The sequence below is a fragment of the Entelurus aequoreus genome, linkage group LG02 (genome assembly GCF_033978785.1).
Source record: "Entelurus aequoreus isolate RoL-2023_Sb linkage group LG02, RoL_Eaeq_v1.1, whole genome shotgun sequence".
NCBI lineage: Eukaryota > Metazoa > Chordata > Actinopteri > Syngnathiformes > Syngnathidae > Entelurus > Entelurus aequoreus.
This window is the reverse complement of record NC_084732.1, coordinates 32,830,546-32,902,634: the sequence shown is the minus strand read 5'-3', so window position 1 is coordinate 32,902,634 and position 72,089 is coordinate 32,830,546. Positions and strand designations below refer to the sequence as shown.

At 39.1% G+C, this 72,089-nt stretch overlaps 4 protein-coding genes across 8 annotated transcripts in view; 1 reads left to right on the top strand and 3 right to left on the bottom strand.

Moving 5' to 3' along the window:
• The window catches only part of cdc42se2 (CDC42 small effector 2), a 12,080-nt gene extending 2,137 nt beyond the window's left edge, over nucleotides 1-9,943 (bottom strand). Inside the window, exons 1-5 of the mRNA XM_062025446.1 lie at nucleotides 9,834-9,943; nucleotides 8,203-8,430; nucleotides 4,218-4,319; nucleotides 4,054-4,132; nucleotides 1-974 (exon numbers count right to left, since the gene is read on the bottom strand). The exon at nucleotides 1-974 is cut by the window's left edge and continues 2,137 nt beyond it. Coding sequence (XP_061881430.1) covers nucleotides 4,058-4,132; nucleotides 4,218-4,319; nucleotides 8,203-8,256 — 231 coding nt within the window. The 5' untranslated portion in view covers nucleotides 8,257-8,430; nucleotides 9,834-9,943 and the 3' untranslated portion in view covers nucleotides 1-974; nucleotides 4,054-4,057. The remainder of the gene's footprint in view (nucleotides 975-4,053; nucleotides 4,133-4,217; nucleotides 4,320-8,202; nucleotides 8,431-9,833) is intronic.
• Nucleotides 9,922-18,410, top strand: nip7 (NIP7 nucleolar pre-rRNA processing protein). The gene is made up of 5 exons (XM_062025433.1): nucleotides 9,922-10,122; nucleotides 10,202-10,288; nucleotides 11,050-11,188; nucleotides 17,921-18,061; nucleotides 18,154-18,410. The coding sequence occupies exons 1-5, from the start codon at nucleotides 10,067-10,069 to the stop codon at nucleotides 18,271-18,273; spliced, it is 543 nt and encodes a 180-aa protein (XP_061881417.1). The 5' UTR covers nucleotides 9,922-10,066; the 3' UTR covers nucleotides 18,274-18,410.
• On the bottom strand, nucleotides 17,450-31,298 carry terfa (telomeric repeat binding factor a). Of its 4 annotated transcripts, none has more exons than XM_062025411.1 (12): nucleotides 31,112-31,298; nucleotides 28,571-28,666; nucleotides 28,358-28,488; nucleotides 27,867-27,953; nucleotides 25,629-25,769; nucleotides 25,308-25,447; nucleotides 24,755-25,222; nucleotides 22,951-23,061; nucleotides 20,129-20,260; nucleotides 19,650-19,720; nucleotides 19,535-19,575; nucleotides 17,450-18,860 (listed from the first exon to the last, which is right to left on the bottom strand). In XM_062025411.1, the coding sequence occupies exons 1-12, from the start codon at nucleotides 31,236-31,238 to the stop codon at nucleotides 18,702-18,704; spliced, it is 1,704 nt and encodes a 567-aa protein (XP_061881395.1). In that variant the 5' UTR covers nucleotides 31,239-31,298; the 3' UTR covers nucleotides 17,450-18,701. The 4 variants fall into 4 exon arrangements, with proteins under 4 accessions (XP_061881395.1, XP_061881382.1, XP_061881388.1 ...); XM_062025398.1 differs by having other exon boundaries at nucleotides 17,451-18,860; nucleotides 20,129-20,350; XM_062025404.1 differs by having other exon boundaries at nucleotides 17,458-18,860; nucleotides 20,129-20,350; nucleotides 25,308-25,444; nucleotides 31,112-31,297.
• A 3,120-nt stretch (nucleotides 31,299-34,418) lies between these two features.
• zdhhc7 (zinc finger DHHC-type palmitoyltransferase 7) lies at nucleotides 34,419-69,059 on the bottom strand. 2 transcript variants are annotated; one of them, XM_062025385.1, is made up of 8 exons: nucleotides 68,881-69,059; nucleotides 58,003-58,106; nucleotides 45,939-46,289; nucleotides 44,004-44,128; nucleotides 43,826-43,922; nucleotides 43,615-43,696; nucleotides 43,192-43,322; nucleotides 34,419-36,409 (listed from the first exon to the last, which is right to left on the bottom strand). In XM_062025385.1, the coding sequence occupies exons 3-8, from the start codon at nucleotides 46,281-46,283 to the stop codon at nucleotides 36,227-36,229; spliced, it is 963 nt and encodes a 320-aa protein (XP_061881369.1). In that variant the 5' UTR covers nucleotides 46,284-46,289; nucleotides 58,003-58,106; nucleotides 68,881-69,059; the 3' UTR covers nucleotides 34,419-36,226. The 2 variants fall into 2 exon arrangements, with proteins under 2 accessions (XP_061881369.1, XP_061881360.1); XM_062025376.1 differs by lacking the exon at nucleotides 58,003-58,106.
• Nucleotides 69,060-72,089: the final 3,030 nt, after the last annotated feature.

Genomic DNA, 72,089 nt, shown 5'->3' with positions numbered 1-72,089 from the left:
AGAAATGGGGCGGACTTGCTTGGATTTGTCTTAGTTTTCTTGATTTTTGTGCTTTTAACATGGTATTCGGAAACGTGGAACATTTTATTCTGAAGTTCCTGTCCCCTTCTTCCCTTATGTGTGCGAAATTACTGCCAAAGCTGGTAAAAATATAAACCTTGCATATTTGTTCCGGCGATGGGACGGAGTGTACACGCGACGCAGCGCAGCTGGTGAAAGTTGACGAATGACTGGTATCAGCTCTGCAGACGCACCCGGTGGAACATTGCCTTTGCAAAAAATTATAAATAATGAATGAAAACCAAAAAGAACATGACAACAGATAAGTAAATTAACAGTTTATTAAAATTCTACATGACTGGATGTAAATGAGTGTAAAAAAAAAAAGCGGAATTCCTAAAGCAGGCGTGAGTGTACATGGTGTGGTCCAGTGTACTCTACTCAATTCAAGTTTATTATTAGAAAACAGCAATGAGACCCTGAAGGCAACTCAGAGGATCATGAGATTTCTCTGAAAGAAAAGAAAAGGAAACTTAATTTGCCCCTTCCACCTTTTTTTTTTTTTTTAAACCTCCCGAGAAGGAAAAGACGGAAATGGAAGGTTCCAACTGCGCGGCGTGGCCCAGCCACCGTGAGGTCCGTTTGCAAATGCGATAATAAATACAAGCATCCGACGTGGGCTCCGAGAGCAAAAATAGTTGTCCCTCATGCATACACACAAGCATACGTCTGACTTACTGAGATGATGAGCGTATTAAAGCCTCCTCTTCCTAACTGCTACTCTTTACAGTGCAACAGCATGGCAACAAATTGATAGCAGTGCTTTCATAAAACAAAACAAAAAAAGAAATGGAAAATAAAAATTATATACACAACATTATGGGAAAAAGCAGTAGTTTTATCTTTTGGTCCTGCGTCCATGAAGGACTGAACTGCTTCCTCATATAAACAACAGTAGTTTCCACAATGAAGGGCTGTGAGGAGGGAAAAGTCACATGTTAGCGTGTTTCTTCTTCTTCTGTTTTGACTTTTTTTTTATTACGTAGAAGGTTAATCCATCACCTCCTTGTTATGTTTGCACTGTATTGCACTTTAAATTGTTTTCAATCTTTACTAAAATCTAAACTTTTGTAGAGGCTGGAACCAATTATTCATATTTACATTGTTTCTTATGAAAAACTTTGCTTCAACTAACTTTTCTATTTACGAACTAGGCTCAAGAACCAATTAAGTTCGTGAATCGAGGTTTCACTGAACCTCCTGCAAAAGTGAAGGGAATCTGGACACAAGAGCGTCCAATATGTGAAACATTTTGTGCCTCACCTGCAGCTAAATAAGGCAGCAAAAATATGACAACGCACCCATTTGTAAAGTAATACACAACTACAATAACCAGGAAATTGCTAAATTAGAATATTTATATGTTAGCATGTAAGACAACATTATTCTTCATACTAAAGGAAAAAAAAACATTTTTATGACTAGGTAATTATCAAAATGCTCATTATTATCTTTAAAAAAAAGTATAAGTGAAACAGCTCTTGTATTTGATATAGAGTACTTTAAGGGGACTTTTGATGATTTTAGTCTTTTCTGACTTACAAATGTTACAATGTTGGAAACTCGTGTTGAACAAAGCCAAAGCATCAATTTATAAGGTTCATGCAATTTAGTTTAGGATTCCTCTGTTTACAGGATTTTGCAGTGCAGCTACATTGTGACGTCACAACGAGGTAGGCGTACTTATTTGGATGTAAAGTAAAGCTCTCAGACAAAAGAGGCTATGAAGAAAGACATAATAAAGAATTATTTTGATATAAAATTGGCATGTGCATAATAACGACAACGTGCTTCATGCAGTGACATAAAAAATAAAAAAAACACTTTCTGAATCAATGGGTGAGTGTGTAGGTCTACCTAATGTTGTGACAGGTTTAATCTATACAAAGTTTATAGCGTAGAAGACTTCAAGATATATATTTACAGTGCATCCGGAGAGTATTCACATCGCTTACATTTTTCCAGATTTTGTTGTGTTACAGCCTTATTCCAAAATGAAATAAATTCATTTTTGTTCTCAAAATTCCACACACAATATCCCATGATGACAATGTGAAAATTATTTTTTTTTGTCTCTCGAATGTATTAAAAAACAAACAAAAAACACATGTACACATCAACAGCCTTTGCTCAAAACTTTGATGATGCACCTTTGGCAGCAATTACAGCCTCAAGTCTTTTTGAATACGATTCCACAAGCTTCACAAACGTATCTTTGGGCAGTTTCGCCCATTCCTCTTTGCAGCACCGCTCAAAATCCAAAAGGTTGGATGAAAAGCTGTTTTCATCTAGGATGTCTCTGTATTTCGCTGCATATATCTTTCCCTCTATCCTAACTAGTCTCCCAGTTACTGCCGCTGAAAACCATGCTTCACTGTAGTGATGGTTTTGGCCTGGTGATGAGCGGTGCCTGGTTTCCTCAAAACATGGTGCCTGGCAATCACACCAACGATTTCAACCTTTTTCTCTTTAGACCAGATAATTTGGTTTCTCATGGTCTAAGAGTCTTTCAGGTGCATTTTGGCAAACTTTTTACTAAGAAATGGTTTCGGTCTGGCCACTCTACCATACATGCCTGACTGATGGATTGCTGCAGAGATTGAAAGGTTCTCCTCTCCACAGAGGAATGTTGTAGCTTTGATAGAGTGGCCATCAGGTTCTTGGTCACCTCCCTGACTAGACTAAGATGAATGCAGCAATGTACACAGACAACCTGGCTGAAAACCAACGCTTCCCGTCCAACCTGATGGAGCTTGAGAGGTGCTGCAAAGAGGAATGGGCAACGAGGAATGAGCGAAACTGCCCAAAGATAAGTATGCTAAGCTTGTGGCATCGTAATTAAAAAGAGTTGAGGGTGTAATTTCTGCCAAAAATGCATCAACAAAGTATTGAGCAAAGGCTGTGAATACATAAATACATGTGATTTTTTTATTATTTTATTTTTAATAAATTCGCTAAATTAAAGAATAAATAAATAAACTTCACATTGTCATAATGGAGCATTATCAGTAGAATTTGAGGACAAGAACAAATGTATACCATTTTGGAATAAGGCTGCACCATAACAAAATGTGGAAAAATTAAAGCGCTGTGAATAATTTCTGGATAGCAAATGCAATCCATATTATCTAGACCACAAGAAAGTTTTATATATGTAGATTAAAATCATCACAGGTCCCCTTTAATGACCAATCCAGCGAATGTATTCTGTATTAGGCCACCCATAATGGCAATCATTATGGCTAGAAGTAATAACTGACCTATGAGCTGAGTCACAGTCACAAGGCAAACAAGAGGCGCGTGAGCAAAAAGTAGCCTTGCCGAGTTGTAGTTGTCATGGTTATGGTTTGCTGCAATCAAAGCAGATGTTGTTCTGGGTGACAAGTTCCTTTTGTGCCGGTGTGCAGAAACAGGAAATGCAATCGGTCAAAAAGCGTCTGTTGTTCTTTCACAAAGGACAATTCATAACAAAATAAATCAAGTAATTAGACCAGCAAAGTCGACATGACTCATGTGGAGTGTATATGTTTAATATGTCAACTTAAATTATTTTTATTAAATTCTCTGTGTTGTGTGACAGAAAACTGTCATATGTTACATTTAAACTATTTAGTATGACTCTGAAGTTGGACTTCTACAATTCAGAATTTGTGCCTCCAAAAGGGCGGCATACTGACAAATGAAAGAATTGGGTGGGCCACTTTTTAAACTTTGATACATTTAGTACATTAAAGATGCTAAAACCAATTTAATGTCCATTAGTAGGTGCTAAGCTATTTGAAAATCATTATTTTTACACATCTGTGATAGTAAAGAATGTTAAAATGTGAGTAATAAAGAACACTTTAATGTAAAGGTTTTATGATGACCGTGAAAATTTGACCCTGGAACGGATTATTTATATTTTTGTTCTTTCATATGACCATACAGATTCCAATTTAACGTATAATCGGGTTGTCGACGTACAACAATTTACTGCAGATCATCTCTCACCTCGTTATAATTGTGACCCTTCAGAGCCGCCGTCTACGTATCCACCTTTGGACTTCATCTGGGCTTGAACCAGGTCCACCTGGAAGCATTCATCAGTTGCTATTCAGTAAGTCAAACTATTATAGCATTGGTATTTTTGAGGAGAAAGAGATCCATATACTCACCGAGGCTAATCCCAGGCCCATGTCACCCGAGCCGACGTGTGTGGTGTGTACAAAGTTTGTTGGCTCACCGATCATGGAGCGGTCGATTCGTCGTCGCCGTTTCTGAAAATGAGGGAAGAACAAACATGAGTTGTTGTCCAACAAAAAATTGATCTCTCTCTCACCTGCTTTCACCGGGTCACTGTGGCTACCACAAATTTACTACAGTATACTATCTTTTGAAACTAAACTATTGTTAGAAGATTTTGGCTTCAACGATTCAATGTGGGTGATTGTTGGCGATATTAACATACAAAAAGCTGTATATCAAATCAAGCCCTTTCACACAAAGCTCCGTGACTACCCCCACACCGTGGCGGCCGGCATTAAGGACATTTTTCTGGGCTGCTGCAACCGGTCGCCCCATTTCACATCTGCGACTTCCATGGAGGCGTTAGAGACCCCACTGCTGTTATTAGGCTTGCACAACACACTGCTCTGCTTGTCTCCTTGGAGTCGCACTAACAGGATTAACGGCTATCAATTGTGCTAAATACAGTTTGGAGACTCTTTTCCGTCAAGTGCCTACACTTCTCGCCGATTGCTCTAAGACTGAGAAGGAAGCTCAGCTTACCCTATTTTTAAAAAATAAAAAAAAATTGGTCAAATAAGTTTTCCTGTTTACATTTATTTTACTAAATATGCTCTAACTTTCGCAACAGCTAATGTAACTTTCTTCTCATTCATTGTGGTGGCGTCAGTGCATGAAACACTGTTGAAGCCGAGTGTCCATTGACTTCAATGGGGGAGTATAGAGTTGGTTGTTACACTGCCGCCAAACGAGACAGTCATTGGATAAATGCTCAGCTTTGTCCTGCCTACGGAGGCTGGGCGCCTCTGGAAGCATATGGAAAGTGGGCTTGGCCTTATCTGAACTTCCGCATGATGATTGGATATTCTGTCTGAGGCTAAATCCCTTTTTCATTGACAGCAAAATGAGCCAATCAGCGGTCTCAAAATATAAACCACTGCCAGAGCATCTTTTCAACTTTAATTACGTTGTACAAAGCTGAAATTGAGAATGTTACAATCCAATTGATGTTTTCTTAGTAAAATCTAGTATTTTTGCATATATTTCATATGTTATTGTAGACCAGGGCTCCCCAAACTACGGCCCGTGGGCTTGATCCGGCCCGCCAGTGTCCAAAATCAGCCCCGCAGGAAGTCCCAAGTTGAAAAAAAAAAAATTTTTTTTTTATTTCTTAATATTTCAAATCTGTCCTTTCTAATCCATTTTCTACCGCTTGTTACTCTCAGTGTCTCCTAGCCACTAAGGCAAATCATATTGTCTAAAAATGCATTTTCCCGTCAATAACGTAACATCATCGTACTCTGAATATATATACATATATATATATATATATATATATATATATATATATATATATATATATATATATATATATATATATATATATATATATATATATATATATATACACATACATACAGTATATATATATATATATATATATATACACATACAGTATGTATATATATATATATATATATATATATATATATATATATATATATATATATATATATATATATATATATATATACATATATATATATATATACATATATATATATATCTTAATTACCGGTAGATTATCCCAAAAAAATAGTGCTCAATACCATGGTAGAGCGCAATATATGTATGTGTGGGAAAAAATCACAAGACTACTTCATCTCTACAGGCCTGTTTCATGAGGGGTTTCCTCAATCATCAGGAGAAAATCTCCTGATGATTTTTTTTTTTCCACACATACATACATACATACATACATACATACATACATACATACATACATATATATATATATATATATATATATATACACATACACATATATATATATACACATACAGTATATATATATAAATGTGTATATATACACACACACACACACACGCACGCACGCACGGACGAGCCTAGTCTATAAAATCCGCTACACCTCCCTGATACCGAAGTACATGTCAAACTACTTCCTTAACGTAAATGACCGCCATAACCACAACACCAGAGGGAGCTCCACTAACCACGTTAAACCCAGATTCCCATCTAACTAAGGTCTTAACTCATTCTCTTTCTATGCCACATCAATGTGGAATGCGCTCCCAACAGGTGTAAAAGAAAGGGCATCTCTATCCTCCTTCAAAACTGCAATAAAAGTACACCTCCAGGCAACTTCAACCCTAAATTAACACCCTCCCCGGATTGTTAATAATCAAATGTAAATAATCAAATGTAGATACTTTTTCTTGTGCCTTCTGATCTCTCTCTTTCTCACACTCTCTCACTCTCACACTCTCACTTTCTCACTCTCTCACATGCTGTACACATCCTACAAAGTCAGACCTACACTGTTTCAATGTCCATTTCTCTGTTCTCAATTGTTGATGACTGAAGTGATGATAACAACCAAACCTAACCCCCCCCTCCACACCCCGGATTGTAAATAATGTAAATAATTCAATGTATATACCCTGATGATTATCTTGTGTGATGACTGTGTTATGATGATAGTATATATCTGACAGTATATATCTGTATCATGAATCAATTTAAGTGGACCCCGACTTAAACAAGTTGAAACACTTATTTCTGGTGTTACCATTTAGTGGTCAATTGTACGGAATATGTACTTCACTGTGCAACCTACTAATAAAAGTCTCAATCAATCAAAAAACGCACGCACGCACACCTTTTTCTTTAACCCTATGCGGCCCCTCGAGTCAAAAAGTTTGGGGACCCCTGTTGTAGACTGTATTCGTGTTTAAAGAGTAGCTGGACATAAACTTCCCCAACTTGAAAGTCCAGCAGCTGGCACTGATGCACACCCTGTATCTGCACATGTGTATGGACCCAAGGAATGCCAAAATGTAAATGTGCATCAAAATTCTCTTTCATGTTGAGTACAATCTTTACGCTAAACAACCTATATTTCTGTATTTTGTCATTTAATATACATGATTCACGCTACAAACTAATACATCTATGATTAGCTCAAGGGGGGTTGTCTAATGGCTCTGTGCCTGTTGTTTTAAAACCATCAAAAATCAATCAAATGAAGCTAAAGGCATAATGTAATTGGAATTGGATGTCAAATATTACATGCTAACACCAATAATGAACAAAAAAAACAAATTGACTTTAAATATTTGTATAACGTTAATTTAGCCCTTTTTTTTTTCTAGACTATTTCATTACAAATTACATGATGTCGTTCGCCACTTTGGGGACTCCAACACCACAAGTAGACCTTTAGGTAATACCAATATGTTTTACCTAACATATTGAAACAAACGTGACTTCAATATTAAGAAAAGTAACCATGATTATTATTGTGATCATAATAGTGCAGCTAGAGTCTTAAGCTACAAAAAGTATGCTGTAAACACAAGCAGTGGTCATTCTGTATAACAGCATTGTGTTGACAATTTCACAAACAACATGAGGTGTCTGGGCTGATCCTACATTATTAGAAACCAGTATAATAGGTGATCTGGGGTCGCCATGGCATTAATGAATTTCTGCTAATTACTGTACATACCAGCCAGTGTAACATGATTTTTGAGCTGTCAATTTACTGCAAAATGATTTGATATTGCGTCTTACTCTCCTCCTACGAATATTTGTACTGCTTTCTATGACAAATGTTTGTGAACTATGCTACGTTGTGAACATGCGTGTGTGTTCTAAAAGCTGTCCGAACCAGAGTGTATTGAAAAAGAACCGAACTGAGACCTTAAAACTGAGGTATATACTTAGCCAAAAAAAGAAACTTTACTGGAGACGGTTTGTTGTAAACAGAGTATGAGGCAACACGCATGGTTGAGATAGTTTGTGTGTGGCTGATAGGGTACCTTCGATATTCCCCCATTTATTTTACAACAGAAACAACAATGACTATGTTGTGCAGTAATGCGTAATACTCACAGGCTGCGGCTGCTCGGCGATACAGCAGCTGAAACAAACCCAGAATTCAGTCATCCTGAGGCCCGTGACGAAGCTGCAGCGGTTTCCTGTCTCTGTTCAGCCGCCACTCGACCGTTTGTCTTCCTGTATGATGTCAGCAGAGCCGCAGACGCACAGTGGAAACTGACAGCGGCCTCTCCGAGGGGCATGAACGGTTGGCCCAATACAAGGAACCCCCCCCCTATAATTCTAAAACATAAAAGTCCAAATAATGAGTTCAAAGCAAGTACTTCTACAACACATTCACAGGTATGATCGGTTTTTCCACCTTAAAGCTTGTGGCGAGTAACCACGAAAGAAAAAAATGTGGCGTATGAAGAAGCAAAGACATGCTTGCAATAACAGGAGGCCATAAAACAGAAACTGGGTCAGAATGTAGCGGATGTGCCTGTGCAGTGACCTATGATAGACAAATTGTCAATAAGTCATGTTTTATTTAGGGATGTGTTTCATTACACCAGGTCATGTAAAGGCTATTTTATTGTAATCTTTGGGGTGACTGTATTATGATGATAGTATATACAGTATTTGTACCATGAATTGATTACGTGGACCCCGACTTAAACAAGTTGAAAAACTTATTCGGGTGTTACCATTTAGTGGTCAATTGTACGGAATATGTACTGAACTGTGCAATCTACTAATAAAAGTTTCACTCAATCAATCAACATTTGCTCAGTCCCTGTTTATCTATATGGGAATGTGGCTGGGAGAGAAGACTAATGAAGGAATGTGAAGGGCAGGCTATGTTTGGAGGGAATTGAATTTAAAGCCGTCCCAAGGGATGTCATGTCGGGAGACAATAGCCTAATTATTTCAACCCTGATGGTGAACAGAAAATAATATTTTTTGGTCAAACAGGAGGGAAATGCTGGATCCATCATCCAACTAATGCAAAATTATTTGGAACATTGAATATATTTTTTTAATATATGCAACAGAGCTAACATATTTCAAAAGGTGGCGTTTATAATGTTATCAAGTAGATTCCAGTCATATTTGATTAATGACAAATGGTCATGAGACTCGTTATACTTTAAATGTCAACAGGCCACTATTTACTTTTACACTAACCGACAACCCGGTTTATTTCCCAACCCAACGATGGACTAGTCATTAAATCAATATATTGCAGCTCAAAAAGGGGATTATTTGCTGTGTTTCTGATCTTGGATTACCGCACCACGGCGTAATTGCTATTTACAAACAAATGAGGGTTATGTAACTGTGCATCACCGTAGCGGATCATTTAAAAAGAAATACCTTCACGAGCCGACTGCTAACGTCAAAAATCAAGAAAAAGAATAAATATGATTAATTAATGTCACATTATGTTTTATTATTATATAGTATTCCGTGACTGGTTGTGTTAACACCAGCCGCAAAAAGGGTTAGCTTGCTAGCCGCTGTTCCTTTTTTACTGCTTTTCTCCACTGACAGCTAAGCTAAGCTAACATGCTAACTTAGCCTATTTCCTAAACTGCAAGCCAAATGTAAAAAAAAACCAAGACAATTCAAAACAACAATCTCGTACGTTGCAACTCGTTACACAAACGGCAACGTATTTTCATTTCGGGAAAAAATAATCTTACCAGACGTTTGCCCAGATCCAAGCGTACGATGGACTGAATAGGTAACAGGACGCAACAACACAAGGAAGTAGGAGCTTGAGACATTCACTCCACTTCCGTTTTAAATTCACTCCACTTCCGTTTTAAAGTGCGTCCTTTTCCGGTGTGCTTTTTTTTACCCACGCGCACACGTTGTTTCTTGGGGCGTACATTTATTCCAAGATAATCGTTTTAAATTAAGACCAACAAAAAAAATGAGACCGCTAACTGACGAGGAGACGAAAGCATTGTTTGAGAAGTTGTCTAAATAGTAAGTCCAGTGAGAGCACGTTTTGACGCATGTTAGCTAGTGCATGTGATTTGTAAATGGCGTATTTGTCTCATAACAGCATCGGTGAAAACATCAAGCTCCTTGTCGACAGACCGGACGGCACATATTGCTTCAGGCTTCACCATGATCGCGTATATTACATGAGGTATTTTTTATTTATTTATTACCGTGACCCCGAAAGGGACAAGCGGTAGAAAATGGATGGATGGATTACCAAATGATTGATTGATTGAGACTTTTATTAGTAGGTTGCACAGTGAAGTACATATTCCGTACAATTGACCACTAAATGGTAACACCCGAATAAGTTTTTCAACTTGTTCAAGTCGGGGTCCACTTAAATTGATTCATGATGCAGATATATACTATCACATATATACTATCATCATAATACAGTCATCACACAAGATAATCACATTGAATTATTTACATTATTTACAATCCGGGGGGGGGGGGGTTAGGTTTGGTTGTTATCATCAGTCATCAACAATTGAGAACAGAGAAATGGATATTGGAACAGTGTAGGTCTGACTTGGTAGGATATGGAGGGGGGGGGAGAGAGAGAGAGAAATGCATAAGGGATAAGAGAGAGAAATGCATAAGGCATAAGAAAAAGTATCTGTATTTGATTATTAACAATCCAGGGAGGGTGTTAGTTTAGGGTTGTAGGTGCCTGGAGGTGTACTTTTATTGCAGTTTTGAAGGAGGATAGAGATGCCCTTTCTTTTATACCTGTTGGGAGCGCATTCCACATTGATGTGGCATAGAAAGAGAATGAGTTAAGACCTTTGTTAGTTCGGAATCTGGGTTTAACGTGGTTAGTGGAGCTCCCCCTGGTGTTGTGCTTATTTTGACGCTGTTTTAATCCATTTTAATACAACAAGAGTCTCCGTCTTTGGTTCACAGTGAGAGGATTCTAAAACTGTCTACAAACATTGCCCGGGATAAATTAGTGTCTGCGGGCACTTGCTTTGGGAAGTTTACCAAAACAAAGAAGTTCCGGCTCCACATCACTGCTCTGGATTTCCTGGCTCCATATGCAAAGGTGAGCTGACAGTGATTGATTGAAACTTTTATTAGTAGATTGCACAGTACAGTACCGTATTTTTCGCACTATAAAGCGCACCAGATTATAAGGCGCACCTTCAATGAATAGCATATTTCAAAACTTTGTTCATATATAAGGCGCACCGGATTATAAGGCGCACCTATGGCAACAAAACAGTCAGATAGGTCAGTCAAACTTTATTAATAGATTACAAACCAGCGTTCTGACAACTCTGTTCACTCCCAAAATGAATAAACACCTGATTTACTCGTGTTACGTAAATCAAACGTTAGTGCTATCACAATATAGTAACACTCGAAATAGTGCAGAGCAATAACAATATATGAATAACTCAACGTTGCTCAGACGTTAATGTTACACAACACCACACACAAAATAAACATGTAAAGCTCACTTTATGAATCCCTCGAATTCTTCTTCTTCAGTGTCCGAATTAAACAGTTGAACGAATACGGCATTCAACATGGCCGGCTCCGTCTCGTCGAAGTCGTCATTAATGGAGTGAGTGTCGCTGCTGTTTAGCAGTTCAGTGACAATTCCTGCCTTCCTGAAAGCTCGGACCACAGTTGAGACTGAATCAGCCCAGGCATTTACGATCCACTGGCAGATAGTGGCGTATGTCGTCCGGCGCTGTCTACCTGTCTTGGTGAACGTCACGTGTATTCGCCTTCTGTCATCCACTGTTCCCACGCAGTTAGCAGTCGAGCTTCGAATGCCCTGTTGACACCAATATCTAGCGGCTGGAGTTCTTTTGTCAATCCACCTGGAATGACGGCGAGTATTGAATTAAGCGCGTAAGCGTGTCTCTTAATGTGATGTTATGAGCTAGCGCAGGGGTCGGCAACCCGCGGCTCCGGAGCCGCATGTGGCTCTTTGACCACTCTGATGCGGCTCACCTGCATACTTGCCGACCCTCCCGGTTTTCCCAGTATACTTAACGACCCCGCCCGATTTTCCCAGGAGACTGCCTCTCCTAGAAATCTCCCAGGGCAAATATTATCCTATTTTCACTCTAATTACTTAATCAAGGGCGTGCCCTAATGGCACTGCATTAATTGTCCTCTATAGCATTTACAAACAGCGTGCCAGCCCGGCCACATGTTATATGTTGCTTTTACTTGCACACGTAGGCGACAGCAAGGCATACTTGTTCAACAGTGGCGAAGTTGGTAGAGTGGCTGTGCCAGCAATCGGAGTGTTGCTGGTTACTGGGGTTCAATTCCCACCTTCTACCTTCCTAGTCACGTCTGTTGTGTCCTTGGGCAAGACACTTCACCCTTTGCCTCTGATGGCTGTTGGTTAGCGCCTTGCATGGCAGCTCCCGCCATCAGTGTGTGAATGTGTGTGTGAATGCGTAAATGTGGAAATACTGTCAAAGCGCTTTGAGTACCTTGAAGGTAGAAAAGCGCTATACAAGTATAACCCATTTATCATTTATTTATTTAACAGTCACACAGCTTACACTGACGGTGACCTTATAAAACAACTTTAACACTGTTACGTTACAAATATGCGCCACACTGTGAACCCACACCAAAAAAGAATGACAAACACATTTCTGGAGAACATCCGCACCGTAACACAACACAACAAATACCCAGAATCCCATGCAGCCGTAACTCTTCCGGTCTACATTATACACCCCCGCTACCACCAAACCCTCCCACACATCAACCCCCCCCCCCCCACCTCTCCGTGCGTCGGTTGAGCGGAAGAGTTAGGGCTGCATGGGATTCTGGGTATTTGTTGTGTTGTGTTTATATTGTGTTACAGTGCAGATGTTCTCCAGAAATGTGTTTGTCATTCTTTTTTGGTGTGGGTTCAAAGTGTGGCTCATATTTGTAACGTAACAGTGTTAAAGTTGTTTTTGTACGGCTACCGTCAGTGTAAGCTGTGTGGCTGTTGAACAAGTATGCCTTGCTGTCACTTACGTGTGCAAGCAAAAGCTGCATTCAACATGTGGCCAAGCAGGTATGCTTTTTGGGCAGACTGTAGAGGGTGCTAAAAGCAGTGCCAGCACGTCCTGAAATTTGGGAGTCTCCCGGAAAATTGAGAGGGTTGGCAAGAAAGACGCTATCAAGCACCATTCAATCAAAAGTCGCGGGCCGCACTAACATTACATTTCCATATTAAGATGCGTGCTGGTGCGTGTGTCAGAGACCCCTGGTTAACATAGCGCAAAGCAATTTAAGCTTTGTATGCGGTGTTTTTCATTTTAAATTATCGAAAAAATTTTGTGCCTCCCATTGTTTTCTTTAATTTGTGAAACTTTCCAAAATGGCTCTTTGAGTGGTAAAGGTTGCCGACCCCTGAGCTAGCGAATATAACAACTACACTACCCAGCATGCAACGGTAGTGGCGAGCATGCGCGGTAGCCCTGAGAAGCGTTGTTGTATTCGCCATGCCGGCAGTTAGAATGTGGTTATGAGCACGCTGTGAGTAAACGTTGAGAACTCATTCAACACGCCTCGTCTGCATTATTTGTAATTAGACAGACAACACACTTAATAGGAGCCATTTTGGGGTCTTTACATAAACACACAAATGGAAATGAAACGTCACATATCCCAGCATGCACCGCGCGCTTCTTCTTCTTCTACGGGAAAAAAAGATGGCGGCTGTTTACCGTAGTTGCGAGACCTAAACTTTATGAAAATGAATATTAATATTAATCCATATATAAGGCGCACCGGATTAATAGGCGCACTGTCAGCTTTTGAGAAAATTTGTGGTTTTTAGGTGCGCCTTATAGTGCGGAAAATACAGTACATATTCCGTACAATTGACCACTAAATGGTAACACCCGAATACGTTTTTCAACTTGTTTAAGTCGGGGTCCACGTTAATCAATTCATGGTACAAATATATACTATCAGCATAATACAGTCATCACACAAGTTAATCATCAGAGTATATACATTGAATTATTTACAATCGGGGGGGGTATGTGGAGGGGGTTGGGGCGGAGGGGTTAGGTTTGGTTGATATCAGCACTTCAGTCATCAACAATTATATAATCTGAGAAATGGACATTAAAACAGTGTAGGTCTGACTTCATAGGATATGTACAGCGAGCAGTGAACATAGTGAGCTCAGAAAGCATAAGAACAAGTATATATATTTATTTACAATCCGGGAAGGTGGAGGGAGGGGGTTAGTCTAGGGTTGTAGTTGCCTGGAGGTGTTCTTTTAGTGCGGTTTTGAAGGAGGATAGAGATGCACTTTCTTTTACACCTGTTGGGAGTGCTTTCCATATTGATGTGGCATAGAAGGAGAATGAGTTAAGACTAGGGATGTCCGATAATGGCTTTTTTGCCGATATCCGATATTCCGATATTGTCCAACTCTTAATTACCGATACCGATATCAACCGATACCGATATATACAGTCGTGGAATTAACACATTATTATGCCTAATTTGGACAACCAGGTATGGTGACGATAAGGTCCTTTTTAAAAAAAAATTTTTAAATAAGATAAATAAATTAAAAACATTTTCTTTAATAAAAAAGAAAGTAAAACAATATAAAAACAGTTACATAGAAACTAGTGATTAATGAAAATGAGTAAAATTAACTGTTAAAAGGGAATAAGCGGTAGAAAATGGATGGATGGAGGTTAGTACTATTAGTGGACCAGCAGCACGCACAATCATGTGTGCTTACGGACTGTATCCCTTGTAAACTGTATTGATATATGATGTAGGAACCAGAATATTAATAATAGAAAGAAACAACCCTTTTGTGTGAATGAGTGTAAATGGAGAGGGAGGTTTTTTGGGTTGGTGCACTAATTGTAAGTGTATCTTGTGTTTTTTATGTTGATTTAATAAAATTAAAAAAAACGATACTGATAATAAAAAAAACGATACTGATAATTTCTGATATTACATTTTAACGCATTTATCGGCCGATAATATCGGACATCTCTAGTTAAGACCTTTGTTAGATCGGAATCTGGGTTTAACGTGGTTAGTGGAGCTCCCCCTGGTGTTGTGGTTATGGCGGTCATTTACGTTAAGGAAGTAGTTTGACATGTACTTCAGTATCAGGGAGGTGTAGCGAATTTTATAGACTAAGCTCAGTGCAAGTTGTTTTACTCTGTCCTCCACCCTGAGCCAGCCCACTTTAGAGAAGTGGGTAGGAGTGAGGTGTGATCTGGGGTGGAGGTCTAGAAGTAACCTGACTAGCTTGTTCTGAGATGTTTGGAGTCTAGATTTGAGGGTTTTGGAGGTGCTGCAGTACCAGGAGGTGCATGCGTAATCGAAAAAGGGTTGAATGAGTGTTCCCGCTAGAATCTTCATGGTGCTTTTGTTGACCAGAAAGGAGATTCTGTAGAGAAATCTTGTTCGTTTGTTGACCTTTTTGATTTACCTTGGTTGCCATTTTATCACAGGAAAGATTAGCCTCTAGACTGGAACCTAGGTAGGTGACCTCATCTTTCCTGGTGATAACAATGTCACCCACTTTAATAGTGAAGTCACTGACTTTCTTAAGGTTGATTTGGGACCCAAATAGGATGGATTCCGTTTTACCCAAGTGTATGGATAGCTTATTGTCAGCAAGCTAGGTGCAAATTCTACAGAGTTCGGCACTGAAGATTTTTTCCACGTGTATACACATATTGTTTGTTGTTATTGGGGTTTGCATGGGTGGAGAACTGAAATGTTTTTATTAAATTTACAACTCATTCATTAACGGTGATACAAAAAAGATCAATTAGACTGATACATAATGTTGGATATAGAGAACATACAAACCCTTTATTTATTGAGTCAAAAATATTGAACTTCAATGATTTGGTAAAATTGCAAACAGCTAAAATGATGTACAAAGCAAACTATAACCTGCTACCCAAGAATGTACAACAATTCTTCTCAACTAAAGAGAAATATAACCTTAGAGGAAAAACTATAATTTAAAACATTTGTATGCATGTACAACACTATGAAACCTTTAGCATATCAGTATGTGGAATTCAATTATGGAATGGATTAGGTAAAGAAGTTAAACAATGTACTTATGATCCAGTTTAAGAGGTTGTTCAAATTAATAGTGCTTACAAAGTATAAAGAAGAAGAATTATGAGAAAGACCTTCAACTTTATTGAAAATGGGATATTCTTCATCTCAGTATGTTTATCATGACTGACTTAATTATCTATTACAAGAACTGCTGTATTATTCATTCACTGATGTAATTGTGCTACAAAAAGAAGTCAGTAAATTAATTTATGTATTTGTAAACACTCTGAAGTGGGAAAGGGGTAGGATTAAATAAGTTTTGCTTCTTCCTACTCTTTTTCGGACATGATGTAAAGAGAAATTATATGAAATTGTGTGATGTATTATGCTGTAAGTGTGTTCATGTTCGAAATAAACAAAAGAAAGAAAAGAAAGAACTTTGTGTCAGGTTGGTATGGGCGTTCACCACACTTTTCTATCTATCCTTTTGAAGGCATTAGATTGCCTGTGTGTACCTAATCACATGGACAGTAAATGTACCACATCACTATTAATATTTTGTATGGAAATCATAAATTAAAGCTATATGTTAACGCTAGTCAAAGATCCGACTGCAAAAAAAAGGAGTGCTCTCGTGTTTTTAGGAGGCTACTGCAGGGCTAATCAATAAAGTACTATCTATCTATTAAACTTGTGGCCAAATCCAGCCTAGGAATGACACCACATCACCGTCTAGGTTTAGTTCTAAACTTTGGAGACAAACATTTTTGCAGCAAATTCCTAGAAACACTGAAATGCTCCTATTGTATAGAGCAGTTATTCTCAAACGGTGGTACATGGCTCTATCTTGTGGTACGCCAAATAATTAAGTGGTTAGTGCTTTATGTTCCTATATTCAAAGACATTGTTACTGTTTAAACTGTGTGCAATGTTACAGTAACCAAAAATAAAAAAAATACTTTAATAAAATATCTGCTGTATTTTTAATGAATGCTTAGGCCTACAACGCTACTGTGTTTTAATGTTGGTCATTAATGGTACTTGGAGAGTCAAGTGTTTTCTGAGATTGTACTTGGTTTTACAACCACTGGTACAGCGGAACTTGGACCAATGTAAACACATAGGCAGATCCTTGCATTGACATTTTAATCTTGCTAGGAAACTTAAAACATTTGGTCCAAACTTGTGATTTACATAACTGAGGCGTTCCCCAGGGTACTACTTTAACTACTCTTTTTTGGCAGTTACATTAAATCACATTACGAAAAAAATTGTCTGTAGCTTGTTTAATTCAGATGCCATCAGTAGTCATTTGTTCCAACTTCTTTAGTTATATTAGTAGTGTTCCTCAAAGTTACATTTCATGTGTTCTCTTTTTCATCATTAGGGCCCATGAGTTCAGGTAAAAAATTTGAGAGACTCATTTTGGCAGAAGGTCCCTAAAACAGAGCGCTTTTGTAACTCTACCATTAAATAGACCAAAATAAAATGTCTACTGTAGAGGATGCTGGTTCTGCAGAATATACAACATGGGACTAATAGTGAGGGTAGAAGTCCGGGCCCCAAGGCTTTAGCTTTCTGGAAATGTGGCCTCAAAGCAATTTACTTGAATATCCCTTAACCTACTGCAAAAATGTCAATTAATTGAAATGAACTCACTGGCCGGATTTGGTCCACCGGCCGCCAGTTGATTAGCCCTAATATCAATATCTTCTGATCCTTATTTGTTCATATCTTTGTGAAGTTCAAAGTGTGGGTGAGACCTGGAGCAGAGCAGTCTTTCCTCTACGGGAACCACATCCTAAAATCCGGTATGGGGAGGATCACAGAGAACACGGCGCGGTACCAAGGTGTGGTGGTCTACTCCATGGCGGATGTGCCTCTGGTAGGTTGGCTCTAGGAGTCGTGTTGCCATGACAACTGTCACACTGTACATGTGTATGCAGACATCAATTGGGATTGATGTTTTCTTGCCAGGGTTTTGGAGTAGCAGCCAAGACCACGCAGGAGTGCAGACGAGTGGACCCCATGTCCATTGTCGTGTTCCACCAGGCTGATGTGGGAGAGTTCATAAGGACTGAAGACACTTTAACTTAAATCCAGATTCTTTCACATGGTTGGACCTTCACTTCATTAGGTTTAGCTGTTTTGTCAGCTGCTGCAGTACCTTGCAGGCATTTGCATATTTTTTGATACCTGACATTGTTGAAAATAAATCCTAATCGTGTTGGAAATGCAATTGTGTAATTTGATTTGAAAGGAATAGGAACAACTTTATGAATCAACCCTGAATATTTATTTAAGTGTCTAGAATATGTCTACTTTCTACAAAGGATTCAGTAAAAAACACAAATGGGTGGATGTTTCAAATACAGGTGGATCTTTAGCATCATATTCTTTGTAAACAAATTCTAAAAGTGTACAAAATAAAATGAGAAAAATAAATGTGACACTTACATTTACAATTAAGTTAAGCTTCTTTTGAGGAGTTGCACATTGTATAATATTCACCTTTTAAGAACCACTCACACCAAGTTTAACTTCTTCATTGTTCTCCACCGGTCCTTAAGCTGGACATTTGTCCTATCATTGAATGAGTATAATGACTTGATCTTCCTCCAGTTGCCCTCTCCAAATTTTATCACTCCATTTTTCAGCATCTCTGTTTCCTCTTCTGTCCATATCTGCAACAACAGGACAGCATTACTACAGATATTAACTGATGTGAAAAGATTTAAACAAAATATATAAAAACATGTTTTTTTTAGAGAGGATGCAGCAGCTTAAAATTTTTTTTTTTTACAATCAAACCTAAGCAAACTTTTGTTGTCCTTCATTTTCACAGAGTCAGTGCGTTATGTGGTCATTGCAGATTAAATGTAATATTTAAAATAAGCTACATTGTTTTGAATTTTATTTAGTGAGGGTTAGTTTAGCTTTAGTTAGGTAAAAATAAAAGTGTACATTTTGTATGTTCAGAAAGTAAAGACGTGGGCGGAAAACCCCAGAAATGTGGCCCAGAAAATTCTCAAGGAGGAAGGGTGACTCCAACTGTGTTATGTTCTCTGGAGGAAGGCTTACTCTGCCACACTTTGAAAATAAATATATCAAATGCATTTATATAAATAATAAAGGTATCCGCCTACAATAATCATGTAACTTCATTAAAGCGCCTAATACTCTGCAGTTGAGTAAATATAGTTCCTGGCCACTAAATAAAACAATACAGTAAATAAAAATAACCCCTGAAAGTTTTGGTTTGGAATTAAGAACAAAATCCATTAGATTTTTAAAGCGGCGTTGGTGGCTTGAAGGCAGAAAACAGCATCATTTATGAGAGTCAAAAACAAAAACTTACCCTCCTCTTTTGTCCTGAAAATGAACTCCTGCCAGATGATTCTTTGAGGAAGAAAAAAAAAATTAACACAAAAAACACCCCTTTACAAATACACCAAGTAGTGATTTAATAATACCATCACAAAGTATGTCATCATCATCACTCCAAACGACCTTAGTCTCCTTGGCCTTGCTACACAAGTCCTTCCTGCAGATGAAAGAGGTCCACTTATAGACCGCTGCAAATGTTACCCAGCTTGCAAAGATTGTAATAAATCCATTACAGCCTGCCGTTTCCCTTAACTTGGACACACACACATATATACCTTTGGCCATTCTAAGCTAGTAACTTCCAGGAGTTATCTCACCCTCTGAGAAACCTCTAAACTAATGCTTTCCAATGTTGTAAAAATTAAATGTCAACATTTCTGTCAAAGATTTGCGTCAAATCCAAACAGATTAAAAAATTAAATTTTTGGTCCAATATGACTTTCACCATTTTGGGTTGCTGACCGCTGGCTTAGACAATATCACAATGTTTTGCTGTCATAAAACATTCAGTGTGGTGGGAAGCAGCATAATCATGCATACAATACTATTTGTCATCACTACCAACCATTTTGAGTGGGCGGGCCTGGGGTCCTGTGCCTGCTTGGTAGGAGTGGAACTTTCCTGATCGTCCGAAGAGGGTGACCTATCCAGTGAGTCTATGATCACCACTTCATCCTTGTTTGCTGCTCCCGTATTTCTATGCACAGGAGTTTTGTTGTAGTTAACTGTAGAGTCCTGCACCTCATCTTCACTGTTCAGTGCCAGTTCTTCTGGTTCAGAGGACTTTCTACACAAATAGAATTGAGCCAAGTAAAAAATGTATTTAACACAAAATCTATAATTTTTTTTTTTTTTTTTTACACATTTCATGTTTTTTCCCCCCCTTCTTTGCAGCTGGAATACATAGTCAGGTGTCATTGGTCAACATGCTCATTGGTAAGGATTTTTTTAAATATTCTTTAAGTACTTTGCATGGATGATTTATGGGCGAAAGTTGGCATGTAAACGGGCAAGAATATAAGGGGCAACCTGAGGTTAACATTTCAAGGAGTGTGTCTCGTAAAAAGAAACACACTGGTGAAGAAAGAGAGATCCAGGGCCACCCAAGGCTAAACTGGGGCAGAATTACTTCCAATTGGGCAGAATTTAATTCGGCTCCACCTATCACAATTTTTTTAATTAAAGTGAAATTATTTTTATACATTTTTAATCAAACTTGAATCTAATTAAATGCATGTTTTGATGTGTGTGATTACAACAATTAGAAAAAAGCTTTGATTTATATTCTGTTGCTCTGATTAATCGTTTATGAGTAACAAATAAAAATTCATAAAATCCGGATCGCATGGAGGGCCCGGAACTTAAAATACACAGACAGTTTCTGCACGGCCGCTGCAATAAGCACACACATGAAAGTGGTGGTGTGTGGGTTTGTATTTGTATATTCTATTTATGCACACCTGTTAAAAGTGCTATTTAAATGTTTATGATGTACATTTATTAATAAAAAGAATGAAGGATTTGGCAAGGATCTTTTTTTTTTTTTTTGCTAATCTCACAATAGGACATTATCACGGTATAAAGGCTACGGTACGATATTATTGTGGTATAAATTCAACAAAAGACAGTGCTTGTAACACGCGTACAGCCTACCAGAGAGCCCTGACTTCATCCTCCTCCTGCGCCGAAACTGCAGAAGTACAGTAGTCTACTTTGGTGTGTGGTGGTCCGCCCTTTTGGGGCCTGTTAGTGATAGTGGATTTCAGTTCCATGCGGCGGGTTTCTCCTTTTTCGATGGCCAGGTCGATTTCCTACAGCTTTGGGGTCTGTCATGTGCAATTTCGACGATGTGCGGGCAAAAAAATTATTTAACCAACCTGGAAATGATGAGTTTTTGCCAGCAACGGGGTAAGTTGTGTCCACATTTAAGTTGTATTTAACAGTGGGAAAAGAGGAGAAAAGACATTACTGGTGCTCCTGATATAAAGGCCTTAATGGCAGGGAAGATGTGTGAAAGAAAAAAAATAATGTGTGTGTGTGTGTGTGTGTGTGTGTGTGTGTGTGTGTGTGTGTGTGTGTGTGTGTGTGTGTGTGTGTGTGTGTGTGTGTGTGTGTGTGTGTGTGTGTGTGTGTGTGTGTGTGTGTGTGTGTGTGAGTGAATGTGCTGCCGCTCTACAGGGTCCTGATGTACTCCGGCACACGGAACAAATCCATCTATTAGTCGCCACCTCATCGCAGGGCCAATTACGGTACTCAATTACTAAAATAATCGATAGCTGCAGCTAGGGTTGCCAAATCCCGGAAATATTCAAAGTCGGAAACTTTCCATGGGAATTAACGGGAATATATGGGAATAAACATTGAATGCAACATGCTAGATCTTGCAGCATGATTATTAGCTAAAACAACTTGATTAAATGCAAATTTAGTAGAATTTCAACCCTTCACTGTGCATTCCTCCATCACATGTGCAGTGCATTCTTCCATCACATGCACAGATAATTCCCAGCATGCTACAAGCTACAGCAGGGCTATTGAGGCCAGTAAGTTTTGATGATATTACTGGGGTAAATATATTTGATCTGTGGTATTTAAGTTGAATAGAGGTGTAATTGCTTGTTACTGTATGACTGTAGACTACTCCAGCAGACTTTACACTCAAGCTAGCTAGCTGTTCCTGTACTTGTTAAATGATTTTGGGGCCAATATCTCTAGCTAGCTAGATTTATGTACCACCACAGTCTCATAATGAACCGAAAATATTTCTCCGTTAGCCACAAAGATATAGCAGCATATAGACAAGTGCCCAATAATATATAATTATTGTAATTCCCCATTAATTCCCATATATTCCCATTAATTCCCATGGACGGTGTCCAACTTTGAATAATCAAAAAATGGTCAATATTTCCAAACTTCCTGAGCTTAACTTCCCGTGGTAAATTTCCGGAAACTTTCCACCCCTTTGCAACCCTAGCTGCAGCTCTATATTGTAGTAAAACTAATTCATGAGAAATAAATTGTTCAATAATTTTCTATAGCGCAAAATAACACAAATTTATAAACTTGACTATTTCAGCTCTGACCAGGATTTGAACCCCCGACCTACTGCCTCTCAAGACGGCCAGTATTGCTGTGCACCATGAGAGCCACTTGGACCAACTGGGTAAATTGTAACTATATTACTACCAACAGGAGGCAGGTGAGAATATGTTTGAAGCAAAAATCTTCATGTCAGGCACCTGTCATTCATTTATTGACATTTGACGGTTCGCCTGGCCCTATACGGATGTTCTGCATTTAAGGCGCGGGGCCAAGGAGAGATCAAATGAAACATGGACAATTGAGGGAACAAAATAAGTTAGTTCGAAGAGATTTTGCACTTACCTGTTGGGTGAACTTTGATTATGATGCTGTGTTTGAGGTGCTTGCTCACTAGCTGGTGGTGGCGATTGCTCCTCACTTTGTGCAGACTTTTCAGCCTCATTGGCAGGAAATCTACAATGTAAAATGTTATTGTTGAGAGTCATACAATAATGACAAGCTATGAGATAATATTTACATCGAAATCTGTGTAATACCTCCAATCTTTGAGTACTTTTCATTGAATTTAGGCACTATGCAAGATGCTTCAAAGTGGGATAGGAGGATCAGCCCTGTGATATTTGACAAATATTTAATACAGCTTTTTACGTGAAGTTATTTGTATTGAAGTAGTTTTGAACAGTTAAGCCCAAAATAATTGTTGTACAGTACAGGCTAATATTACCTTTTTATGAGGGGCTGATAAGGGCTATTAAAGACTCATATTATGCAAAACCAACTATCTTTCCCTGTTGGTACCCATTTTTGTGTATTTAGGATCCCCGTTTCTGGCTTGGCACTTGGTGGAGGCGGTCGCATTTTCCTCCCTCTCTGTCTCTCCCTACTTGCTCTCTATGTCTTGTCTTGTCTATACTTTTTAAGAGCCTCTTTCTCTGCGCTGTCCTCCGAAATCTAAACACCCCACAGCGTTAACCTTTTTCCCCACTTTTCTAACGGAGCTCCGGAAGTTGGCTGACCTGTCAGCGTTCCTGTTCGGTCTCCCTGTAATGTATGTCTGCTCTTGAATGAAAATGTGCTGAAAATCAGAATTTCCCCTAAGGAACCTATAAAGTAAACGAATGACGAACAAATAAGTTGCAAACATTTGAAATCAAGCTATGGAGGCATGTCGGCGATATTTATACAACTATCTTGTCTTCTTCTAAACTTACTTCAAACGAACCGCTTGGAATTTGAGACTTAAGTGACGTATTTTGCTTGAGTTACATGAGCGGATATCTCCATATTTGGTAGAGGTTTACCCGAAGTGCTTTGCACGAGTGTGCTATTTTTATACAGTAGTAGTCCAATTTGTAGTCAATAAGTCTTTTTTTTCTTCTTTATCCTGTTGTTGTGGGGCAGACTGTCTCATACATGCACACGCAAGCTAAAATCCTCTGCTGTTGCCATTTCTGATAAAAAGTAGCATATTGTTCTAACTTATTTCTTTTAAAAATCTATTATTTGGTGCGTTTGCAAACAGCTAAAATGATGCACAAAGCAAACTATAACCTGCGACCAAATAATGTACAATCATTATTCTCAACAAAAGAGAAATATAATTTTAGAGAAACATCTAACTTCAAACATTTGTATGCACATATATCATTTAAAACTTTGAGCATAACTGTATGTGGAATTAAATTCTGGGAATGGATTAAGCAAAGACCTCAAACAATGCACTAATATGATCCAGTTTAAGAAACTGTTCAATCTAAAAGTGTTTACAAAGTACAAGGAAGAATTATGATAAACGTCTTGAAAATAAGATATTATTTCCGTTAAGTGAATCATAACTGACTTAACTATTTATGAAGATAACTGTTGTAGTTCAAATGAATTGATGTCAACTGTGTACGAACTGAGAACAGGAAGTGAACATACTGTATGTTAGTAATTGCTAGGAAGTAGCGAAGGGGTATAATTAAATAAGATTTGCTTCTTCCTACTCCATTATGGACGTGCAAAAAAAAAGAGAATATGTAAAATATGTGATGTAAAACTGCATAGTTGTTTGAAATAAACTTCAATCATCAAAATCTACAAACTCGACCAAAATTTCTGAACTTGCTGTAAAGATAAGACAAAGATGGTGGGTGCACGTTACCTCTTTGTGACCCGTCTTGGTCGCTTTGTGCAGACAACCGCTTCATCTGCATTGGGTACAATTTGTGACTGTCCTTGCTCGTCACCTCTGACTGTAGCCTCCCGCGCCTGAGAAGCTGAGCTCTCCTGACTGTCCGGCTCCATCACAAACTTTGACACGGTGTAAAGCTGTCGTTTCCTCCTTGTGTTTGTGGTTTGTGGTGAACCGGTCTTCGACTGAGAAGGGACATCGTTTTGAGCATGTGGGCCCGCCGGGGAAGCCTCCACGGGGCTGCCAGAGTCTCTCTGAAACCGCTCGTCAAGCTCTGGGTCTTTACTTGTGTCGTCCCTGGCAGATCCCAGAAACCTTGTTTCAAGCTTCTCGTTTCCTAATATGTCCTCCAGTTGTGAAAAGGAAAGTACAAGTCCACCTGTAGCCAAAGTCTGGTAGGCTGACATCAGTCTGCTCTTTTCGATGAATGAGTAATCACTACATGGAACAGTAGAAGCAATTAAATACAATGGACATTCAAATGTGAAGGGATTATTTTAAAACAAGTGACCTATGAGATTACCTTATGAGCAACTGGGTAAACTCTGTGACGTTTTTATTTGGACTGGCTGGATTGAGCACAACGCCGTTATCTGGTCCTTCAGCCGTCGTACTGTTATAGCCTCGCTTATCCCGTTCTTTGAGAAGCTGTTTTGCAGTCTGCTTTTTGGTAAGAAAAAACACAAACAAATGGCAACAAATCTTTTAAGACAACTACAGCCTGGTATTTTTTATCTTGTATTATACAAGGCAAAGTTGTCTGAAGGCCGACACTTCTATCAAATGACACTGACTTATGCAGAAATAACATGGATGGCATGTCCTGTGCTTACAAATACCATACCTTGCTAAGAAAAGGAACAGTGAATGGGCAAAGTTTCAGAAGAAAGGTCAACGCCTCCTCCTTTAGCTCCCTCATGTCCATTTCTTCAATGACTTTATGCTTGTTGGTCCTCAGACTGATGAGACTTGTGAATAACGTTTTCTACGAGACAAAAGTAAGGTTCAATAGGAGTCTTTTTATGAACTTTACAATTGTAAGAAGAAAAATGCATGCTAGTTAGTAGCTTATTCTTCTCTCTTTAGTAACATGTGCAGACTAAATATACGTATACAGTCGTCCCTCGCCACATTGTACTTCAAATATTCTGGCTTCACCACATCCCAGATTTTTTGGGGGATATATTTTAAAGCATATTCTACAATTTTTTGGGTCTTAATTTAATCATTTTTGAGCATACAGATAGCTAGATAAACTAAAAATATCAATACTACAGTTAGGTTTGCAACTAACTATTTTGATAGTCGTCAAATCATAGATTAACGAATAGTCAACTAATCAGATTTTTCAGATTCAACTACACCTATTCAGTGGCTTTAATTTAGAAATGTGCTTTTAAATTCAGTTTAAAATGTCTTAAGCATGTGCTAACAAACAAAGATAACTAATTCAGAAATGCTTATTTATACTGTAACTGTGCTGCTCATTAGGGTGTTATGAAACAAAAATAACTAACTTTTGTCCATTTAAAACCAAGGACAGGCAAAGTGCTGACAAAAACAAAGTAAGATTTTTTTATGAAAACAAATGACAGTAAAAATAGCGGCAATAAAACAAACACCAAAGCTATCTAATTTGCTAAAAAAAAACAAAAAACGTTTTGTTGCACACAGGTATATTTTGTTTATTACATAACTCCAGGCATTTTTAGCTATCTGACACACAATATTTCTGAAAATTTTATATATTCATTATTTTATAATGTGTTCCTGCCAAATTGGGAAAAAAATTACTTGAATTGATACAAAATATTGCGATGAGATGGCGACTTGTCCAGGGTGTACCCCGCCTTCCGCCCGAATGCAGCTGAGATAGGCTCCAGCGACCCCCCGCAACCCCGAAAGGGACAAGCAGTAGAAAATGGATGGATGAATGGATGATACAAAATAACTTCGTCTCACACTTGTTAGCTAGCTAGCAAGGTAACAAGCTAACTATCTTACCAAGTTGGTAAAACTAGTTCCGCTTTGCAAAAATGAGCAACGTATTAATGTCTTTTAACATGATTAGTGTGAAATGTTCCCATACTTTACATGTTTTCACCTGCAACGTTGCTGCGAGTGGCTGTGCTGATGCGCTTCGTCCGGAAAAACATGTGTAATGGCAAATTAATTTGTCGGTGAAAATTGTTATTGTCGATAATGTCGACGACTCTTTGCACCTTCAACTACAGTAGTATTGACCACTAGAGGTGACCAAATCAATCAGAGCAAGCTGTTCAATATCTGGCCACTGATTGGCTCAGTCTCAGCCAGAAATACTATATTGGATTAAAAGAGTGTAAAAGTGACTAAAGTGTGTTCTTTCATGTCTAAAGGGGTCTCATCAAGTATTTAGAAACCTACTTAGAAGGTCATGAACATGATTTTTATGATCTACCTATGAAAATATAATAAGAATTCGAGGAAATTTATTTATTGCTGTCATGGAACCAATTAACAGCAATAAACGAGGGACGGCTGTATGTACTTGTATGTAAACTACGGCTGTCAAAATTAATAAGTTAACTCATGTGATTAATCACAAAAAATTATCGCAATAATCATGAACACACTTAATCATGCAGTTTATTTTGACCGTACAAGCTCTTTTAACTTAACCGCTATACAATCAGTGATCAAAATCAAGCATACGTCAGTACAAAAACAAGTGAGGAGAATACAGCCTGAAAGAACTTCAGATACAACTTTTCCCAAGTTTTGTGCAAATAAATGACATGCATTTAAGTAAAACGTTAAAATGGATGACATTCTGACAAAAAAATAGCATTTGTGTACAAATGTTGGACTCTTTTAAGTTATCACCTGTGATTCATCATGAATAATCCAAATTCCAAAATGTGATTATTTTGATGTAGAAATTAATCATTTAACAGCCCTAATAAAAACAAAAACATAATTTCAACTGACTTTTCAATCAAATGTGACCAAAGTCATGCAAAAGACTGTGTTGTCATATTATTTGCAGTGTCTGAATGGCAAATACTGAATTCAATACAACAAATCAGTAGTCAGAACTCACTTTGGCAACCTTTGGTTGGCTAAAATGTTTCCCCAGCAGCTCCTTTGCTCTGTTAAACTCCTTGTTCTTAATCAAAATCATCATCATCTGCAATCAAAGACACCATAAACATTTTTATAACCCTCTTTGCATTTGCTTAGCTTTTTTGCAGGACTTCAATGATACATAAAACCTTGCAGAAGTTTGATCCTGATATGGACTTATTATAGTTTCATTTCTTTCTCAATGGGGAAAGAATATCACTGTCTGAACATTACAACACATTTCATACAAACTCTAAAAAAGGTACCGGAACCAGAGTCTGTGCTTTGGTCATGGATAAAACAATTCATACACCAGTGTGGATGGCACTTGGAGCAAGGTGGCTGAAGTATCTTGCCCAAAGACACGACCACAGTGATTAGGATGGCGGAAGCTGGAGTCACACTAGGAATTCTGAGCCATTTAATCTCCTGCATCCAAACCGTGTATAATATAGAAAAAGAACATACCATCTCTCTAACTGAGGTGCAAAGATGTTTCAAGTCGTTCTGTGGAACATCACTCTTCTCGCTCATCTTTTCCAGAAGATTCAGTGCGGATTCCAGAGGGGATACTGAGCTGTCAGTTTCAAACGACAGGTCTGGTAAAGAAAAAGACAGAAATAATTGAAGTAGAGATTCCTGGCGGTGCCTGAGGTTTAACTGAAGAAATGTCAGCCATACCAATATTTTCACCCTCATTAATCCTTGAGAGTATCTGCAATATCTCAAGCTTTGTAGGTATGACGGTATTGGTTGCCACTGGACGGTGCAAGATACCTGCATAATGTTTGGAGAATGTCATTAAAAAAAATCAACCGGAAGCAGATTGTAGGGGAACAACACTGAAACCCAGTATTGTCAACAGGGTGACTTTCTTGCTACATATGGCAATTTTCAAACTCCTCTTAGCAACTTTTTTTCTGAAAGGCAATTAGCAACAAATCTAGTGACTTTTTCTGAGGTTATGGAGAGACAAAGGCACGTTTAACTCTACAGTTATGGTCCTTCTGTAAGCCCCTTCTCACAGGAAATCAGGTGAGTAGCCTAACACTGCAGTCCCAGACTCCCAGCTGCACTCGAAGCAGAGAGAAGACCACCACCCCTTCGCGTCCAGACTGCAAATAAGATGCACAAAGCTGTCGTTTGCGCACTGGCTTATATAGCGAGACGTAATAGTAAATGTTTCTTCACTGTCACACTAACAATAAATCGCCGCAATGTCCCAATTTCTTCGATCATGCTATTGAGCCGGTCAGTATAATCGGTTCGTTGCTGAATATCACAACCCTCCAGTCTTTTGATCAAATTTGATACTCTTAACACAGTGGTGGAGCTCCACAAACCATGTTAAACCCAGATTTCGATCTAACAAAGGTCTTAACTCATTCTCCTTCTATGCCACATCAATATGGAATGCACTCCCAACAGGTGTAAAAGAAAGTGCATCTATACCCTCCTTCAAAACCGCACTAAAAGAACACCCCCAGGCAACTACAACCCTAGACTAACACACACACACCCCCCCCCCCACCCCCACATCCCACCTCCCCGGATTGCAATGAATCAAATGTAAATAATCAAATGTATATACTTGTTCTTATGCTTTCTGAGCTCACTATGTTCACTGCTCGCTGTATATTCTACCAAGTCAGACCTACACTGTTTTAATTTCCATTTCTCAGATGATATAATTGTTGATGACTGAAGTGCTGATATCAACCAAACCTAACCCCCCGCCCCTGTAAACTGTAAATAATGTAAATAATTAAATGTATATACTCTGATGATTAACTTGTGTGATGACTGTATTATGCTGATAGTATATATTTATACCATGAATTGATCAACGTGGACCCCGACTTAAACAAGTTGAAAAACGCATTCGGGTGTTACCATTTAGTGGTCAATTGTACGGAATATGTACTGTACTGTGCAATCTAATAATAAAAGTCTCAATCAATCAATCAAAATGGTTTCAAACTGTGTGGTATGCGGGCTCTATCTAGTGGTAGCCCAAAGAAGCCTGTAAATATGTACTTTATATGACGTATCATTGTTGATTATGTTTGTGCATTGTGTGTAATGTTAAAGTGGACAACAATACTGAATATACTTGTTAAATAAAACCTCTGCTTTGTTTTTAAGTATTTTAGTGTTAGTCATTATGGCGGTACTTGGAGAGCTAGGTTTTTCTGAGGTGGTACTTGCTGAAAAAAGTTTGAGAGCCACTGCTCTAACATCTAACATCCAATCATTTTCTACCGCTTGTCCCTTTGGGGTCGCAGGGGGTGCTGGAGCCTATCTCAGCTGCATTCGGGCGGAAGGTACACCCTGGATAAGTCGCCACCTCGTCACAGGGCCAACACAGATAGACAGACAACATTCATACTCACAATCACACACTAGGGCCAATGTAGTAGTGCCAATCAACCTATCCAACTACGCAGAACAAATTGATTAAAAAAAACCAAGAATCAACAAATGAAACTTCATGTCAAAAGCATTCTTCACTTTTCGGTGTCGCTACTGTGTTTTTGTTTTGTTTTGCCATTTGTCTATATACGTGGTGCAATCTAATGTGCGCAATATGTATGACTTATAGATAATTTTTGGGGTTTTCGTGGTGTTTTACTTTTGTAGCTGTATGAAGAAATTGTGCTTCTCAACTGGCAGCTGGTTGCATCAACTCCATACTCTTTTATTGTCTTGAATTTTTTTTTTTAATGTGTTTTTACCTTATTTTTTGTAAACTTTTTGTATCTTCCACGATGTTATTCTTTTCTCCTACACCGTCCTTTGTAATTGACTATGCAAATGAGGCGAAGACATCTAGCGAATTTAAGGACTGACAATAACTAGCAGTTGGCAGCACTGCTACAAGGGCAGTTCTATCTAGGACTCTACACAGGTTGTATAAAAACGCTATGACATGCTCTTAAGTTGACATTAAAGGCAATACTTTTGCAGTGCATCTTCGCACAATAAAACAAACCAAATGGCAATAGCAACACACCCACTCCTACTAGAACCTTCGGTATAATATCCACGCCTAGACCAAGTGTTTAGTTTTGAACTAAAACAGGTGACAGCAGGCAAAGTATACAAACAGCAGTACGCAAGAAGTGTCACTATTTTACCCAGCAAGTCCAACTCAAGCGAGCTAACATATCAATGGAGGCTACAGTCTGGCTGACGGGAACATTGAGCTCGTAGGTTACTTACATTCAATAACATTTCGTATTTCACAAAAGTCCTCGTATTGGTCACTTCTAAATGTCTCTATCGCCAAAGACACATAATAATCGACAATCCAACGGTTAACGATGGATTCGGTTTCTTCATCCGCCATGTTGTTGCGTGGAGTTTCACTTTGAGATCAGACGCGGGAAAAGGGAAACGGGCTGTAGACGTGGGAATTTTATCCCCGAAGACTATTTGTCAGGTAACATGCATATCATCTAAAAGGCAAGGCTACAAAGAAGAAACAGATTTTAAAGATTCATTTATTTATTTAAGTCCCCTCGAAGTGAAACGATGTAGGCAAAAGGTGCATATACAGTCAGTACGAGATGCCTGGTAAACAAAAGTCAGGGTTTATTGTGTACCAGAGACGCATAGCAGGTGACAGGGGAGCGCCCCCACCGGCCTGGAGCCAACGAACGGCTGCGGTTATAATCCCACTATTTTAAAGTTTCGATACCATACCCACTTCCCGGTGTTGTACCAAAATCTGTTACCCATCGGAATTTGTAACTCCAGGGGGCGATGTTCCCAAGGCGTTTGTTTGATGGTTAAACGGCAAGCCCAAAGAAGAGGAGAAGAAGAACGCTTGCGTAAATGGCGTAAACTATCCTTAATACTGAAACGTCAGTTGTCAGAATTTCAGCATTAATAAATTACACATAACATCTGATACAATGGACTCATACTATAATGAAAGTAAGTCATTGATTTCCAGAATATGTGTAATTTATTAATGCTGAAATTCTGACAACTGACGTTTCAGCATTAAGGATAGTTTACGCCATTTACGAAAGCGTTCTTCTTCTCCTCCTCCTTGGGCTTGCCGTTTAACCATCAAACAAACGCCATGGGAACATCGCCCCCTGGAGTTACAAATTCCGATGGGTAACAGATTTCGGTACAACACCTATCGGCCCCAGGAGTTGAGTTAGTTGGATATAAATTACCAATACGTGCACTTATAAGATCAAATCTACTCACTATGTTCACTGCTCGCCGTACATATCCTACGAAGTCAGACCTACACTGTTTCAATGTCCATTTCTCAGATGATATTATTGTTGATGACTGAAGTGCTGATATCAACCAAACCCAACCCCCTCCACATCCCACCCCCCGGATTGTAAATAATGTACATAATTCAATGTATATACTCTGATGATTAACTTGTGTGATGACTGTATTATGCTGATAGTATATATTTATACCATGAATTGATTAACTTGGACCCCGACTTAAACAAGTTGAAAAACTTATTCGGGTGATTGATTGAAACTTTTAGTAGTAGATTGCACAGTTCAGTACATATTCCGTACATCCATCCATCCATTTTCTACCGCTTATCCCTTATGGGGTCGCGGGGGGTGCTGGAGCCTATATCTCAGCTACAATCGTACAATTGACCACTAAATGGTAATACTCGAATACGTTTTTCAACTTGTTTAAGTCGGGGTCCACGTAATCAATTCATGGTATAGTTACCATTTAGTGGTCAATTGTACGGAATATGTACTGTACTGTGCAATCTACTAATAAAAGTCTCAATCAATCAATCAAACTCGTGCAAAAAAAAAAAAATGGAACCACTTGCATTAATTCATGCATCTTTTTTTCACTTCAGATGTTGGAGCCTTTCCCGGCTGACTTGACTCACCAGTCAATCACACTCACCACATAAAATACAATTCACACTTACATGGACAATTTACTCTCTAATCGACATACCATACATGTTTTTGGATTGTTGTATTTATGTGAAGCAAAATATTCTTTGTTCATTCTTTCATCTGGGACACTATAGGTATGCATATATGTAAATAATATAATAATTAAAAAAAATATATATATATATCTTTTTTTATTATAAATAATATAATATAAATTATACGTATAATTTCACATATATAATATACATATATTATATATGTCATATATAATTACACTGTTGGAGGAATTCAAAGTCACCCGCTCCAGAGAGGTAATGATGTACAGAGACTCCGCAGATGTCAAGGTCGCCTCGGCAGGAATCGTTGTTTAGACCGGGAGGAAGTGGCAGCTAGGCACAAGAAGCCGTAAGCAGAGCAGAGGCGCGGCTGAGGCACAAAACCTTGTTGGGTACTGTGGCAAGGGGAAGGGCAGGCCTCGGCAGCTTTCCAAAGCCACGTTGGGACCGGGCCCGTGGCAAGGAGAAGCGCCAACTGGTCCAAGAGGAGATCCGTGCAGAGGTGGAGGAAGAACGTTGCTGCCGGATGGTCAGCATGTCCAAACAAGGGGCGTGGACAAGGTGGGAGCATGCAGAACCTCAAAAACTCACCCGGGCAGAGCTCTGGAGAGCTGAACCTCTGCGCACAAAATGCCTCATAGTCTGTGTACGATGTCCTCCCATGCCCCGCCAACCTGCACATCTGGGGCCTAGCAGACACTCCGGAGTGCAAACTGTGCCAGAGGAGGGGCATCTTGGAGCACATCCTGAGCTGTTGCCCAAAGGCACTAGGGGAGGGGCGGTATCGCTGGCACCACGACCAAGTTTTAAAAGCCCTGGCGGCTTCTATCTGCGCAGCGATACAAAACAGCAAGTCCCAGGCCGCCCCGAAGCAGTCAATCACCTTCATCAGAGCAGGACAGAAGGCAAGCCGCCAGCCCAACTTCTCAGGAGGGCTCCTGGCCACCGCTCGTGACTGGCAGCTCCATATTGACCTGGGAAGGCAACTCAAGTTCCCGGCCAATATCGCTTCCACGTCACTCCGCCCAGACATGGTGTTAACATCGGAGTCAACCAAGCAAGTGGTGCTACTGGAGCTGACTGTCACTGTAGAGTGTCGGAGTAACGGCTGGAGAGCCCGCTGTGAACCAGTCGAGATTGGGTGCAGAGGTTTTGCTGGTCACTCACTACAGCGTGTGTTCAGAATCCTTGGCATTAGAGGACTGCAGTTGAGAAAAGCCACCAAGAACACCCTAGAGGCCGCAGAAAAGGCCTCCCGGTGGCTGTGGATCCGTAGGGGGGATCCGTGGTGCGCTACTTGGACACAGGCCGGGGTCTGATCACCCCCGGCTGGGTCGCCCGGGCGAGGGTGTCTGATGATTAAAGACCCGAAACACCCTATGACCCCGGGTTTATCACTGATGACGTGTCCAAGCATCACCGTGAGGTGTATTCAAGTTCTACATAGATATAATTAGTTATATATACATACACATATACAGTATATCTATATACACACACACATATATACATATACACAAATATATCTATATACATATATGAAAAGTAACTCAGACAGCTAATTACACTTTTAATTAGGTTTATTATTTAAAATGACATTTACATGACACATTTAAAAAAACAAACCATTCCATCCATTTATACATTTCTCATAACCTTTACAATATGTCGTAAACGCTGAAAGACTTGATCTCAGTGGAACAGAAATTTTTTTCGGGTTGACAGCATCGCCACACAACCCGGTGATGTCATCATAATGTAATACAGGGATTTAAAATACAATCAGTTATATAAAACATGCCTCGTAGCTGCTAACCCTGTACGAGGAATCATAATTTCATAACTTGAAAGCACTGTCCTACTGTAGTATACAGCCATTTCTGGAATATCAACTATCTTCCTGACCTTTCATAATCATCATTTTATAGATCAAAGATATGAATAAAGCACATCCTGCCAGACAATGCCACTTCTGTTCCTATATTCATTTCAATTCCAGTTCAATTGTTGCCCATCTTGCAAGCACACATTTATAGGTAAAGCTGGCCTTCGTTCCTATTTAAGTTAGTTTGAAGGGATTTCCTGAATGAAGTTAAGAAATGCATGCCTGCAGTAAGAGGGGTTGCAAGTTTGAGCCTGTGCAGCAGTTAGAGAAAGTGAAAACATGAGGTCTGCATTAATAAAACTCCTGAAAACAGCTTAGAAAGAGTGCCAACTTGTTTTACATTCATCACAGAGCATCCGTTGATAGTGTAAACATTGAGGGGGAAAAAAATAGTCCCTCCCATGGCAACCACAGATGAGAACAAAAACCAGCACACCGTCCCACGCGTGGAGAGAAAAGTGACAATACCGTACTCAAATCTGAACTACCGGCTTAATTAAAAAAAGCCACATTCATCCAGTGTAAAAAGAAAACTGTAAATTACATATAATGGATGAATTGACTGGATATTGTTCAAAGGCATTAAGGGTTCTAAAAACACTCGGAAGGTCTGCTTCTTACAGGCCTTAGAAATAGCAAAAGCCCCCAGAAGAATCCACTGCACAGTTTGAAATTCACCAGCTTAGAATCAGCATAAAGTCCGAGCACAAAAGGACGGTGTGCTAGTGTCATGACAGGCAAGCAGCATGCAGGGTCCAACACTTGCTGCGAGGAACTTGTCAAGTCCAAATGATCTACAAAAGTAACCCCTAAAACTGATTACCAAGGCAAACATACTCAAGAGTTATTTATGTTTACAGTGAAACATAGGTAGATTTCTCACTGCAGCAGATATTGTCTTGCACTGGCCCAAAAAGAGTTGAGCCAGAAATAAATAATAATGATGATATTGCAGGAGATGGAAACATTGCAAAAGCCACTCAGCCCCACACAGAAGAAGAAAGAAGCTTGTTGTTCACGGCCTCATCAGCCCGGGAGCGGCCGACTGATTGCAGCGTTACACATGCAAATCAAAGCAGCACACGTCTGTCTGGTGTGCTCCACTCGCTCAAGTGTCACATAAGTAGCCTGCGTCCTTTGTCTGCAATAATGCTGCTTGCCCCCTCGAGTCCGCCATGTCAAATATGTACTTTGAATCTCATCAGCAGGGCAAAAACAATAATGATTGAAAAAAATAAATAAAAGGGAAACCAAATGGAGGAGAAATAAAAGACTCGCTTGAGTTACATACTGCATGCGTCACCACCACACAAACTAAAAAACGTCAATGTTTGCAACCGTCGTGAGAAAGTATGGACATTGAATGGAGGCTGCCGAAGTTGTGCAGCCCCGCCGGTACACTTTGTCACCCGCACAGGAAGGCCAGTTCTAGGTAAGCTGATGTCCGTTCCATCACCTTCCTCATGAGTCTCGTCAGAGGCGTCTCTCAAACAGAAAACTCTGATCCGGGGCGTCGAGCTTGGTTTAGGAGCGCGAGGCGGTGTAGACGCAGCCCCGTGAATGGGTTGCACCACAGCACAGAGGGCGGGCCGCCGAACACGGCTTTCATTCCGTTCCATCTGGTGCGACGCTCCCAGGTGGGCTTCTCGTTTTTCAGTCGCTCGATCTCCTGTAAGATGTTCACACTGGCTCTTAAACCAAACACTTCTTGAAAAGTTGAGTCTTTAGCTAGCATGCTGACACTGGAGATGGGCATAATAAATTATTGCCAATAATTCAATTTGTGTGGATTCGTTGATTAATAGCGTGAAAAATGGAGTGTACTACTTGGCTGTAACCTGCAGAGGCACTGTTGCTTCAACCAGTCTCAACTAGTTTGTGTTCTAGAACAAATATTCTCAAACTGTGGTATGTGTACCACTATTGGAACAGGGGCTCCAGCTAGTGTTATGCCTAGAATCACTTGATTAAAGTACAGTGTTTTATTTTCCTATATTCAAACACAGTGTTACTGTTCAAACTGTGTGTAATGTTAGGATAGGATGGATAGGCTTTTATTTATCCCACAACAGGAACATTACATTGTTGCAGGGCAGGTTTTCACATACAGTAACATAATTAAAATGCAAAGAAAAACATTATATACATATATATGTATATATACACAGTATATACATACACAATATACTTAATAAAACCGTTGCCTTGTTTTTAATGAATACGTAGACCTACTATGCTCCTGTATTTTAATGTTGGTCACTATGGTAGTACTTGGAGAACCAAGTTTTTTCTGAGGTGGATCTTGGTGAAAAAAGTTTGAGAACCACTGCTCTAGAACACCATCAGCCATGGGAAGATAAGCACATTAAGTGATCCTTTTTTCCCAGTAACTTAAATGATTAAAAAAACAACAATTCATCAATTATCATATTAACCCATGTAGGGTGCACGATATTAGGGTTTTTGCAGATATCAGCAAATCTAATTTGATGCTTTTTAATGTAATTTAAAACCAACTTAATGCCCATGTCCAACTGCAGATCGTTATTATATATACGGTAGTCAAACGCATACAATTTCTGTATAGACAAAATTGTAAGCATTTGACAATAATGATGTTGAATAGTTGAAAGGTTTACACTGACTGTGGCCAAATTAAGCACTAAAGTAATCATAACATACAATAATAATAATGCAAGTAACCCTTTCAAACGCAATAAAATATGTTTTTCATTTCTGTATTATTTCAAACAATTGTAATAACAAGGTGAATAAATTAATTATCCTAACTAGGTAAATAACCATCATAATACAATGGAATATCAATATTTGTTAACAAAAATTGCACTTAAATAAATGCTGAACATCTTAAAGTGCAGTTTTTTTCCTCCAATTGGAAACACTGGGTTGGGTGTTTGGTTTTGTTGTCTTTTTTGTTGCCATTTGCAATTGTATGACATTTTTGTAATGCCTCTGGACATCGAATGATTAATTTTCTCAAAATCCATTTAATGACTTTTAATGCTTTTTGATGACCCGCGGAAACCCTGCATATAACCAATATACAGTAGAAACAATAGCAATTTAAATAATTGTAATTATTATGATTATTTTGCCTCATCGTGATAATGCATGTTTTTGGCACATTATTGGTATGACATGCAAAATCAAGAGCGACAAGCTGCAACGAACGAGTCAATGCAATGTAACGTGCAGGTTTTAAATACGTCCATACACAGTGTGGAGCCCTTTCTAAGTTAATAATCGTCACTTTTTTCTTACCAGCAGGTCTCTGTGACTACCCTTTTCCAGGTCACTGGTGTGCATGACAGGAAGAAAAGCTCAGACTCACTTGTGGAAATGTACATTTTGCGTCACCTGCTGGTCTCTAGACGCCGAAAATAAGGCAACCAGTCTTTTTACGATGTTTTTCTTTGGAAAAAATATTTGTGTATTTCTTATGTATGGGTCAATATGATATTTGATTAGTCGGTTTGAGGAAATGTTGCAAACTGTAAGTTGAATCCAAGACAACACTGTAATAGCACAGTTTATAATATGGTTGAATAAACCCTCATTAGTCTTAACTTTTTGGGGGGATTTTGCCTATCATTTACAATCCTTATGTGAGAAAAAAAACACATGCTTTTCCTAATGGGAGTACACTATTGCGCCCATAGAGCCCTCTAAAAACATCCAATAATGGCCAACAATACTTCATTTGCATCTTGTGACCTGAATATTAACCAAGTACTGGCAATATTGTTATTATAAGCGCTGACACCGACAAATTACTTTCAGTGGCACCATGATCACAGAGAGCTATCCAACTTACGCTGCTGCATCGCCTCGGAGTTGGTGAAAGTCAATTCTAGATGATAAATCATGCCTCTTATCTGTCTCGTAGAAGGTTATGGCCATAAAACTAGAAGTTGGTCAACTTTGACATCCAACGGCGTGGAGAAGTTGGTAGAGTGGCCGTGCCAGCAATCGGAGGGTTGCTGGTTACTGGGGTTCAATCCCCACCTTCTACCATCCTAGTCACGTCCGTTGTGTCCTTGGGCAAGACACTTCACCCTTGCTCCTGATGGCTGCTGGTTAGCGCCTTGCATGGCAGCTCCCGCCATCAGTGTGTGAATGTGTGTGTGAATGGGTGAATGTGGAAATACTGTCAAAGCGCTTTGAGTACCTTGAAGGTAGAAAAGCGCTATACAAGTATAACCCATTTATCATTTATAACTTACCCGCGGAGAAGGCGAGAAAGACCGAAAAGACGCTTGCTTGCGGCCAAATTTTTTTTAAACCCTTTTGGTGAGGATTATGGTTATGATCCCGTCAGTTGGCATCCATGTGAGAGCAGACATTGTACAGTAAGTTATTGTTTTATTATTTTCATAGTTTGCATGTCTTATTTAGCTTTTAGCATTACTGTTGCATGCTGCTTGCTGTTTCACTAAAGCTGGATCTGTTTAGTATGCAGCTTAAGAAACGTCTAGATCAGGGGTCTCAAACTCAATTTACCTGGGGGCCACTGGATGCAGAAACTGGGTGAGGCTGGGCCGCAAGAAAAGATTTCTTAAAAAAAATCTAACATGCACTTTTTAATGAATTCACCTCCTTTGAATGGCTTTCCCGCCCTAGCAACCATCTCACTCACCATGTAGCTAGCTTTGACTGCTGCATCGCTCTTTTCGCTTGCTTTCTTGACGAAATCTTGTTGCCTCAGTAGACTGGTTTTAAAATTTGCAAGCCGGTTCACTCCCCTAGTATTTTGCATACTCCTCAGCATGTCTAGTTGTATAATGACGTTTCAAATTGTATTCCTTGTGCAACGCAACTTTCTCTGTATCAACTACAGAAAAGAGCTATAAGGATTATTCATAAAGTAGATTACTTAAAACACACTAACATATTATTTATTAATTCTGGTTTATTGAAACTACAGGAGCTAGTAAAGTTACAGACATTATGTGTCATGTTTAAGGCTAAAAGTAAAACATTACCAGCAAATTTACAAAAAATGTTTGTCATCACTTCTGAGAATGAAGAGCATAGAAGAAAAGGTCATTTCAATTCTTGACGAAATCTTGTTGCCTCAGTAGACTGGTTTTAAAATTTGCAACCCGGTTCACTCCCCTAGTATTTTGCATACTCCTCAGCATGTCTAGTTGTATAATGACGTTTCAAATTGTATTCCTTGTGCAACGCAACTTTCTCTGTATCAACTACAGAAAAGAGCTATAAGGATTATTCATAAAGTAGATTACTTAAAACACACTAACATATTATTTATTAATTCGGGTTTATTGAAACTACAGGAGCTAGTAAAGTTACAGACATTATGTGTCATGTTTAAGGCTAAAAGTAAAACATTACCAGCAAATTTACAAAAAATGTTTGTCATCACTTCTGAGAATGAAGAGCATAGAAGAAAAGGTCATTTCAAACATCAGTATTCAAGGACAACTTTAAAACAAATGTGTATATCAGTGGTGGGGGTTAAACTATGGAATTCTCTTTACAAGAGATAAAAGATTGTAAAAATATATTCCAATTGAAAAAATATATAAGGACAGAACAATGAGATCATATGGACAGCCATAACTGTTTACATTTTGCTTTATATTTATTATTTTACTTATTTTTTGCCTAGTTTTGTATTTGTTTTGTATCATCCTGTGAGGTGTATACTACTTATTTTGTTTTTTTTGTTCTTTTTGTACATCATGAAGTTTTGCACTTCTTGTGTTTTTTTGTTTGTTTTCGTTATATTTGGATGTAATTGTTTGTTTATATGATATCATTAAGTAAGACTACGTACTATGTTGAAGGGGGCAGAAAAATATAAGATTTTTCTTCATCCTGCTCCTTCTCAGGCATTGGTGTGTAAATGTATAATTTAAAAATTGAGGTATAATTGTCTATCGATCAAAGATGCACATCAATGAAGGAGATAAATAAAAATGAAATGAAATGAAATAAGACACGTCGGGGTGCCCCTGTGAAAGAAATATTGCATCAAAAATCGTCTCTGTCTGGAGCCAACGGGAGGAGGGTGGGGGGTGGAGTTTACAGTTACGGTAGCACAATTAGCCCCGAACGGGTTAACATCACCACGTCTGTATCAGCGCTGGGGTCCAGTGCACCACACTTTTGTATTGTCGCTCGCTCCTTCGGCGGAGTGCTCGTCTTCCCCGCCCGGACTGTTTACAACGGGGGCGGGAGCGAGCAGGCGGGCGAGGGAGGGAGGCAGGGAGGGAGGAAGGAAGAGCGTGTGTCATAGAAAAGCGGCAAAATGTTTCTCTGCTTGCATTACGCAAGTGACATCAATGCATACTTGCCAACCTTGAGACCTCCGAATTCGGGAGATGGGGGGGGTTGAGTTGGGCGGGGTTAGGGGTAGCGGGGGTGTTTTTGTAGCCCGGAAGAGTTAGGGCTGCAAAGGATTCTGGGTATTTGTTCTGTTGTGTTTATGTTGTGTTTAGGTGCGGATGTTCTCCCGAAATGTGTTTGTCATTCTTGTTTGGTGTGGGTTCACAGTGTGGCGCATATTTGTAACAGTGTTAAAATATAAATAAAATAAAATATGACCACCCTCAGTGTGAAATGTATGGCTGTTCCTCAAGTATGTCTTGCAATAACCTGTGTGTGTCTCTAGAAGCCTCATACAACATGTGTCTGGGCTGGCACGCTGTTAGTATGGAGAAAAAGATGATGCGGTGACAGATTCTAGAGGACACTGATGACAGTGCCATCACGGCACGCCCTCGATATTGTCGAGAGCCTCATACCACAACGTGATTGGTAGATTTCTTCAGCTCCGCACACAACGCTGTCAAGCGCCATTCATTTAAAACTCGCGGGCCGCACTAACATTAAACTTTCATATTAAGGTGGGGGCCGCAAAATAACGTCTCCCGGGCCACAATTGGCCCGCGGGCCGCGTGTTTGAGACCCCTGGTCTAGATCATCCTCCACATATTCAGGCTCCAAAATATAAGGTTCTGGATCATCATTTGTCCCAAAATAATCCTTGTTGTCTATCACACAGTCTGCCATGAGTAGTAGGTTTGTTGGGATTCAAAACTAGCAATAAAGGTGGCGCTTGAAACAAAGAAACGCCGCGCTTCAAGTGTTGCTTTAAAACACGCCTCTCCAAATGTGGCGATTAGTATTATCACCTTTGCTTCAAACTTGTTGAAGTTGTTACACCTGTCTTGCTGTTCTCCTCTGGTGAAGACCGTAGTAGAGGAGCGCAAGGCAGATGTTCCCTTCAGTTCACTTTACCTTGCAATGGGTCTGCTAAGCTCCGCTTTTCGGTCAGAATTCGAGGCCACCGATTTGTGACAATCTGGTTGTTTTATTAGTTTTGCAGGACACAACCAGACCCATTCATAATTTTACTGCGCAGTGCACACGCTCCTCTCTCTCTATCTCTCTCTTTACTCGCCCACTCACTCACTGACGTCCCTCAGTCAACACGTTGACATTCTCGCAAACACACAGTGTAGATACATAATATGTAGATACATAACATGTAGATACATAACACGTAGATACGTAGACACGCACACAGCTGCTTGGATTGATGCCAAATATCAGCAGAGTTAGGACCGCCCATCTAACATCAACTTGAGCAAGTAAAATGACTGAACTTGGTAACAAATTGCTACAATTTGTGTTTTATCTTTAACAGATGTGTGTTTTACCTGCAACATGGCTTATCTGGGTACATTTATCCATAGTTTAGTTTTTAGTACTTACTAATATTTTTTTTTCTTCTTAAAACCCAGACCAGGATTGGCAACCATAAATCATAAATAATTTAATATTATGTTAATAAAACTTTTTTATGATATTGTAATCTAATTCTTGATTATGGAAAATTGTAAATTGTTCTTTGAGTGCAACAAGAAAAACACAATGTGTTTAATGCCCTTTAATTTATATTTTAACCTTCTAAAATTGTTCTTTGAGTGCAATAGGAAACATGTTTATTGTATTGTAAGGTGTTCTGTTAAAATAAAGCCAAAATTTACACTTTTTCGTGGTTCTCTTTATTTGGAAAAGTATCGAAAAGTATTGATATACATTTAGGTACCGCTACTGGTACCAAATTATTGGTATCGGGACAACCCTACAATACATATATACATACAGCAAGTATATAAAACAATGATGGAGGTTTTTGGATGTTTTTTTAGAGGGCTTATTGGCGGAATAGAGCGACTCCATTGTTAGCTGACTTTTGGTAGCATTTATTTACGATTTAGAATGCATGAAAAAAAGTTAGTCTTACATAAGGTTTGTGAATGACCAGACAAAATTCCCCAAAAAGTTCCCTTTTAAAAAAGTCAGATATGTATATAGACTGTACTGCTCGGTGGACATGAGGCTTAACATTACACTTATGGCCACCGTATGCTGATTAGAAGTGTGGTGAATACTGACCGTCTCGTCATTGCAGATGGAGTGTATCTGCGTACCAAACATGACAGCAGTGAAAGTGAGGAAGAGGATGGCTTCGAGACAGAGGAAGATCAGCAGTAGCACGGACACCCCAGGAGAGAAGTCACTGCACTCTGGCTCCCCCAAACAAACGAGACAGAAAGTCACGTTTTGATGCTGGTAATACTGTAAGTGTCAGATGCTGGAGACTTTTTAAGTAGCTTTGCTGCAAAGATACTGCCAAATACAGTAAGTGATCATTGTGTTGTTTAACTGCATCAGACAGAAACCAGATCTTATCCAACAATAGAATTTTCAGAATTATGAATGTAATGCAATATACCACATTATATATTATGAGATTTATCATACAAAAAATCTATGTTTTTTTCCAAATTGAATAACAGCAAGGGGGCGGGAACTTACCGTTCCACTGTACTTTAATACACGTGAAGAAGTGCATGCTACTGAGGCCCAGCGCATGAGCAGAAATCAATGCTATGTACATCTGAGGAGAGAAACGGTAATATGAATATCACCGATCAAAACAGCTGTTTAATTAGCGGAAAACATAATTTTAAGCTTCGAGTTAATATAATAATTAATTGAAGGTCAAGACTCACTTAAGTGTACTTACAGTAAAAAGAACGAAGAATCTCTGATTCTTTTCCCCCACGCAGTTATTTACCCAGGGACAGTGGTGATCCATCTTCCGGATGCACCTTTTACAAATACTGCATGCCACAGACAGAAAATAAAATGCGTGATATCACAATTATTGTCACTCTCCAGTTTGGTTTGTTCACTATACCGACCTGCAGTGGTGTGCTCTCTCAGGCTTGATGCTGCAGCACTTTGGACACTTGTAGATGACCTCACCAGGCTTCAGCTGCAACCTTTCCATATACTCCTTGGTGGCGTTGCCTTTGGGAACCGCACCCTGAAGGGGCAGAGTGAAGACAGATTACACAACATTAAAATTATAAACAGTTTCCATATACTCATTTACATTTACATCCATTTTCTACCGCTTGTCCCTTTCGGGGTCGCGTGGGTGGTGGAGCCTAACCCAACAGCACTTGGGCGAAAGATGGGCGACACCCTGGACAAGTAACCACCTCATTGCAGGTCCAACACAGATAGACAACATTCACACACTAGGTCCAATTTAGTGTTGCCAATCAACCTATCCCCAGGTGCCTGTCTTTGGAGGTGGGAGGAAGCCGGAGTACCTGGAGGGAACCCATGCAGTCATGCGAACTCCACACAGAAAGACCCTGGGCCTTCTTATTGTGAGGCACACGCACTAACCCCTGTGCTGCCTTCATTTACAATTATAATTCATCATTTAATGAATTATTGGACAATGTAATTCATATCATATTTTTACTAATACAATCATAAGTGATATAAATTAATGATTTACTTGACATTATAGTAATTACATTTTGGTTAAAAAAAACTAGTGTTATGTTTATGCATTATGCAGTTTTCCACTGCATCATCATCATCATGAATTAAATGGCCATTAAATTAAAAAAAAGGTGAACAATGGTATACATTTTAAAAAAAAGGTGAAAAATGGTATTATAGCAGAAAAAATTCACCGAGCAGTTTTAAATAAATATTTTTATAATACTTTTTTTCCAATGAAAAGAAAGTTAAAAAGGTTAAAGTTAATTAAATGTATAAATCAGTAAATACATTAATATAACAGTCATTAATTTAACAAATATACATAACATTGATAACATTATTTAAGATATACTTTAGAGTTTAAATACTTATGGACAATTTATAAATTTCACATATTCATACTGCCATCCATTAATTTTCTACCGCTTGTCCCTTTCGGGGTCGCAGGGGGTGCTGGAGCCTATCTCAGCTGCATATCTTCATAGCCAATACAGATATATAATAGTTCTTAGTTTTTTAGATACCCCAATGATGCAACTGGACGCATCATTTTTACACATCATGTAAAAAATATATACATTTTAATGTTTGTAGTAAAATATATAGAAATATATTTCTTACTTTTATGCTCAAATTTCTAAAAAAAAAAAAGGCAATCCAAAATATAAATACCAAACTTGTAATGTTTATTTTGGGATTTTTCTGATCAGATAATGTCACAGGTTTAGTAACTGTTTAATAAATAACTAATGCTATGCAAATGTATACTGATTGACAACTGTGACACAATTTGATCAAAAAGCCTTCAAAGGGCTAAAATAAAACATGGTTGGTATTTTTGTTTAGGGCTGAATTTGATTGCGAGATTTCAGCAAAAAATATGGATCAAAATGTTTTTATGACCTTTGAAAAGTAAAGGAATGTTATGTCAACATCAAAATAGTTTTTATTGCCATTGTTTGAGAACGGGTTCACAAACTAGGAATTTGACTTGGTGCAATCGTGCAACGTCAGTCTGTCCGTCTGTCCTGTTTAGCACTGTAGTATTGAATATATATATATATATATATATATATATATATATATATATATATATATATATATATATTAAATAACTGCCAATACCCCTGTGGTAAGACTTGGACATTGAATTTTAACATGAAAAAACCCTATTAGGAAAAATCATGATGAATTAATTAACAACAAATATTATGGCCAAAATACATCAGAAATTTACCACAAGGACAAAAAAGTCAGCCCCTAAGGGTTAAGGATTTTAATTGCAGTATTTTGACAAAAGTTTCGGTACATTGTGAACCACATGGTACGCTTACCGGATCTGACAACATGGTGCGCAGGTGTGAAGCCAGAGCGAGCACGGCGAGGGAGTTAAAGGTGGCTCCGTTAAGCAGAGAATACCAGAAGTTCTTGGCGGGCATCAGCATGACAAAGTTCACAACAAACTCGGCGTACAGCACGAGGAACCAGGTTATGCCAGCGCACACCATACCACAGCTGTCCTGAATGAACCACACCGTGCGGTTCCCGGTGCTGTGGTCCGTGTGGGCGCCGTCGACTATCACTCCGGCTGCCAGGCTACCTGACTCGACATCGCCACCTGCCGTCAGCAGCGGGTGGTGCTGCTCCATTTCTCGCAGTCGATGGTTTGAAGAGTGCATCCTTCCCTACAGAGAAATTATACAGTATTGTAAGAGACAGAAAGACAACAAGGGGTGAAAGGAATTTAGAAATGCATGCAGTAAACCACAATGTGCACTCCCAGACTATGGGGTTTTTTTGTACACACATTCTAAATTGCAAGAGGATGAAAGCAGAATGAGAGCTTCTAGGGGGGAAGTACTCAATAGAATAATAATATTGAAAGGACAGAAAAACAACTGGAGTGAGGGTGTGAGATCAAAAGGAAAAAAGTCATGGATACATTTTGTTATCGTGCAAAATAACCCTTCCTGTTACTGTACATTGTGTATTTATACACAAAGAAAGTATGACTGATTGGTTGCCACTACAAAGAACATTATGCAACACCTTAGCAAACCAAGTAGAGACACAAAGGTCAAACAAACATACATACTACCTAAGCATGTGAACAATATGAACATTTCACAGCACTGTAATTGTGACCAAAATGATCATGATGATCATTACTATTATTACTACTACGGTACTGTTTGCCCCCAAAATACTCACATAACCACTGAAATATTTTGACCAAGTTCTATTAAAAAAAATAAAAAAATAAATATACACACAATGTACGTTCTTGGCAAAGAAACATTAAGTATTGTTCTGGCTTTTTAAGAGCCATTTAATTTTTATCTGCACAGTTAAATGTTTATCTTCTGTTTTAATTTGTAAAGATACACAATTTAATAGATTAGTTGCTCAAACAGCAATGAGTTTATAGAAGTTTAGAATGGGGTATGTTGTTTCTTAATAGGGAACTATGTTCATTTCTATTGTATTCACGTTAGCATTTAAGCTAGCTACCCAGTCAGTGCTAGCTTGCTTCTTCAGTAAATGAGCAGTATCACTGGTCCGTGAGTTGATCAAAGTGCGGTTAGTGTTCACGATTTTATGAAAAACGTATAACTATATGCAATAAATCATGATTTATTTACAGACAATATGTGATTAAACATTTAAATTGTTTGACAGAGCTAATATCCAAAAGACTTCTTAAGGGAGTCAGAGTTTTCCTTCCTGTCACATCCATAGTCACTTGATGACGCGGAGAATAACTGGGAAAAAAGTTGTCTTAAAGGTTAAATATGTTAGCAAACAACAGACGATGAGTTTTGGTGTTAATTTTATGATAATGGTGGTCAAAAAATCAGAGTCATCAAAATAAAAATATTATTATTTTTATTGCAATCTATGTTTTGTATTTTTTTGTCTTTGATTTTGTTTGTATTTTAATGAAGAACAAATTTAGTGGTGTCTTATATTCGGGTCAAAACAGAAATAGGAAGGTGTTTACTTTACCAATCAATCAGCTGTCCAGCTCACATTATAGATGTGTGACAGATGCAATAAGTAATCTACATATGTAATAGACCATACAAGTCCATGACCTCATCCATAATGACAACCCTTATTGTCTTTGCTCACATTCTTTCACCAGCAGTGCTTGAACGCTCCCATGCTTTTGAAATAAAATCCATTAATGCTCTTGTCATGTACGGTGTGTTTCTCTGCCTGTGTTGTACCAGTGTGAGAGGAGGTGAGTGGGTGGGCTAAGGCTTCACTCAATGTATTGACTCAGTGATGAATTTGAAATCCAAACAGAGAGTGACACAGCTGTGTGTGTGTTTTCATGCCCTGGCTAGAAAGTCTCCTCACGCTGTTGCCCTCAGGGTGAAAATGACGGATGACAAACGCACACTTTGACACGCGTATGGCAATTTATCATTCAAGACTGGGCAAATACAGACATCCTGGCTAAAATGTGGATACATGACCAAGTGATGCCCCCACCCAACTATAGTTGCACAGCAATTTGTCATAATCTTACGTCCAAATTCTCCAAAGCCTTAAAATGCAGTTTTTTACTCTACAATAATGTCAAGGTTACAACAGAACATTTAGGTCAAAACACACACAGACTATGTTGGCATCTTCAAGATAAATCAATGTGACTCTTGGAAACTGATCCTGCAGCTGGGGAGCATGAGGCTCTAACGATCCTAAGAAGGCATTGTTGCTGTCTGTACCTCCACTGAGACAAAGCAGAGCAAGAAAACACAACAGTCCCAGAACATGGTTCAGATTATTTGCTTTGGAAAATTAATCCACTGCACAATTTGATATATGTAAACAATTTTAATTCCAAAATGTGTATTAATTTACAACTATAGACAGAATATGATTTATCGATACAACAGTGTTAACATTTCAGACTGTTATTGTATGGTTTCAAATTTGTCTAAGTCAAAGTACAAACCCCGTTTCCATATGAGTTGGGAAATTGTGTTAGATGTAAATATAAACGGAATACAATGATTTGCAAATAATTTTCAACCCATATTCAGTTGGTAATGCTACAAAGACAACATATTTGATGTTCGAACTGATAATAATTTTTTTTGTTGCAAATAATCATTAACTTTAGAATTTGATGCCAGCAACACGTGACAAAGAAGTTGGGAGATGTGGCAATAAATACTGATAAAGTTGAGGAATGCGGAACATCCCACAGGTGTGCAGGCTAATTGGGAACAGGTGGGTGCCATGATTGGGTATAAAAACAGCTTCCCAAAAAATGCTCAGTCTTTCACAAGAAAGGATGGGGCGAGGTACACCCCTTTGTTCACAACTGCGTGAGCAAATAGTCAAACAGTTTAAGAGCAACGTTTCTCAAAATGCAATTGCAAGAAATTTAGGGATTTCAACATCTACGGTCCATAATATCATCAAAAAGTTCAGAGAATCTGGAGAAATCACTCCACGTAAGCGGCATGGCCGGAAACCAACATTGAATGACCGTGACCTTCGATCCCTCAGACGGCACTGTATCAAAAACTGACATCAATCTCTAAAGGATATCACCACATGGGCTCAGGAACACTTCAGAAAACCACTGTCAGTAACTACAGTTGGTCGCTACATCTGTAAGTGCAAGTTAAAGCTCTACTATGCAAAGCGAAAGCCGTTTATCAACAACATCCAGAAACGCCGCCGGCTTCTCTGGGCCTGAGATCATCTAAGATGGACTCATGCAAAGTGGAAAAGTGGAAAAGTGTTTTGTGGTCTGACGAGTCCACATTTCAAATTGTTTTTGGAAATATTCGACATCGTGTCATCTGGACCAAAGGGGAAGCGAACCATCCAGACTGTTATCGACGCAAAGTTCAAAAGCCAGCATCTGTGATGGTATGGGGGTGCATTAGTGCCCAAGGCATGGGTAACTTACACATCTGTGAAGGCACCATTAATGCTGAAAGGTATATACAGGTTTTGGAACAACATATGCTGCCATCTAAGCGCCGTCTTTTTTATGGATGCCCCTGCTTATTTCAACAAGACAATGCCAAGCCACATTCAGCATGTGTTACAACAGCATGGCTTCGTAAAAAAAGAGTGCGGGTACTTTCCTGGCCCGCCTGCAGTCCAGACCTGTCTCCCATCGAAAATGTGTGGCGCATTATGAAGCGTAAAATACGACAGCGGAGACCCCGGACTGTTGAGCGACTGAAGCTCTACATAAAACAAGAATGGGAAAGAATTCCTCTTTCAAAGCTTCAACAATTAGTTCCCTCAGTTCCCAATCGTTTATTGAGTGTTGTTAAAAGAAAAGGTGATGTAACACAGTGGTGAACATGCCCTTTCCCAACTACTTTGGCACGTGTTGCAGCCATGAAATTCTAAGTTAATTATTATTTGCAAAAAAATATATAAAGTTTATGAGTTTGAACATCAAATATCTTGTCTTTGTAATGCATTCAATTGAATATGGGTTGAAAAGGATTTGCAAATCATTGTATTCCGTTTATATTTACATCTAACACAATTTCCCAACTCATATGGAAACGGGGTTTGTACTTTGCCAAATGCACAATTGTAAGAAGTCAGAGGGTTATGCGCCATGATGCTCAATAATTTTTTTTGACATAATACCCATGGCAAAAAGCAAATCAATGTACGACTATAAAGATACAGTCAAACCTGTCTATAGTGACCACTCACGGGAAACAGCAAAAGTGGCTACTATAGACATGTGGCCACTAGGGTGGCACGATATACACAATATTCTGCAGTGTTTTTCAACCACTGTGCCGCGGCACACTAGTGCCGTGAGATACAGTTTGGTGTGCCGTAGGAGATTATCTCATTTCAGCTATTTGGGTTAAAAATAATTTTTGCAAACCAATAATTATAGTCTGCAAATTATGTGTTGTTGTTGAGTGTCAGTGTTGTCTATAGCTCGGCAGAGGAAATAAATAAATGATAAATGGGTTATACTTGTATAGCGCTTTTCTACCTTCAAGGTACTCAAAGCGCTTTGACAGTATTTCCACATTCACCCATTCACACACACATTCACACACTGATGGCGGGAGCTGCCATGCAAGGCGCTAACCAGCAGCCATCAGGAGCAAGGGTGAAGTGTCTTGCCCAAGGACACAACGGACATGACTAGGATGGTAGAAGGTGAGGATTGAACCCCAGTAACCAGCAACCCTCCGATTGCTGGCACGGCCACTCTACCAACTTCGCCACGCCGTCCCCGTGTAACCGTGTAATACTCTTCCATATCAGCCGGTAGCTAATTGCTTTGTAGATGTCGGAAACAGCGGGAGGCAGTGTGCAGGTAAAAAGTTATCTAATGCTTAAACCAAAAATAAACAAAAGGTGAGTGCCCCTAAGAAAAGGCAGTGAAACTTAAGGAAGGCTATGCAGAACGAAACTGGCTACAAAGTAAACAAAAACAGAATGCTGGACGACAGCAAAGACTTACTGTGGAGCAAAGACCACAATGTACATCCGAACATGACATGACAATCAACAATGTCCACACAAAGAAGGATAAAAACAACTGAAATATTCTTGATTGCTAAAACAAAGTAGATGCGGGAAATATCGCTCAAAGGAAGACATGAAACTGCTGCAGGAAAATACCAAAAAAAGAGAAAAAGCCACCAAAATAGGAGCGCAAGACAAGAACTAAAACACTACACACAGGAAAACAGCAAAAAAGTCAAAATAAGTCACGGCGTGATGTGACAGGTGGTGACAGTACACCTACTTTGAGACAAGAGCTATATTGATGCATGCTTGGTTATGCTTTAAAGTCATATCCAACAATTGCGATAACGACTTTTTACTGTCAACTGAGTTTCATTTTTTAATGATTTCTGCTGGTGGTGTGCCTCCGCATTTTTTCAACGCAAAAAAATGTGCCTTGGCTCAAAAAAGGTTGAAAAACACTGATATACTGTATGATATAAATGATATTAATTTTGCAGACGATAGAGGTTTTAATACTATTATTATATTGTAATAATGCATGTTGAGACACAAATTTGTCATAGACAAGTGAATAAACACATCCTTAACGCAACGTTGCATTCTTGCAAGCAGCTACTGTCCCTCCACAGTGCAAAGTCAGCTATCTTTGCCTCAATGGCGGCAAATAAACTATGTTTCTGACAAGTATAATCCCTGGAATAGTTAAACATGCAACGTTACACAACGTAGGAAGATATGCTAACCGCAAGCTGGGGCTCTTGAATGTAAACAAAGGTGACTGGATCGATACAAATATCGACAGTAATGATACCAAGCAGTATACAGGTCAATACCACAGGGCTAAGGTTGATATTTTTTTTACTATCACAAAATATTTGGTCGTTTTTGTTATTGTTAACAGACCTAGGAAATAAGTCCCTGGACACAGGAGGGCTTTAGTGGCAAACACCAAATGATTTAAATAAGAGCCAAGAGTAGGAAATAATTTAAAAAAGTAATGTGATATTGTTACCTCTCCATCCTGTGTTATTGTCTGATTGCATTTGTGATCAAAATGGAATCATTAAATGATTTGGAATTTTTTTAAGTATCAAAATCAGCATTAGTATGACTCCTGTAACTAGTTGGTGACGGACAAACCCAAAATTGTTAGTATCGCCCAAACTAATGTAAATTATCGGAACAACAGAAAAATAAATGATTATTACATTTTAACAGAAGTGTACATTTAACCTCGTGACAACAGAAAGTAACCAGATATTAACAGTATATTAACAAGTAGATTAATCATAGTTCTGACAAAAATAGTACAACCAGGAATGAAGCAATGTTACCGCATACGTCGGCAGCCAAATGAGTTAAAGATAAAGTTAAAGTACCAATGATTGTCACACACACACTAGGTGTGGCGAAATTATTCTCTGCATTTGACCCATCACCCTTGATCACCCCCTGGTGTGTGGCCTTTGTAACCTGTTTTTAAAAGTGTTCCATTGTAATTTATGTACTAAATAATATATCATGTGATATATGATTATCGCTGGAGGCAGCAACATTTAATGCCATATATGTGAGGCCTTATCGCCTATCCCTAAAACCACTTTTACAGACAATAAAAGAGCCCCTCTTTGAGATGTAGAACAATTCTATATCACTTTAAACCACAACCTCTATTTTAAAACTAAAAATACTTCTGTGAAAGCAGACTTTTTGATATAGCTCTTTGAGGTTGAATTAAAGGGAAATTAAATTGTTAGTTAGTCAAATTACTCAAATATTAGGAAGTAGTGCATACATTATGATGAACACAAACTATAAATCTAATATTTTCTTGCTGAACAAGACAAAGTAGGCAGTATTAAGGAGGGGCAGAATACACTCCTTGGTAACTTCATGCAGTATTGATTCTTCCTGTGCTCAATAAAAGGAGGCGCTCCATTAGAGCAACAGCAGCAGCAGCTGCTCCTCCAGCTGTCTACTGTTCCCAGTCAGAGGGCACAACACAAGACTCTGGCCTTAGCTAATGGGCCAATGAACAACACCGGGTACCACTACTGCAAAAAATACACTCTAACATTGTGTTGGGTTTGTGTCACCCTGTTTTGATTTTTTAGTATCCTCAAAATTAGAACGTCGCAAAAAACAGAGTTCATGCTGTCATTGTGTGCAATGTCAGGCAAAACGTTACCAAATTTTCAGATCATTCAACAACTAATAGATTACATTCACAAATATATATATTTTTTTAATGGTAATACTACCAAAGACTGATGGCGGCGACGAGAAAAAGTGTGATGACAACAGAAACGGAACCTTCTTGCAACAGGAAAGAAGTACAAATATTGGTGTCTTGGTTGCTCAGTACAATATGGCTAAAGCGACAAGTTGACATCAATAATAAAAAAAGACAGTGAATGTCTATTACAAAGTCAACAGTAATGAGGTTTAAACCTCCCAGGTATACACAGTGAGTATACTCTGAACTAGGGCTGCAACAACTAATCGATTAAATCGATTATAAAAATAGTTGGCGATTAATTCAGTCATCGATTCGTTGGATCTATGCTATGCGCATGCGCTGAGGCTACGTTTTTTTTCTTTTATTTTTAAAAAATTTTTTTTAAACCTTTATTTATAAACTACAACATTTACAAACAGCTGAGAAACAATAATCAAAATAAGTACAAAAACAGTACAAAATTAAAAGGCTAGCCAATGATGTGTCATATGTAGCTCACGTGACGACACAGTCTATTTTGCAAGGAAACATTCGAAAAATGGCGGAGGAAAAAAAGACAGATAGTTTGGCGGAGAAACATCTTGAGGTTAATGCTTCAATGGAGAAAAGTGTACGACCTAAGTCGTCAAAAGTGTGGGAACACTTTACTTTAAACACTGCAAAGAAGACAGTTTCCTGCAAAATGTTCAGCATGGACCTCGCATGGCACGGAAGTACAACATCGCTTCGAGAGCACCTGAAGAGAAAACATGTGGGAGCCATGGATGAAGAGAAGAACTCACGGTACGTAACTTTTTAAGTGCATAGTCCGGGTACATTGATTCGTTGTGTCCGTCTTTGTATGTTTTTAATCTTTTGTTAACGAGGAGATTTTTTTTTTTAAAGGAAGCGAAGTTGTGTATTATGTTTCAGAGTGTTAGGAACTTCTTGGAGAGTGCATTTTCTGTGTTGTTTTGAGTCGCAACAGGCATTTATGAGTTCAACTTTTTTGTGAGTAACGTTAACGTTATGCCTTTGTTGCAACGTGGGGCTGATAATGTGTCTCTGGCACATTTGACTCCGTTTTGAGAGAGAAAACGCACGGTTACCAATTTCGAAATAAACGTAACGGACAGAAATATCTCAGGTTGGTTTCATAATGGAGCCCAGCCCAATAAAGCTATATATTATTTATTTAGATTTGAGTGACGTGTTATTATAACTAAACGTTATGAAGGTGCTGGAATTTTTCATGCTAGTATTCAGAAGCAGCCTAAAATTAATCCTTTATTATTCACAACAGAAACGTGTACAATATTTGATCCAGTTCTGATCTGATGAGTTACATTTCTGTGTCATTATTGGTGTATGCTGCATCCCCAATGTCCATTTATTTAATTTAGCTTTTTTTTAATGTGGTGGCGTATTTAGATAGATAGATAGTACTTTATTGATTCCCTCAGGGAGTTCCCTCAGGAACATTTAATTTTCAGCAGCAGTGTACAGAATTGAGATGGAATTTAAAAAGTAAATAAAGGGGGTATAAATGGAAAAATAAAAATAAAATATTACAATAAGAATTTAAAAAAAAAAGCAACAATAAGAACAAAAATATAACGGTAAAAATAAGAATATAACAAGAAAAACTAGGCAGCAGTGACCATGATATGAAAAAAATGTGCCTTTCACGTCAGAAATTATTAAATAAATCAACTAGGTATGTATTGAGTTACATGTAAATGATGCTACTATGTATGTTCATTATATGGTTTCTCTCATTTCAGAAAGATACAAGCCAGCATTAGTGACTTCGTACAAAGGAAGGTCTGCACACCACAGCAAGCGTCTGCATCGACTGATGTTATCCTGAATATGTTGGTAACTGACATGAGGCCACTATCAATGGTGAAGGATGACGGTTTCAGACAAATGATTCACGTCCTCAACCCTGGTTACACTCTTCCCTCGAGGACCCATTTTACCAAACTGATGGAGAGGAAATACGAGCAGACATTTCAAGCAGTGAAGACTGACATTAAAGCCACCCAGAGCAAAATTGCTCTGACTACTGATGTGTGGACAAGTGTAGCCACGGAAGCCTACCTTGGCATTACATGCCATTACATTGGAGAGGAATGGAACATGAAGTCTATCTGCCTTACGACCATGCCACTCGAGGAAAGACATTCAGCATCAAACATTGCAGAATGGTTGGAAGAGGTCCTAGCCAGGTTTGAAATTCCCCCAAGCAAAATTATTGCTATTGTACATGACAATGGTACCATTATAGTGGCTGCAGCAAAACTTCTTGAGGAGAAGCATGGGTGGTCTTCAGTCCGCTGCGCTGGGCACACCTTGCAGCTAGTGATCAATTCTTCACTGAAGCACTCAAACATTGAAAAAGCAGTTGGGGCTGCAAGATGTCTTGTGGCACATTTCAGAAAAAGTGAGGTAGCCTGCAACAAACTGAGACAGAAACAGCAACAAATGGGAATAGCCCAGCACAAGCTTGTTCTAGATGTAAGCACTAGATGGAACAGCACATTTTATATGATTAGCCAACTGCTTGAGCAAAGGTGGCCTGTAACTGCCACGCTGTCCGACTCCACTGTTACACAGAGAGGCAAACGGTACCTTGACTTAAAAGCAGACCAGTGGAACCTACTTGAAGTGCTTTCCAAAGCCCTTAAACCCTTTGAATGTGCCACTATGTTTATGAGTGGGGAAAAATACACGACAATCTCTGTAGTACCTCCACTCGTGAAAGGGCTAGTGAAGTCCACCCAGACAGTTGTCTTCGATTCAGCAGCAGTGCGGGCTTTCCATGTCACTGCTACAGAGCAGCTTCAACAGCGATGGAAGAAGGAGACTACTTTCTCTGACACAGCACCGAACACGGTGATCCTCTCCTCCGCCCTGGACCCGAGGTTCAGAAAACTCAAATTTCTGATGCCTGAGCAGGTCTTTAGTGCAAGTCAAAGTGCAAACAGAGGCATTCAAAGTGAGAAGGGATCAGCAGCAGCAGTGTGACGGTGTCCATGAGCAAACCAGTGTCAACTCCTCTTTCTTTACTTGACTCACTCCTTGATTCTGATACCAGCAATGAAGAAGAGCATAGAGAGGGGGAAGGCGAGGATCCCAATAGCCTAGTGAGGAACGAGGTCCTCACATACTTTGGAGAGAAGCCCCTTCCCAAGGAAGAAAATCCATTACATTGGTGGAAGGCTAATGAGAATATATATCCCACCTTGGCCAGGTTAGCAAAGTCCTACTTGTGCATTCCTGGCACCTCAACACCATCTGAGCACCTCTTCTCTGCAGCAGGCAACATCGCTTCCAAAAAGAGAGCCAGCCTTAGCCCAGAGCATGTGGACATGCTAACATTTTTGCATTGCAATGCACAGTTTCTTGTAAGTCAGTGAGAATGTGGGTGTTCCTGCACAACCATTCTTTCATACTCCAATTCTACCTCCCTGGCCTGTTGTTAAAGAGCCATTTGGCAAAGCCTGCAAAACACTTGGTTTGTGTTATGTTTTTCTTGTTATTTAAACTGAAGACTTGAATAGGTTATTATTATTAATGTTTGACAATGATTGGAAAGGCCTCCTATCTAAAAATGTTCAAAACAAAAGTGTTTTTCTTAACTGTTAACATTCTGCTACAAACAGAAGTGCATTTTATACATTTTTTTTTGTTGTTATTTATTTTACGATGTTTAATTCATTTGGCTCCTTATTTAAAAGGAAGACTTTAAATGGTTCTTGTGTTGAGAAAAAATATAAATGTTATGTGCACTTTATAAAAAAATATATTTTTGTAGCATTTGCCTTGTTCTATTTGGCAAGTTGAAAGAACGTGGTGCCAGTATACTGTTTTTTTAAAATAAAATACTGGAAAGGATAGAAATGTAGTTTGTTTCTTTTATCCGATCGAAGTAATAATCGACAGATTAATCTATTATCAAAATAATCGTTAGTTGCAGCCTTACTCTGAACATAAATATTCGGTGTAAGTTTTTTATAAAGAATGTAGCTTATTGTTATGTTTCTCAGGCTAACTGCGATGATTGTAAAAAATACACATTTAAAAAACTTAAGTCCAACTATCATTATGTGCGATATCTGAAAATCTTGCTGACGGATTAATGTCACACGTGGGTTTTGCTTTTTCTTGTGATTTTTGGTTGATGTATTTTTTGGAGAGGAAAAGTACGATGACAACCATAGAAGTGGACCTGAAACTTATTGTGACATATGAAATGCAGTACAAACATATATGTTCTGGCTGCTCAAAATAAAAGGGCTAATGAAACAAGTCAAAATTGTAATGAAAACAAAATGGACCAACGCAATATCAGCTTCCTTGTCTTTATGTAAAGAGATTCACCTCCCAGGTACACCCAGTAAAGAGTGTGTAATCAGATTTACTACGATGGCCATTCATTTACAGCATCTAACTTATTATTACAAATGTGTCGCTGTTAAAAATGAAAAAAACGTTACTTTGAAAATGACAAAAAAATCTGGCTAAGCAATGGTAAGTAAAAAAGGAATGCATGAATAGCAGGTAGAGGCACTATGATGTTCTTCCTCTTTGTCAGTGGTTGTCAGAAGAAAGGAATGCAACTCTTCCAGCCTGTAAAAGGTGAGCTCAGCTGACAACTATGTTTTAAAAATGAAAGCTTTACGTACCTAATATGTTCCCGGTTCACAATAACATTCTGTGATGTGGAACCTCAGGACCAGCATTTGATAGTAGAAAGATATGTAAATGGGCAAGAATGCAGAAAAAGCCCCTGAAACACACAATAAAAAAATAAAGACTTGGATGAATTGAAAAACTGGAATTATTGATTGCTGGGATGTTACTGACGTCACGTGCGGCTCACGTCCCGCCCAATGAATACTGGTGGTGGTCAAGCTAGCTCTGTTTTTAATAGGTACTAGGCGCCATTTAGCCTCAAAGTTCTTTAATAAAAAAAATACCCCATGCTTGTGTTGTTTTCAGCTGTACAAACCGTTCAAATCGCGGAAAGGATAAACGTTTCTCCAGAGTTCCTCGAAAGGTTATCAAAAAGGGCGGAAGAGTGCAAGATTTGTGGACACGACGACGAAAAATGCATGCAGCTCAAACTCCAAAGGGAGCAGAGTTAAAGAATGCATGAGTTTGCAGTGATCGCTTCGTCAAAAGTTTATTTGACATACTTTTTTAATGTTTATTATTTCCCATTTAGGTATTATTTTGATATTATTTGTATTTCTTAAACACATGTTTGCTACGAGTGTTTCGAAAACCACCGACTTGGCGTGTCTAAATAAAAGAAAGCAAATGTGAGCAAAACTTAAAAGAGTTAAGCTTTTACCATAGCCAACAACCATAAATGAAGCTTTTAGCACATACACAATGTTGACATCTATAGTTATACTTTGACAAAGACGGGGAAAAACACGCTACTCGTAAACTGAGCATGCAATAGCAACAAACATGGCAGCTTAGACGCAAAGTTAAATCCTGAAACGCAACCTTACCGGAGCAAAGAATATATGTATTTATCCAGGAAAGTCTAGATACCAATTTCCTTGAAATAATTGAGAATCGTGTTAAATCAAATATGTATTCTGTAACGAATCATAACCCAATTATTGGAATCAAACTAAAACATGAATTGTTTTAAGATGAAACATTCCTAAAATTAGTGATTCCCAGAGCCCCAAAAAAGTCTGCAGGCTCTAGAGGGTTTACTATTAAGGCTACAGTACTCTGGAATGCCGTACCAGCAACAGTTAGAGATGCCACCTCGGTAGAAGCATTTTAGTCCAAACTTAACACTAATCTATATATTATAGCTTTTAAATAGACTCTGTTTTACCAGTTGACCTGCTGCTTCGCTCTCTTTTTTGACCCCAGGGCCACGGATAATCCCTGGGGATATACAAATCTGTAGGATGTGCTAGGTGTTCGAAGTCATGACCTAGTGTGGACCACTCCTCTATGACTTGGATGGAAACCTCTTACAACCCTCTGCTTGCCCACAATGGACTGGACTTTCACCTTATAATAAATGATGTCATTGTGGTTTGTGCAGCCCTTCGAGACACCCGTGATTAAGGGCTATATTAAATTAACTTTAAATGATTGAAAATATTCAATAGTCAATATGTACCAGGTTCTCCCTTTCCAGTAGAACATCACCATCATAATTAGGGGTGTCAAATTATTGCGTTAATTGCAATTAATAAATTACATGATCATTTAGTGTGTTACGTTTTTTTAAACGTGTTAATTTTTAATCTCTAAATTATTGTTTCTGCTTGCCTGCGAGTTTCCTTTCCCTTTTCATGCGCTTCAATTGCTAGGGGTGTAAAACAATGGTCAGTCCCACCCTGAAGTGCTCATTGATTGGCTGTCATTGTGTTTGGACTTGTTTACCATAAGCCGATTGGCTCCCATAGTAGCTGTGTGGGCAAAGAGAGGAGGGTGAGTAGCAGAGTCTCTGCTGAATATGAAATGTCCATTTTTAAAAAACGTCCTGACGGCCCCATTGATAAAGGTAGAGTGATGTTATTGAGGTTAATTTGTTTCTTTATTAAGAAAGCTTTTTTTGACACTGACTTTATGTAACTGAATTTTTTGCGTTTCAATTTTGTGAACTGAATGTTTTTCCATCGAATAATGCTGACAATTGAATTGAAAACACTTCAGTGTAAAAAAAATGTAATGTAAAAAAAAAAAAGTTTATAAAAATTCAGTGCTGAAAAATTCAGTGTCAAGTTTGAAGTCAACTGGGCAACCTTGGCATAAATAAATGATAAATGGGTTATACTTGTAAAGCGCTTTTCTACCTTCAAGGTACTCAAAGCGCTTTGACAGTATTTCCACATTCACACACACATTCACACACTGATGGCGGGAGCTGCCATGCAAGGCGCTAACCAGGACCCATCAGGAGCAAGGGTGAAGTGTCTTGCCCAAGGACACAACGGACGTGACTAGGATGGTAGAAGGTGGGGATTGAACCCCAGTAACCAGCAACCCTCCGATTGCTGGCACGGCCACTCTACCAACTACGCCACGCCACATAATTAACATTTCAACGCGGCCTGCAGGATATTTTCAAACTATAGAAATTATTTCAAGGGTTAAAATCTGCACTTTTTTTGTCCTGTCCAGCTACAGAGGCAAATCATATTGTTGATGTACTGTAGATGCCCATATTTGCTGTACAGATGTATGTTACAAAAGAGAAGTGTAGGATTACTTCTCTTGTTGCCTGATTTGTATTTGACTTTATTAAATTGATTTATATAAAAAAGGACCACAGAGGTGGAAAATGCAGGGACAAAAGGGGGTAAGACAGAGAGACAACAACAAGTACAACAACCACAACGGAACAGCATCAGCAAATACGATATGTACAAATATGATACGAAAAGTGAAAGCAAAGAAGCAGTTAGTGAGGTAAATATTAATAACACAGAAGTGACAATGAACATTATTGCACTACAAATGGAGCAAAAAAACACCAATAAGAATTGCACTATTCCATCCTATCCATCCATTTTCTACCGCTTGTCCCTTTTTGGGGTCGCGGGGGGTGCTGGAGCATATCTCAGCTGCATTCGGGCGGAAGGCGGGGTACACCCTGCACAAGTCGCCACCTCCTCACAGGGCCAACACAGATAGACAGACAACATTCACACACCAGGCCTATTGATAATGAATAATAACAATAATTATCTCTATTATCAATCATATAATTGTTTCAAATGCAACAATACATATATGTAATAATAACTTAAATTACAAAAGAAAGCAGATAAATGGAGGCGAAGAAAGAAAGAGAACTGTATAAACCTTGTAAATTGTTACAATAACAATAGGTTAAAGGCCTACTGAAATGATTTTTTAAAATTTAAACGGGGATAGCAGATCCATTCTATGTGTCATACTTGATCATTTCGCGATATTGCCATATTTTTGCTGAAAGGATTTAGTAGAGAACATCGACGATAAAGTTTGCAACTTTTGGTCGCTGATAAAAAAAGCCTTGCCTGTACCAGAAGTAGCGTGACATCACAGGTTGAAAGGCTCCTCACATTTCCCCATTGTTTACACCAGCAGCGAGAGCAATTCGGACCGAGAAAGCGACGATTACCCCATTAATTTGAGCGAGGATGAAAGATTTGTGGATGAGGTACGTGAGAGTGAAGGACTAGAGTGCAGTGCAGGACGTATCTTTTTTCACTCTGACCGTAACTTAGGTACAAGGGCTCATTGGAATCCACACTTTCTCCTTTTTCTATTGTGGATCACGGATTTGTATTTTAAACCACCTTGGATACTATATCCTCTTGAAAATGAGAGTCGAGAACGCGAAATGGACATTCACAGTGACTTTTATCTCCACAACAATACATCGGCGAAGCACTTTAGCTACGGAGCTAACGTGATAGCATCGGGCTTAACTGCAGATAGAAACAAAGAAATAAACCCCTGACTGGAAGGATAGACAGAAAATCAACAATACTATTAAACCATGGACCTGTAACTACACGGTTAATGCTTTCCAGCCTGGCGAAGCTTAACAATGCTGTTGCTAACGACGCCATTGAAGCTAACTTAGCTACGGGACCTCACAGAGCTATGCTAAAAACATTAGCTATCCACCTACGCCAGCCAGCCCTCATCTGCTCATCAACACCCGTGCTCACCTGCGTTCCAGCGATCGACGAAGGACTTCACCCGATCATCGATGCGGTCGGCGGCTAGCGTCGGAAAGCGCGTCTGCTATCCAAGTCAAAGTCCTCCTGGTTGTGTTGCTGCAGCCGGCCGCTAATACACCGATCCCACCTACAGCTTTTTTCTTTGTTGTCTTCATTGTTCATTAAACAAATTGCAAAAGATTCACCAACACAGATGTCCAGAATACTGTGGAATTTTGCGATGAAAACAGAGCTTTTTGTATTGGATACAATGGTGTACGAATACTTCCGTTTCAACCATTGACGTCACGCGCATACGTCATCATACATAGACGTTTTCAACCGGAAGTTAACCCGGCCGTATTGGCATGTGTTGCAATGTTAAGATTTCATCATTTATATATAAACTATCAGACTGCGTGGTCGGTAGTAGTGGGTTTCAGTAGGCCTTTAACTTTTGTTAGTGTGCCGTGTTTTACGCAGTTACCCCTAGGGCAGTCCTTCTCAACCAGTGGGGCGGGCCCCCTTTTGGGAGCGGGGTGCGATGCCAGGGGGGGTGCGTGTGATCTCGGGGAACATGCTTTTTTTGCCATACCAGAATATGATGAAGCGTATGTAGCACTTAGCTTCAATGTTACCTCGGTGGGAGACGAGGAAAGACCGGTGTGTTGCTTCCTTTCATGTTAATAAGCTTACAATTTATGCAGAGGTAAAGTTATAACATTTTTATAGGCAATATTTTCTTATTCTAGGGGGGGGGGGCAAAACAGAAAATATTTGAAACGCACTGCCCTATGGGTACAACGTTAATATATGTTTGATGAAACGTGATTATATGCATGAGTGTATGTATGCATATGTACTTGTACATGTACAGTACTGTATGTCTATATGTATGTCTGTACAGTGAATGTGCATGTGGATGTATGTACCGTGAGTGTGTATGTATGTACTGTATTTGTGTACGTAGGTGGGAGCGTATGTACCCATGTATGTGCGTGAGTACCTATGTGTGCGCGTATATATACATTAATGAATAAATACACGAATGTGTGTGTATATGTATGAATAATTTGTGTGTATGCGAGTATGAATTTGTATATACAATATACAGGTATTTGTCTCCCATTGTGTGCAGGAGCCAAAGTACAGCCCCAGCCACCCAGAGAGCCCAACCCAAAACAGAAAGTGCGGTGCTCAAGGAACAAGGGACCACCGGCCCCACACAGTGAGGCCGGCCAGCGACAGGAACCCCAGAGCTGGGCCCACTGTGCCGCCCAATAAGGCCAGCGGCAGGCCATAGACAGACGCGCCCGGCAGAGGACAAGGCACGGGAAAAGCAGGGGACAGCCATTCCCCAAGCCAGCGAGAGACCACACCCCACACGGGCAGAAAGACGGACGCCCTACCCTGAGGGGCCCAGAGACTCTCTGCAGTCGGACGGGAAGACCGCCCTGTCCCACCAGCAACCAGGCCCCCACAAGCCCAACCCCTCCCCAGGAGAGCACGGCGGGGCCCGCCCCACCCAAGTCGGCCCTTGCAGGACCGCACAGCATGGGGCCACGGGAACCACCCACCCCACCTGCTGGCCCCACAACGATGGAGATGGAACATTCAACAACTGCCCTGGCAGATCCTCACTCTGAGGAAAAAGGGAAGGAAAAAAATATAAACCAAAAAAATAAAATAGATCACAGACACGCTGACACACAAGGACACTACCCCAGCAATTGGCCGCCTTGCAGCTGCCACGATAGACTCTGGGACTAAACCCAGCAGGCCCCAACCAAGACGGTGGGACCCAGGGGACACAGACACGCAGCCCGGCCGCAGTAGCCTGATGTGCCGACCCCTGCCGGACAAGCAGGCCCTGAGAATGCCCCCCCCGCAAAAAAAAAAAAAAAAAATATATATATATATACACATACACACACACATGCATACATAACACATATACACATGCATACATATACATACCTACATACATACAGAAATCCATACAGACACATAATGTACATACACACACATATATACATATATATGTATATATACTGTATATATATATATATATATACTGTGTATATATATATATATATATATATATATATATATATATATATATATACTGTGTGTATATATATATATATATATACTGTGTATATATATATATATATACTGTATATATATATATATATATATATATATATATATATTTATATACACAGTATATATATATACACAGTATATATATATATATATATATATATATATATATATATATATATATATATATATATATATATATACAGTATATATATATATACACACAGTATATATATATATATATATATATATATATATATATATATATATACTGTATATATATATATATATATATATATATATATATACTGTGTATATATATATATATATACTGTGTATATATATATATATATATATATATATATATATATATATACTGTATATATATATATATATATATATATATATATATATATATATATATATATATATATATATATATATATAAAACAATAACAATTACATACATACACACACACATACTGTATATATAAACAAACAAATCCATAGACAGGCCGTCGAGGCAGCAATCAAGCCCCGGAACCCACTGTTCACCGAGAACCAGCCGATCACTTAATACGACGTTAGTTTATTTGCACAACCAGGTTTTCGTAGTTATATTTAGACATAGCAACCACAAAAGAACAACTAATGCGATCTTTTGTATTTTCTTTACATTTAGTTTTGCTCTTAAACACTACTAATATAGTACAGAATAAACTCGATTGTATCACAGAAAGTTTCTCAAACAAATCAAATGTTCAAACAAAAATTTTACAAAGTGATCGCTGCAAACACAAGCATGGTCCGATTGTATTCCACACGATGATGAAAGGGATACTTTTAAGAGCCATTTCCTTCGACGCACTTTCCTGACTTTATTACCTTTATGAACCACCATTTACGGGACTCTATAAAAAGACTTATTTTATCTTTGTGAAAATATTGGACACAGTGTGTTGTCAAGCTTATGAGATGCGATGCAAGTGTAAGCCACTGTGACACTATTGTTATTTTTATTTTTTTTATAAATGTCTAATTATAATGTCAATGAGGGATTTTTAATCACTGCTATGTTGAAATTGTAACTAACACTGATACTGTTGTTGATGATATTAATTTTTGTTTCACTACTTTTGGTTTGTTGTGTGTCGTGTTTGTGTCTCCGCTCAATTGCTCTGTTTATTGCAGTTCTGAGTGTTGCTTGGTCGGGTTTGGTTTTGGAATTGGATTGCATTGTTATGGTATTGCTGTGTATTGTTTTGTTGGATTGATTAATAAAAAATATAAAATTAAAATAATTTTTTTTTTTTAAAAATCAAAAAATAAATAAAAATCGATTTTTAAAAAATGAGAATCGATTCTGAATCGCACAACGTGAGAATCGCGATTCGAATTTGAATCGATTTTTCCCACACCCCTAATATATATATATATATATATATATATATATATAAATTAGATATACATAGCGCACTTTCCGCGCACGCGATGATGTCACGTTATCGATGACAAAATGCATTTTTAGACAATATGATTTGCCTGAGCGGCTAGGAGACACCGTGAGTAGCAAGCGGTACAAAGTGGATAAGAAAAGACAGAAAAAAAAAAAAAATATATATTAATTATTATTATTTATTTATTTTTTTTAATACTTGGGACTTCGCGCGGGCCTGATTTTGGACGATGGGCCGTAGTTTGGGGACCTCTGCATTAAACAGTGTAACAAGGTTTTCCAAAATAAATCAACTCAAGTTATGGAAAAAAATGACAACATGGCACTGCCATATTTATTATTGAAGTCACAAAGTGAATAATTTTTTTTAACATGCCTCAAAAAAGCAGCTTGGCATTTGGGACATGCTCTCCCTGAGAGAGCATGAGGAGGTTGAGGTGGGCGGGGTTGGGGGGAGGGCGGGGTTGAGGTGGGGGACGGGGGGTAACAGGGGGTGTATATTGTAACGTCCCGGAAGAGTTAGTGCTGCAAGGGGTTCTGGGTATTTGTTCTGTTGTGTATATGTTGTGTTACGGTGCGGATGTTCTCCCTAAAGGTGTTTGTCATTCTTGTTTGGTGTGGGTTCACAGTGTGGCGTACATTTGTAACCGTATTAAAGTTGTTTTTACGGGCACCCTCAGTGTGACCTGTATGGCTGTTGACCAAATATGCTTTGCATTCACTTGTGTGTGTGAAAAGCCGTAGATATTATGTGATTGGGCCGGCACGCAATTGCAGTGCCTTTAAGGCACGCCCCTAATATTGTTGTCTGGGTGGAAATTGGGAGAAATTCGGGAGAATGGTTGCCCCGGGAGATTTTCGGGAGGGGCACTGAAATTCGGGAGTCTCCCGGGAAAATCGGGAGGGTTGGCAAGTATGACTGGGAGACGCAACTGCTCTGTACTTCTCTCTACGTCCGTGTACCACTCTGTACAGCGGCATATTAAAAGGTCATACATTTTACTTTTTGAAACCGATACCGATAATTTCCGATATTACATTTTAAAGCATTTATCGGCCGATAATATCGGCAGCCCGATATTATCGGACATCTCCAATCATGGGTACAAGCGGCCGAAATGAGCTTCCTCCGCCGGGTGGCTGGGCTCTCTCTCCCTTAGAGATAGGGTGAGAAGCTCTGTCATTCGGGAGGAGCTCAAACTAAAGCCGCTGATCCTCCATATCGAGAGGAGCAAGATGAGGTGGTTCGGGCATCTGGTCAGGATGCCACCCGAACGCCTCCCTAGGGAGGTGTTTCAGGCACGTCCGACCGGTAGGAGGCCACGGGGAAGACCCAGGACACGTTGGGAAGACTATGTCTCCCGGCGGGCCTGGGAACGCCTCGGGATCCCCCGGGAGGAGCTGGACCAAGTGGCTGGGGAGAGGGAAGTCTGGGCTTCCCTGCTTAGGCTGCTGCCCCCGCGATCCAACCTCGGATAAGCGGAAGAAGATGGATGGATGGACTTACTCTAGTAAATATTTTGATGACTGCTATTTACTTTAGACATATTATTCTAAAGTAACAGTGCTCTTACTTAAGTACAATTAAGTAAAAGTAAATTCAAGGTTTTTATTGATGTACACTACCAGGAAGTAGGTAATTGTTTACTTTGTGCATGATTTGTACTGTCTGAAAATGCAGCAATTTTATTAATTTTTAATATCTGCGACTTACTTAAGTTTTGATTGATTGATTGAAACTTTTATTAGTAGATTGCACAGTACAGTACATATTCCGTACAATTGACCACTAAATGGTAACACCCGAGTACATTTTTCAACTTGTTAAAGTCGGGGTCCACGTTAATCAATTCATGGTACAAATATATACTATCAGCATAATACAGTCAGCACACAAGTAACATACATTTAATTATTTACAATCCGGGGGGTGGGATGTGGGGGGGAGAGTTGGGGCGGGTTTGGGGGTGGGGGGTGTTAGGTTTGGTTGATATCAGCACTTCAGTCATCAACAATTACCGTATTTTTCAGAGTATAAGTCGCACCGGCCGAAAATGCATAGTAAAGAAGGAAAAAAACATAAGTCGCACTGGAGTATAAGTCGCATATTTTGGGGAAATTTATTTGATAAAACCCAACACCAAGAATAGACATTTGAAAGGCAATTTAAAATAAATAAAGAATAGTGAACAACAGGCTGAATAAGTGTTCGTTATATGACGCATAAATAACCAACTGAGAACGTGCCTGGTATGTTAACGTAACATATTATGGTAAGAGTCATTCAAATAACTATAACATATAGAACATGCTATATGTTTACCAATCAATCTGTCACTCCTAATCGCTAAATCTGATTAAATCTTATACGTCTAGTCTCTTACGTGAATGAGCTAAATAATATTATTTGATATTTTACGGTAATGTGTTAATAATTTCACACATAAGTCGCTCCTGAGTATAAGTCGCACCCCCGGCCAAACTATGAAAAAAACTGCCACTTATAGTCCGAAAAATACGGTATATCATCTGAGAAATGGACATTGAAATAGTGTAGGCCTGACTTGGTAGGATATGTACAGCGAGCAGTGAACATGGTGAGCTCAGAAAGCATAAGAACAAGTATATATATATTTGATTATTTACATTTGATTATTTACAATCCAGGGAGGTGGGATGTGGTGGGGGAAGGGGGTTAGTCTAAGGTTGTAGTTGCCTGGACGTGTTCTTTTAGTGCGGTTTTGAAGGAGGATAGAGATGCACTTTCTTTTACACCTGTTGGGAGTGCATTCCATTTTGATGTGGCAATAAAGGAGAATGAGTTAAGACCTTTGTAAGATCGGAATCTGGGTTTGACGTGGTTTGTAGCAGAGGGGCTTGTTTGTTCCCTACAGCCAACAATATGTATCATCTGTTCATAAACACAAGGATGTTAAAACCGTCTTTGTTAATAGGTGGGATATTTGGAGAGCACCTAGGCACATCAATACGTTACACAGCAAAGCAGCACTGAGATTGGAGAGACTCCATTCATCGACCTTCTCGTTTGTCATCTGTCAGTGTAATTGTCATCCTATTTATGCTGGTTGTGACCTCCCGCCATGCTGACGCTCTCTAAATGCTTTGCGGGAGTAAAAATATTCACCATCACCAAACCAAGTCAATGTAAGAAAAGAAGAAGAGTATCTTGTCATGTCCACAATGCTACCTGGGCTACTTGCTAACAGGCTAGCTATATAGCATGCTGCTATTGTACGCGTACGGGGGAAACGTACGAAATATGATATGATGACAGACAAGCCACCTACCTCAAAATTGCTCACATAGTCGTATAGGGACGCCTTTTAAATTCATTTTTTGAACGTTTCACAAAAAGGTAAGCGCCAGCTCTGAGACCGCAGACGAGGTAGCGACACATCCCATCGAGCATTATTGTTGTCACAGCTTCCGGGATTGGGTTCCTCCATCCTCCTTCCTCGCGAGTGTCTGAGGAAGTTGGAGCATGTTTGGCGCAACAGCGACACCCCGAGGGCGAGTAGAGCATTTCAGTATAACAGCCGCCGCCCGGGAGCGCTGTTGGTTAATAACAGAGTTCGAGCCGCCCAAATGTTGCGCTGTAGTTGTAAAATACTACACGAAGACACATAATAATAACTATGGAAATTAAATAAATAAAAAATTATAATAATAATAAAAAAATAAAAAATATGTTCCTCCCAACGCCCAAAACATGCACCTGGGGATATATTGATTGGCAACACTAAATTGACCCAAGTGTGTGAATGTGAGTGTGAATCCTCTCTATGCTCCTTCAAAACCGCAATAAAAGTTCACCTCCAGACAACTTCAACCCTAAACTAACACCCTCCCCGGATTGTTAATAATCAAATGTAGATACTTTTTCTTATGCCTTCTGGGGCCGTACTTATCAAGCTTCTTAGAGTGCCATTTTACACTTTAGTCCTGTAGTCCTACTCTCAAACTTAAGAATAAAAGCTTTTTATCAACGTTCTTAAGTCTAAGAATCACTCCTACTCTCCACGATATTTAAGAGACCTTCAGAGGTGTCTTAAGTGGTTAGGAGTTGCCAGCAGGGGATGGCACTGAGGCGAGAGACGTGCGCGAACGTTCATCTTTGTTTGATGACGAGCAGCTGATCAAACGGTATCGTTTAGACAGAGCAGGTATTATTTTTGTCACAGATTTAATAATTTTCGATTCCTTGTTGATTTCTGCATGTGGCTGCAGTGGACTAGTATATATAGAGCCACCCACACCAGTTTCAAATTAGTTGCCTAATTAATGAATTGGAAAGAAAATGTTATGAGAGTAGCGTATGTGTGTGGCACACACATACGCTAGGTTACAGCATGTGAGGTGAGTGACGTCAGTGAGTGTGTGGGCGAGAGAAGAGAGGGAGCGGTATTGTGAGTGCGAGCGGGGACCAGTTTGTTTTGTGTTGGATTGGCTGTGTGCAAGCAATCAATAAAGCAAGATTTGCAACTAATCGCCGGACTCATCATTCACTCTAAAGTCGTCCGCTGTGGAGACCCACTGCCGGGTAAAGTGAAGGGTGTTGCCCTGAGCATACATCCTGGAGAAGTGTCTCCCCTGCCTCTTTGTTACGGTCTGGGAGCAGGAAGCAGGAAAGGTGCAACAAAAAGGAAACATTTATTTTTGATTCATTGCCAATATTGTTTGTTTGTTTTGTATTATTTTGTAGTTTATTGTCAAAATATACACTCCCATTGTCCACTTAAATATTTCTAAGATATTTCTTTATTCTTAGACAAGGGATTCCCTTCCGTGATTGGTCATTTCTATGGACACAGAAATGACGTCACCTAAAATTCCGTTTACGGCACATAGTAATGTCGTAATTCAGCTCTGAGTGTGACACTTAAGATTCAGTCCTACACTTCGCTGAAAGTGTGAGTAAGACGCTTGATAACTAACTTTTAAGTGCAGCTTTCAGCGAAGAATTTATTTACTCTTAAGTCAACTCTTAGCAGACTTCTTAGGAGTAATTCTAAGAAGCTTGATAAGTACGGCCCCTGATCTCTCTCTCTCTCTCTCTCTCTCTCTCTCTCTCTCTCTCTCTCTCTCTCTCTCTATGTCCACTACTTGCTCTCTATGTCCACTACTTGCTGTACATATCCTACCAAGTCAGACCTACACTGTTTCAATATCCATTTCTCTGTTCTCAATTGTTGGTGACTGATGATAACAACCAAACCTACCCCCCCCCCCCCACACCCCGGATTGTAAATAATGTAAATAATTCAATGTATATATCCTGATGATTATCTTGTGTGATGACTGTATTATGATGATAGTATATATCTGATAGTTTATATCTGTATCATGAATCAATTTAAGTGGACCCCGACTTAAACAAGTTGAAAAACGTATTCGGGTGTTACCATTTAGTGGTCAATTGTACGGAATATGTACTTCACTGTTCAATCTACTAATAAAAGTCTCAATCAATCAATCAATCAATGTTGTCTGTCTATCTGTGTTGGCCCTGCGATGAGGTGGCGACTTGTCCAGGGTGTACCCTGCCTTCCGCCCGAATGCAGCTGAGATAGGCTCCAGCGACCCCCCGCTACCCCAAAAGGGACAAGTGGTAGAAAATGGATGGATGGATGGAATTGATAAATAACATCCATCCATCCATTCATCCATCCATCCATCCATTTTCTACCGCTTGTCCCTTTTGGGGTCGCGGGGGGTGCTGGATGGCAGGGTACACCCTGGACAAGTCGCCACCTCATCACAGGGCCAACACAGATAGACAGACAACATTCCCACTCACATTCACACACTAGGGCCAATTTAGTGTTGCCAATCAACCTATCCCCAGGTGCATGTCTTTGGAGGTGGGAGGAAGCCGGAGTACCCGGAGGGAACCCACGCAGTCACGGGGAGAACATGCAAACTCCACACAGAAAGATGCCAAGCGCAGGATCGAACCCAGGACCTTCTTATTGTGGGGCATACACACAAACCTGTCCCCCACCGTGCATCCTATTTATCAATTCAACAGTGTTATTCTCGTCACAGTTTGAGGCGTGTTTTATTTCTAATACTGTGGTTAACTTGCATGTGAATATGACATAATATCACAAACAGCTCAATATAGTGCATTTACAGTACTGCAAGCAACAGTTGGACATGTTTACGTTTTACAACTTTATTCGCCAATTATAATTAAAGATGTGTGCAAATGTATTCTTGCATTTGTAGCAACTTGATTTTCTTCTTGTAACATTGTGTACAAACATGTTGTAATGTCATGAAATTAAGACAGTAACGTTGAATTATGATTATTTTGTCACCGTATTACAACGTATTTTGACTCATTAAAAAAAATGAATATTTTTTTTCGTAACATTTTGTTTTCATAAAATAAAAACTGATAATCACACTTAATTAATACTCATGAAATTATGAATTTATTGTTATTATATTCAGATTCATAGAATTCATTTTCTTGTAACATACACGATTTTGT

Coding starts and splice junctions, on each gene's coding strand:
- zdhhc7 (XM_062025385.1), bottom strand. CDS start 46,283: ATGCACTCTTCAAACCATCGACTGCGAGAAATGGAGCAGCACCACCCG. Junction 43,923..44,003: donor GAGAGAGCACACCACTGCAG/GTCGGTATAGTG, acceptor TGTGGCATGCAG/TATTTGTAAAAGGTGCATCC. Junction 43,697..43,825: donor GATTCTTCGTTCTTTTTACT/GTAAGTACACTT, acceptor TTCTCTCCTCAG/ATGTACATAGCATTGATTTC.
- nip7 (XM_062025433.1), top strand. CDS start 10,067: ATGAGACCGCTAACTGACGAGGAGACGAAAGCATTGTTTGAGAAGTTG. Junction 10,123..10,201: donor TTTGAGAAGTTGTCTAAATA/GTAAGTCCAGTG, acceptor GTCTCATAACAG/CATCGGTGAAAACATCAAGC. Junction 11,189..17,920: donor TCCTGGCTCCATATGCAAAG/GTGAGCTGACAG, acceptor ATCTTTGTGAAG/TTCAAAGTGTGGGTGAGACC.
- terfa (XM_062025398.1), bottom strand. CDS start 31,238: ATGGCGGATGAAGAAACCGAATCCATCGTTAACCGTTGGATTGTCGAT. Junction 25,223..25,307: donor TTTACCCAGTTGCTCATAAG/GTAATCTCATAG, acceptor TGTTCCATGTAG/TGATTACTCATTCATCGAAA. Junction 18,861..19,534: donor TTTCAGGACAAAAGAGGAGG/GTAAGTTTTTGT, acceptor CTGTTGTTGCAG/ATATGGACAGAAGAGGAAAC.